This window comes from Aegilops tauschii, chromosome 4 (genome assembly GCF_002575655.3).
Source record: "Aegilops tauschii subsp. strangulata cultivar AL8/78 chromosome 4, Aet v6.0, whole genome shotgun sequence".
NCBI classification, from domain to species: domain Eukaryota; kingdom Viridiplantae; phylum Streptophyta; class Magnoliopsida; order Poales; family Poaceae; genus Aegilops; species Aegilops tauschii.
The window spans coordinates 232,667,383-232,739,471 of record NC_053038.3 but is presented as its reverse complement, the minus strand read 5'-3'; positions in this window follow the sequence as shown (position 1 = coordinate 232,739,471).

Sequence of the window (72,089 nt, the reverse complement as noted above, 5' to 3'; positions counted from 1 at the left end):
GTGGCACATTCCCTACCGAAACCGTCACGCTTGTTTTGAGAAGCTCTGGTTTGTGAGAAGCTTACACCGAAACCTGCCCCAAATGGGACAAAAAATTTACCACGACATGTTGATGCCACTCCATGATAGCGTGCCAAATTTCATGAATTTCAGACGAGTTTTCGATTTACTAGAATTTAAAAACCAGGTATCTCAATGTCTGTGGCCGAGTGACGGTGGCAGGGTGTTTGAAATTCATTCCGATTTCTTGCATGGGACCTAAGAATGCAACCAAGGACACAGATTTGATTTTTCAATCAGTTTATATGCACTGGAGAATGTGCATGTAGTTCAAGTTTGAATTATGCACATAAAATGCCTGGGAAACCTAGTTAATGTATAAAAATGTCGAAACGAACCCCCAAAAATTCCAAAATTAAACACAACACTCCTGGTGTTCTATGTTGACACTCAAATTTTTTGAAAGCAATAAGAGGCAATAGATATCGTTTCGTCCCCAAATGTGGCACATTCCCTACCGGAAGCATCACGCTTGTTGTGAGAAGCTCTGGTTTGTGAGAAGCTTATACCCAAACCTGCCCCAAATGGGACAAATTTTTTACCAGTGCTATATTTCCTAGTTCTTAATCATGCTTGGTTTGGATAAATGGGTTTTCCATGTGGCTTGAATTAATCTGATGAATCTGTATTGTGCTTATTTTTTATCAACATATTTTACTGATAGCATGCGAACCTTTACTTAACCTGATGACTAAGTACCTTATACGTGTTGCAGGGAAACAATGGGAAGCACAAAGGTTTACAATCGAGGTTAGCACGTGCATGGTCCGTTGTCTAATAGCACATTATTGTGCAATTGCAGGAACCATTCTAATATTTAGGTTTTTAACAATTTGGTCTTGCACATGTAGGTCCTGCTGTCAGAGGTTTTGACCCACTGTTCGACCCTTTTTGCATATGGGGAAATGAGTTGCCCATGAATATCAGCCAAGTCAAGAAACTCAGAAAGGTTGTTAGGATAAAGAAATTAGCGACAAAAAAACAACAAGACCTTTGTCTGCATAATGAAGAAGACATCAGTTCACTACAGGATGGTACTGACTATTATACCTTGCCTTTTTTATTCCTTTGCCCATTTCAAATATAGAGAAGATATTTGTGCACATCCTTGTTTCCAGGCCTTTCCAAAGCAGTTCACTGATGATTACCTCTCAAACCACCTGTATGGCCAGCAGGCGAGGAAGCTATTCATACAACATCCACGGTTCAATATTGAAGTCTTCCTGAAGAGGACGAAGGATGGATGGTCAATCATCCACATGCACTGGCCTAAAGTTACAATGACCTCCAACATCAATGAAGGCTCAATATTCGCCTTCTGCTTCAGCAGTTTTCCAGATGAGATACATCTGTCTATGTACAGTCTATGATGCTAATTTCGAAAGGTTATAGATGTTGCATGTGAAACTTGGTCCTAGTGTAGTTGTGTAATGGGGTAGCTGAGTGCTGAAGCTACATGATGTTGTACTCTGATGTATTTCAATTATGAAAATGAAATATATTCTGTGCTTAATATGAAATGTCAATTAGATTAATACATAGATTATGAATAATCGGATAATTAGCCTGCTAATTGGGTTTTTCTATTGCAAACGGTTATTGAGAAAACACCGTGTGCGATGCATTCAATAACGCACACAGTTTCTAGGAATAAACCGTGTTAGATTAATGAACAATCACCCACGACATCCTCTTGAAAACTGTTTGCATTAGGCCACCTGGTGCAAACATTTACCACATAAAAACTATGTGTGATGGACAGCCCTTGACACACAATTTCTTCTGGGCACCGTGTGTGATGAATTCAATTACGCAAACGATAAGAGTGTTAATACCGTGTGCAATGGAAATGTTTAGCGCTGGCTGACTGTAGTTGCGAACAGAAACATTTTCCTTAGAGCGACTGTGTGGGATGTATATACGAACGGAAACGTTTAGCGCTGGCTGACTGTGTGGGATGTACTTACGACCGGAAATGATTTCACCAGTATAATTGTATTTTTTAGCACTACTGTACATATTTCTGTATGTCACTTGGCGAAGGTTCCAAATACCCGACGGTTTGCTAAGAGTGTGTGCCAGGAGGGCTATCCCCGACGGTTTCTGGGTCGTGTGGGAAGGAACCCCCTATCGCCCACACTCACTTGGCGAAGGTTCCAAATACCATCGCGAAAAGGGGTTAAAAACCGTTTGTTTAGCACCTTGCTGTACTAGTGTATATCTACATGTCTATGACCGGATCATCTCTCAAGCTCTATCGTACAGCCCTCACCCTTCACAAAACCTCAATCGGACAATATCTCTCCAGAGCATATATATTTCCAATGAATGTCGGACCACACTCACTTTGTCTCTCTATCTATCTGTGTCTCGATTGACCTTGCTTTCTCACACCGTATCTTCCACACATTGAAGCTAACTCTACATCCCTGGCAAAGCCGGAGCTATATACATTCCGAGGGGGACTCCAACCTTGGATTAATTTGTGTAGGCATTTATTCCGGTGGGTTTAGACTATATTTTCATTGCATTCAGCCCATAACTACTCCAAACACCGTTGCAACCCCCGCACCTCCCCCAATTGATTTCCCTCTGGCTCGGTCATCGCTCTCTCGCACGTCCTTTCTCGCCTTCAACGTCGCACAATGGTATTTTTGCAAAAAACTCTGTTGTTCTCTTTAATTATTACGAATATGCTACAAAACTACACACATAGTCCACCTGTGAGGGAAAAAATTTTGACCCACAAATTAAAGTGCTACAAACTACACCCCAAGGGGCCCACCTATCATGAAACAAATTTGGACCCATATATAAATTAAAAAATTAAAAAGGACGACGATCGAACATGCGACCAGGGCCTTCAAGCCGCACGTCAATAGGAAACATACGTAGTACAACAATGTTTGTTGTACCCCCCCCTTTGTTCATATAATGTTTTATATTACCACAACCTATTTAATGGATAACATGTAATATTATTTTTAGTACATTAGTGGGACTGGCTCATTAGCACGTACTATTCGCCTTCACTTACAGGTGGGTTCCATGTCTGCTCTCTCTCTCTCTCCTCCCCTTCCATGTTTAGACGCACGGGCAAACATGAAGAACTCGCAGGCGATGTTACCGTTGACCATATCTGGATGCGTTCACAAGTTACGGCACCAGTTTCACATACTAGTAGTACTAGTCAATGTGTATGTGCAATGCACGTTAATTTGGAAGTATTTTAAGTGAATGCGGATATTAAGTAGGATATTATTTGCATGTTATTATGTGATTAGCACTATTTTTGGCATGAAATTAATTGCACGCTAAACATTTTGAGCGCTCGACATTGAAGCAGTCTAGGTCGTTGGATGAGAAGGAATACAAGTAGCTTGATGACGTTTTATATTTAATTTCATACGGATCTAGCAGAACATTCAATCGATCAAACCATAGATTTATTCAGTCTAACTCCGACGTTACATTTATACGACGATCGATCTAAAATAAACGGAAATGGTAAACGTTCAGATTTTAAGCATGTCAATCCGGACGTTTTTCATGGCATTTAGATTACGCAGCGGCGGCGGGGGTGTCTTGTGGTGGGAAGCGGCTCCTGTGCCGTGCTCTGTGTGTCGTCGGGCCACTGATCGACGGCAACGGCGGCGGCGATGGCGACGTCTTGCGCCGTTGTTGGCCCTATCTTCAAGGAAGGCCACAATGTTCTGGAATTCAGTTTCCAGGAGCGAGTCAACTGGCGGGACGAGGCGACTGGCGTTGGTGCAAGGAAGCGGTCGACGGCGGCCATCCATGCCGCTGAGGGGGGCACTAGCACCCGCACGGGGACATGCGCTGGCAACGGCACGACGGAGACATTCGTGTGCACGAGCACCTGCACGGGCGCGCGCGTCAGTGCACGCGCAGGCGCATGGGCTGGCAGGTACACGGGCATCGGCACGGGCGCGTGCATCAGTGCATGCGCTGGCAGGTGCACGGGCGCGTGAAAGACGGCGGGGATCTTGTGGAACCCCGTGGCATCAAGCACGGTGACAATGTGCGGCTCGTAGCCCATCAATGACACGGGGATGGGCGCTGGCGCAGTTGGGGCGACGGGAGCGGGGAGAGGCGCCGCGTCTTCCCGCAAGGCCGGTTCAATCTCATCCCAAAGCGCCTTATGTTCTTGAGATTCCGGCTGGGTGTCTTCCTCAGGAAACTGGAAGACTAAGGGTAGACCATCGTGATGCGGCATGGCGTACGGTTAAGTCAGGCTGGTTGGAGGTAGACAATAGGAGAATCGGAGAGGAAGAGAGAAGATTGTAGTGATACCGGGTAGTGCGGGGTTGATTTTAAACTCCGGCGCCACCGCCAGTAATAGTGGGGGCAGTTGGGACGAAGGTGGGCGGCGGAGCCTGGTCAAAGGGTCCGCCTCCCGGTGAGCCTGTGCAGCGGTCTGCTCCCACGCCTCCCGGTCAGCCAACACATCGGTCTGCTCGCATGCCTCCTGTCGACTCACATGCTTTCTCGGACGGCACCTGCCGGTGAGAAGCGGGACTCGTGGCAGCATGTAAATGCCCATGGTTTAAATAGTGAAAGCGTTCTCCTTAACGTGACAGGTCTTTGTTCCCAAATACCCTGGCTCTTCATTTGTGCAACTTCTCGTAAGCAGCTTGTCTCAAATTGAAGAAAAAAATTACGTAGGAATATTTGTGCCATATCACGAGACCATGCTCAGTTTCATGAATTTTCGGTCACGTTTGGATTTTTTGAAATTTAAAATCCAGGATTTGAAACAGTATCATAACCTGCATCATGCAGTAATTTTTCAAGCGATACATCTTTCCTGTTGTATTTTCTAAGAAAGGAATTCGTCAAACATTTTGCTTAGTTAGACTTCATACAAGTTATATATGCAGAGTGAAAGGATAATCCCTCCGTACCAGTGCATTGCCTGATATATTAACTCAAGTACTAGGCATGAACAAACGGGCTCAATTCTGTGCTCATCCTAGTGTAGTACTCCTATTAATACTAGGCAATGGAGTTGACGGGTGACCTTGGGTAGCGGCGATAGAGGGAATGGAACCGTGCTCGGCACGGTAGGTAATATTGTCTAGTTACTAAAGCATCCCTCCATTGTTCATCGGTAGTCATTATGGACCGGGGACATGAGGGGAGTTTCCTAGGGCTGGAATTCTGGCTGCCAGATATTTTGACTCGAAACACAGAGGCTCGACTGGTCGGGATTGGCTAATGTGCGTACCACGCACGCCACCAGAAGGACACGAGCCCGGTTTTTTTGAGGATCAACATGAGCCAGGGTCCAGCTGGTACGCCGTTGGCTCCTACCATTCAAGAATACAAAAGGAATCTTTTAAATTGCCAAACGAATCTATGTGTATTACAATGCCCGTATTTTCCTTCCAAATAGTAATCTCAACGTGGTAATTGATTTATGACGAGTTCTTGAATTAGAGTGAGTTTGTGATATACTGATCTCAATGTGGATTTCACATTTCATGGTATCCCTAGTAAGTTTTTCATTGCAAATTCAAATTTAAAAGATGAACGGTACGATGGTGAGAAAACTTTGTATGTATCAAGCATATGACCACACACACACACACACACACAAATACAACAACAATCCAGTAAGTATAGTGCATCTATTTTTCCAAACCATGCATGTATGGCACGAAATCAAAAATACTCCTTCTGTTCCTAAATATTTGTCTTTTAGAGATTTCAACAAGTGACTACATACGGAGCAAAATGAGTGAATCTAGACTTTAAAATATGTCTATACACATCCGTATGTGGCAGTCCATTTGAAATATCTAAAAAAGACTAATATTTAGGAACGAAGGGAGTAAAATGTAAGACATGCATGGTCCTCAATTCAATATTTAAAATGAAAAGGAAACTGAAACATGAATATTAAGTCTAGTACTACATACATGCAAATGTTGTGTTTAGGCAGAGCTATGTAGATTGTCGGGGGTTAACCCCTCGACCTTAGATAAAATTGTGAAGCTCTGCTTAGGATTTTTTAGATTGTATTATTCGAACATTGCATTTGTCTCCACCCTCCCGAACACCGATTGGTTGTACACCCCCTCCTCCCCGGGAGAATATCATGTGCCCCCACACTTTAGATGATATATGCTGATACGAGTTGCTTGGAGCTTGTAGATCTGAGATATAGCAGCTCACATGATGTCTTCATATTTTTACAGGAAACCTTAATGAGTTTGAGAATTGCACACAATTTGTACAAAAACTACTCAGATGCCCTTGGATCCCATATCCAACGACCACGAAGCTCGTATCACCGTAGCATCTAAGATGAAGGAGGACCTCGTATTCTCCTGTATGTAAGAATATCATGTGCTACCACACCTTAGATGCTTTGGTGATACAAGCTCTTCGGAGCCATTGGATTTGTGATCCAACAACTCTTCGGTGGTTCAAATGTTTTTTGCAGAAAAGCCCCCAAAGAGTTCAGTCACTGCTTACAAGCACAAAGATTGCTCAAATGCCATTGGATCTCAGATCGAACGACCTCGAAGCTCGTATCATCATAGCAACCAAGTTGCGATAGCACCTGATGTTTTCTCGCACGGGAGAATATGAGGTGCTCTTGCACCGTAGATTCTATAGTGATACGAGTTCCCGGAGATCTAATGGCTCACAGTAGATTGTTTGAATCTTTTTGCAATATACACCTGAGAGAGTTTGGGAATTGCGCAGAAGGTACAAGTACTAAGCATGTGGCATCTGATCACAGATCATAAGACCTAGATGCTCATATCACCGTAGCGGCTAATTAAGCTACAGTGAGCACCTAATATGAGCAACAGGGAGCCGTGGGATCCAAGATGCAGCGGCACACACGAGGGATGAATGTTTTATTTCCAAAAAAACCATGGAGAGTTTGGAAATTGCACATAATTACAAAGACTACTCCCAAGCCATCGGATCTCAGTTCCAGCAACGTAAAAACTCGTATCACCATAGCATCTAAGCTGCGGGGTGGATGTGATATTCTATGCCATTGTCATTTTTGTTCCTAAACATGCAAAATACGTGTAACTCGTGTCGTTACTTGTCTAACCGCGCAAAGTGTTTGTTCAAAAAAACCATCCTACACTGAAATATCGGAACAACACACGGGCGTCCCACTTGTCATTAATCAAATTTGGACCTAAAACTAACAAATCTGAAAGACGAGATTCGAACTGGCAATCTGGACTACAAAGCATAAGTCGATAGCCTGAAACAACAATAGTTGTCCGCTTTGTCCCATAACTTGATTTTATACAGTATTACATTGAGTAGAATAGAGGGAGTGGCTCGTCAACACGTGCATGACCATTGATTCACTTACTGGTGGGTCCTAGGTCTGCGGTCTCTCTCCTCCCCATCATCTAACCTTTAGATGCACGGGCACACACAAAGAGCGGCGCTAGCTTGCCGTGGTATTATTATAACTAAAAAAGCTTGCAAAATAGAAGAATCACCTAGAACAAGAGATGTTGTGGCTGGTCGAGACGGAGCTAACCACACTTATCCTCCGTGCCACGTTAGCATGATGAAGCTGTGTGGCTAGTGGGGTGTTTTCGACCGACTGGCCGGTGTCGGCGTTCTAGGAACGGGGGTCCACAGACTTGCCTGCCTGTGGCCCACGGGGTGGCTCTGCGAGCGGGCCCGTACGACCCATCTTCACCAACAAGCATTCGAGACCCCCGCAAGGGGCCAAGCCTCGCGAGGCGGACGACACAAGACCTCCTCGGGAGCGGCCTCGCTAGGCTGGCTCGCGAGGGGTGGAGAGATCAAGGCAAGGCAAACCTCGCGAGGTTCCAATGACGCGAGCCACGACTACCGAGACCAGGCAAGCGCCTGTGCGCGCAGTGTCCTTGTTTCCTTTTTGATTCTAAGGAGGCAAATGCAGGTGAGGAGTACCGAGGCGTCAAGCAAAGGTTTCCATATCGGTGCAATGAGACGAAGACCAGCAGGACGGCAAGACGGAGGTCACCATGAAGCCCAAGGCAGCATCACCACCAGAGCCTTTGGCAGGCGAAGACTGCTTTTGTCAGGATAACTTGTACTAGCTGTCCCCTTTCAAATTGGCCGTTGTGGCATCCCTTCCCGCTCAATATTTGGGGAGAGGACCAGGGCCTCTATAAATAGGATTAGCCACCACAGTAGGAGGCAACTGAGCCTCAGCCATCTCATCTTGGACTAGATCCAACCCATCCTCACACCCACCAAGCACACGAACACCTCACCTCAGGAGGCTGTTCTTCCCCTTGTACTGTTCATCCTCAACCCGAGAGGCAATCCACCACACCACACTGGAGTAGGGTATTACACCACAACGGTGGCCCGAACCAGTATTAATCTTGTTTCCCTTGTGTTGCGAGTTCATCGAGTTAGCCTTAGAGATCCCGGAGAGGCTGAGGGCGTGATTCGATAGGGGAAGATCTTCGTGCGCTCCCCAGTGTTCGAACCTTGAGAGTTTTGCCGGAACCCGAGATCCGACATTTGGCGCGCCAGGTAGGGGTGCGCCAAAGCTTTCCTTCCATCGCTTTGCGCCCCGTCGCTTCATCATCTCCATGGCGGACACTCGCCGAGCTCGCGCTGAGCGCCGGGCCGCCCCCACCGCCCGCGTTGCTCAGACGGCTCCCGTTGGCGGGCCACCCTGTCGTTCTCCGTCGCCTGCCGCCAACGCCGCCACCGGCCCGGCGGGGAACGAGCAGCAAGCATCCTCGCTGCACCCCTCGGTGCGGCGGGACGGCCGTACCGCCACTCCATCACTGACCCCCGCCGGCTCGTCATCTCACGCACGTCGCGCTCCCGCAGACGCGCAGGCCTCACTGTGCATGGCGCGCGAACTCCTGCACTACCGCCCCATCGACGACCTCTATGAGGACTGGCTCGACCGTATCGCCGAGCTAGTTAGCGCCGCAGGGGGATCGCCTATGCCGTCCCTCTCGCTGCCTCGCCCTCCGCCAGCTGCAGGTGACGTGGCTCAAGGAGCGCCTCCACCACCTCTGCCCCAAAACGGCGCCCTGGCGCCAAGGCATGCGGACCCCCGACGTGGTCCACCATGTCGGGCGCCCGTGCTCGAAGAAGGAAGCTGCCAAGAAGTCCCTTGTCCGCAAGAAAACGCTCCTGCGCTCTCGGCGCCACTACGACAAGACCGTGCGCCGCCTGCGCTGGCGGTGCGAGGGCATCAAGGCCAGGCTCCACACCAGGAAAGGGTCCCGGTGGCCACCGCGGGCTGCCGCACCTTCACCCCTAAGCTGCACAGCGTCGCCTAGACGGGCAAATTCAAGCCAGGCCTGCCTCCGCGCTAGGACGGCACCCCCGACCCCGCTGAGTTCCTGCAGCTCTACGAACTGAGCATCAAGGCGGCCAACGGCGACTAAAAAGTCATGGCGAACTAGTTCCCCATGGCTCTCAAGGATGGTGCGTGCTCTTGGCTCCTGAACCTGCCTCCAGGCTCCATTTCCTCCTGTAACGAGATGCGCGACCGTTTCGTCACCAACTTCCAGGGAACTCGCGACCGCCCTTCGGCCGCGGGTGACCTGCGCCGCGTCAAGCAACAGCCAGGGGAGACCCTCTAGAAGTACATCCAGCGCTTCGACAACGTTCGTCTCAAGATCCCTAAGGTGACGGACGAGGCCATCATCTCTGCATTCTCCGATGGCGTCTGCGACGTCAAGATGAAGGAAGAGCTCGCCATCCACGAAGAGCTGTGCACATCCCTGGAGCTGTTCAACCTGGCGACCAAGTGCGCAAGGGCTGAGGAAGGGCGCCTTCCCCTTCTCGAGCTCTCGGCTGTCGAACTGGAGGAGAAGAAAGCCAAGTCCAAGGACGTGAAGCACAAGGGAGCGGCCGTACTCGCGGCAGGGACCATCCTGAGTCATCCATGAGCAGCCGGCCATTCTGCGCCTTCCACAACGTGCACAACCACAACACCAACGATTGTCAAGAGCTCAAGGCCATTCGCGACGGACGCTTTGGTCGGCGCCCTGAGCGCAACGACCGAGGCTACGGCCGAGGAGGTGGACATGGTGGAGGACGCTGGGACGACCGGGGCCCACGCCAAGAGTGGCGCGACCGGCCTCGTGAGGACCGCTGGCAGGATCAGCCTCGCGAGGGTGCCTGGAGGGATCACCCTCGCGAGGACCTCACTCAGGGCAATGCTGGGCTTCCTCCATTGCCACCACCACCAAGAAGGAACGACGACCACCATCAAGATGAGGGGGCTGGGGGCTTCCAAGAGCCGCCTGCTATCGCCTGCATCTTGGGCGGAGGTCAAGCCCCAGCCTCGCATCTTCAAGCAGTTTGCTCGCGAGGTGAATGCGGTCCTCCCCAAGCTCGAGGACACACACCCGCTCAGGTGGTCCAAGTGCGCTATTACCTTCAGCTCAGTAGACCAGCTCAAGTGTGCGGACACCGTTGGCGCTCTCCCAATGCTCTGTTCACCCGTCATCAGCAACGTGCAAGTCACTAAGACTCTCATCGACAGCGGTGCAGGGCTTAACGTCTTGTCCGTCGAGATGTTCGACAACCTTCAAGTGCCCTATGATTAGCTTCAGCCTACCAAGCCTTTCTCAGGAGTGACCGACAGCTCCACCACGCCTATAGGACAGATCCGCCTTCCAATCACCTTCGGACAGCGTGACAGCTACCGCACCGAGCTCATCGACTTCGACGTCGCCCACATCCGTCTACCGTACAATGCCATCCTCGGGTATCCAGCCCTAGCCAAGTTCATGGCGGTGACCCACCATGTCTACAATGTCCTCAAGATGCCAGGAAGTGGCGGCATCATCACAGTCCCCTGCAAAGAAAGAGATGCGCTGTGCTCCCTCGAGCATGCCTTCCAAGCTGAAGCAATCGAAGACCCGGACAGCAAGGGCGAGTACCCTCCTGAGGTCGTCCCCAAGAAGAAGAAGCAGTTGCTCCGCACTGGGCCTCAGGAGAACAGCTCTGCAAGTGGAGCTGCATCAAGATCAGCGCCCGCGACTAGGGCGCCTCCCTCCCTCGCATAGGAAGGCACGCCCGGCGCCCTCCTCGGGCAGGGTTCGGGGGCTCTCTTCTGGAGGGCCTCAGACGTTGCCAACATTATGAGGGAGGTGCTCAGGCACCATTTTGAGGCGTGCTTCATGGCACGTTTCCCTCAAGAGGACACCGGGCGAGGAGCGCCCAGCGCTCAGGAGTTCATTACCAAGACCACCCAAGAACTGCAGGATGCGAGGGCCATGTGCGGCGATCGCTGCTCACCTGGCACAGCCTCCCATCCAGGCGAGGATGCCGGGCTGCGTGTGTGCATCGACGTCCCAGGGCTCGACAGGGCCACGTCTCAGGAGCCCTTCTGGCCTTCGTGCGTGGGACGCTGGGAGGGCCCACCGCACAGCTATGTTCGCATGCCATTCGGCCTGCCGAGCGTCACATCCGCCTACCAATGCAACTTGCGGCGCGTCCTAGCAGCTCAGGAGACCAGGCACCACGCAGTCCTGGCGGAGCTGGCGACGGTCGCTCAGGGCCCCGGCGGCTCGTGAGGAGCAACCCCTTCGCAGCTCAACTTTAGCTGCCTCAACATTCCTTCATTAACAGAGTCAAGTGACATTTTCCAAGTTTATTTAGCTGGGAGCGCCCTCAGGGCTGCATCATTCCTTGGCCGCGTGGGTCCGTCCCTGTGGTGTGTATCCCTTTTTGTGTCTTTAGCTTACCTTGCTGGGGGCGCCCCTCGGGCTGCATCATCCCCAAGCCGCTCGGGCCTGACCCTGTGGCATGTATCTCCCTTGCGTTTACTTGAGCCAGTTCGCTTTCCATGCTTAATCTATCTATGACTATCACCTGCTTGATTGTCACCTGCCACGGGAGCCGCTCGCCGATCGTCTTTCATCAGGACCCGTCACGTGAGAAGGTTAGGCACGGCGTCTGTGCTTGGGCCCGTCCCTGCAGCGTCAATAAATCCAACGGCTGAGCTCTGTCTGGCGGGCCGGTCCCGTTCACGTCACCTCCTGGGGCCGTTGGTGCTTGGCCTTCTCACGCGATAATCTCAGGAGATTTGTCCGGCGCAGGTTGTCTAACCACCTCGCAGGACCACAACAACAAATAAGAATCAAGACCACGCGCAACCCGCCTTGAGGTAGGGCCTCGTGGGTCCCGCGCTGGCTCACGAGTACCAAGACACACCCCATCTAGCCCTGCCGTGCGAGGCACGTGTCAGGGCGGGGATGTACACGCCCCGGGGGCTCACCGTAGTAGGGAGTCCCCTCCCACGTACCAGTGGAAGCACCATGCTCCGCGATGGCTGTCGACACCACCGAGGAGCGGCTATGCCCGTGCAAGTGCGGAAGCGCTATGCTCCGCACTGGTGATAAACAACTGAGACTGGCCCCACGACCGTATCAACTTCAAGGAGCCCCTGAGCTCAGTGTCCGGCCTCACCGCAACACCTCCCCTCGGGAGAGTCGCGCGAGGGGGCTGGGCACGGGTGCTACGCTCGGGTCACGCCCAAGCGTACGCCACCCAACCAGGTCCCCCAGACCTGGTCATCGCGCGTCCCTCCCGAGCCGAGCCTCGGCGAGGGCAAAGGTATGAAGGTTGTTTGCACGTGAAGGGGGACTCCTGAGCATCGCGAGTCAGGAACATAACTGTTCGCGTAGCCCCTCACTGCTTGGTCTCGTCCTGGTCTCCGGACGACCCTACGGTGGCTGAGGTATGCGCGCGGCCGGGCCCTGCCAACGTAGAACACTAAGCTTATCCTCGCGTCTCCTTCCTGTAAGCTGTTTGCGCGTCAAGGGGGGCTCCTGAGCATCGCGACCTAGGAGCCTAACTGGTCACGTAGCCCCTCACCCCTTGGTCCCGTCCTGGTGTCCGGACGATCCAACGTCGGCTGAGGTATGCGCGGGGCCGGGCCCTGCCGACGTATAACGTAAAGCAAATAGGGAGAAAATCGCAAAATCTCAAGCAGATATTACAAGACATATTGTTCTCACAATACCAAACGCAAGTCTAACGCCTCCACGAGGCATGATGCATGTTGCAGGAATAAAACAGGAAAGGAGCCGCAAGTCATCCCTGGACACCATCGACGCCAGCAAGAGGCGCTTCTCCCTTGACGATGTCGCCTTCATCTGGGCCACCGGCCGGAGCTGCAGGAGCGGAGGCGCCTTCGGTCGAAGGCGCGGGAGCGAAGGCACGGAACTTCTTCAACAGGGCTTCCACCTGACCTTTCACGGCGGCAGCGGCGGCTGCACAGTGTTCATCAGCCACAGGCTCTAACAGCACGTCAAGGCGAGCGGTAGGGTCACGAAGATGGAGGTGTCTGAAGACACGCGTCAGTGCAGTCGAAGAAAGGACACGAGCCTCTCCCTCTGCCATGAGACCGATGCCGTATGCGACTTCCTCGAGCGCCTCGACCAAGAAGGGGAGCAGGTGGGCAGGGCCGTCCTCATCGGTGGTTAGCGGCTTCTCCAAGCCCTTCTCATAGAGTGTCTTCAGCGCCATGCGAGACCTCTCCTCAAGGAGCGCGAAGGCCGCACGGTCCTCGGCCAGAACATTCGCCTTTGCGTCAAGTTCGGCTTCCTCCGCCTTCACCTTTCGCTCCAGCTCCTCCAGTCGGCCGCGCTCAATGGCCTGCGCCTTCGCTGAATGCTCCAGCTCGACGTCGCAACCCTTGACAGCGTCCTCCCGAGCCTTCATCTTCTCCTCCTCCGCCTGACGGCTACGGGCTTCCTCTGTGCGCTCGTTGCGCATGGTCTTCAGTTCGGCCTCCAGCGCCCGGCAGCGACTCTTGGTGGCCTCGACGTCCTTCAACGCCGCCTCGCGAGCAGCCGCTGCCTGGGCGGCGGCCTGCTTCTCCTTCTCAGAGGTCGCCACGGCCTGGCTCAGCGCCGCCCGAACAGACACGTCGGAACGGAGCCATCCAGAAACCAGCTCCAGATGCCCGGCCACCAGGAGGGGGTCGACACCTTGAAGATCTTCTCGCAGCCGGGTCATCTCAAGAAGAGCGCGCTCTGAGACATCAGGGGAGGCAGAAGGACCTGGGATCAATGGCGCAGCAGGAGGAGGAGGAGAAGGTATTGTCACCATAGCCTGCGAGACTGGGGGCCCCTGAGCCTTGGAGGATTCAGCAGCCCAGCCGGACATCGGTGCCTCCGGAGCCAGCAGGGCCACGGGAGCTGACTCCTCCTGAGGATTCTCCCCCATGCCTCGCGAGGACGACCGGGCCGGAGAGACGTGAGTGCCAATGCCGACCTTCTCCATGGAGGGAGATGCAGACAGAGCAGGTGTGTTGGTCCCAGGCGGCACCACTGCCTCCTCCTTCCTCTTCTTCGCCGCAGGCGTCGGCCTAATCGCACAGCGGAGAAGCATCAAGAATCAGCAGCATAATCAAGAACAAGACGGAGCACAAGCACTTACTGGTCAACCGCGGTGTAGTCGACGGTCCTTTTGCTGAGCTTGAAGCCCAAGAGCCTCCCAGCCCGGGGCGCGGGCGCATAAGCCCCAGGAGCAGAAGAAGGGGCAGCATGTGGGCCGGAAGCAACAACAGGCGGTGCCGGAACGGAAGTAGCTTCCCGGGAGATCAGCCTCGATCGGCCCCTCGTCGGGATTGCGGGCGGCTCTCCCTTCTCCTGGCGGGCGTCAGCCTCGTCGTTGCTAGGAAGGGTGCGGAGGATGTCAGCTTTGCTCAAGGGGGAGGTCTCCCCCATCCCTTCAGGGGTCACCTCCGAGTCTTCCTCCTCCTCCTCCTCTTCCTCCCCGCGAGACTCACCAGAAGACAGCTCCACTAGCGTCGGCGCCACAGGCGCCCCGTTGGGTGCCGGCGGCACCAGCCCGTGCCCGTCAAAGGTCGGCCTGGCGGCCACGACCTGCGCCCCGTCCTTGCGGCGGAACAACGGAGTGAAGACACTCGGCGGGTACTCCTGGTCATCCCCGACCAGGAGGCAGAGTGCCACAGCCAGCTCACCATCGGACAAGGCTTCTGGGCTCAGGCGAACCTTGTCCGCTTCGTCCCAAAGCTCCCACAAGGGGCATGTACGCGCCTGAAGCGGGGCTATGCGCAGCATCAGGAATTCCCTCAAGAGCATGGCCCCTGTCACCTTTGCCACATTCGCGTTGCCCGGCTTTAGGTCGGCGTTCATCTGCTCCAGCACCAAAGTCGCCCACTCATCAGTGAGATTCGTGCAAGACCACCTCTTGTCGTACTAGGGCATCTCCGTTGGCAGCATCAAGCGTGGGTGGACGCACTTGGCATCCATCATGGCCCACTTGCTCATGAAGCCGTCGGCCTTCTTCCGAGTCTTCGAGGTCGAGTTGGCCTTGCCGGCCGCGATGAATTTGGCACACCCAGAGGTATGACCCTCGTTGATGCGGATGAAGAAGAAGTGGCGTAGAAGAGCCACAGCCGACATCACACCGAGGTACGCCTCGCAGTAGTAGGAGAAGATCGACAAGAGAAGGATAGAGTTGGGATGAAGATGCAGCGCCTGCAGCCCGTAGTGGCCAAGGACCTCATAGAAGAAGTCAGAGAAGGGGGTAACCAGCCTTGCAACGATGCTGCTCGTGAGGAAGGGGAAGAAGTTGCATCCCTCGGGCTCCATCACGTTAGAGCCAGCCCGGAGCTCAGTCTTCCCCCTCTTCTTGCTTTCCCCCGCCGTCAGTAAGTGTGTGGCGGCGAGGTTCTTCTCTGAGATGTTGGGCGCGTCGAGAGCAGGCTCGTACCAAGCCGGCGACGAGGCAGGCTTGACCTTCCGGGGCGCCATTGGTCGATGGTGCGAAAGGCGAAGGGAGCAGATCTGGAGATTTCGAAAGCAGGGAGCAAGAATGGGGATATGGAGCAAAGGCGAAAGGAAGCAATGAAGGCAAGTGCTGTCTGCACCAGCCTTTTGACAGTTGGGCAGTTGCCGAGGCAGCATGGGGAAGTGGAGATGCCCACGTCCAATAAACCACCACGCGTCGACCAAGGCCGCAGGTTGTTGGGGCCCGCGGCGCTCCGCACTTGCCCTTTGGCTTTGCCTCGAAGCCAAGTCCAAGCGCGCCTTGTGCCCGGGGGCTACTGTCGGCGTCCTGGGAACGGGGGTCCCCAGACTTGCCTGCCTGCGGCCCACGGCGTGGCTCTGCGAGCGGGCCCGTATGGCCCATCTTCACCAACGAGCATTCGAGACCCTCGTGAGGGACCAAGCCTCGCGAGGCGGATGACACAAGACCTCCTCGGGAGCGGCCTCACCAGGCTAGTTCGCGAAGGGCGGAGAGATCAAGGCAAGGCAAACCTCGCGAGGTTCCAATGACGTGAGCCACGACGATCGAGACCAGGCGGGCGCCAGCACGCGAAGTGTCCATGTTTCCTCTTTGGTGCTAAGGAGGAAAGCGCAGGCGAGGAGTACCGAGGCGTCAAGCAAAGGTTTCCATATCGGTGCAACGAGACCAAGACCAGTAGGATGGCAAGACGGAGGTCACCATGGAGCCCAAGGCGGCGTCACCACCAGAGCCTTTGGCAGGCGAAGACTGCTTTTGTCAGGATAACTTGTACTAGCTGTCCCCTATCAAATTGGCCGTTGTGGCATCCCTTCCTGCTCAATATTCGGGTAGAGGACCAGGGCCCCTATAAATAGGATTAGCCACCACAGTAGGAGGCAACTGAGCCTCGGCCATCTCATCTTGGACTAGATCCAACCCATCCTCACACCCACCAAGCACAAGAACACCTCACCTCAGGAGGCTGTTCTTCCCCTTATACTGTTCATCCTCAGCCCGAGAGGCAATCCACTACACCACACTTGAGTAGGGCATTACACCACAACGGTGGCCCGAACCAGTATAAATCTTGTGTCCCTTGCGTGGCGAGTTCGTCGAGTTAGCCTTAGAGATCCCGGAGAGGCTGAGGGCGTGATTCGGTAGGGGAAGATCTTCATGCGCACCCTAGTGTTCGAACCTTGAGGGTTTTGCTCGAACCCGAGATCCGACAGCTGGGTCCCGAGGTCGAACCATAGGTAGTACGTCTGATACAGTATATTTTTACACACACATTTTTCCTCCGTGCCGAGATGTGGCACACCCTATTGTGCGGTTTTGGGGTCCTCCCAGGTGGTGCATGCATATATTCTACCTTGCCAAGACGTGGGACGCCCCACTGCGTGTTTTTGGGTCCTCCTCGGTCATAGCGCCGAAGCAAGTAAATGAGTCATCAAACCACGAAAGACCACATTTCCCGCCGAGTACATCAGTGAAGCACGGTGGCTAGCTAGTTGGGCTAGTGCGATCGATTAGCTAGGCCGCCGCCACATTTGATTTTTCAACCCTTTTTATCTCCTTGCCGGCAGGTAAATTTAAATATCCACCACAGCGTTGCTCTGGTCTTTGGGTGCGGCAGGCGCGGCATGATTTTTAATTTTTTGATTGACGGGAGCAGGCCCGGTAGGATTTTTAATTTTTTGATTGACGGAGCAGGCGACAACAATTAGTCACGATGACTCCGCCTGTAAAACTCACTGCTCTCGGATGTGAAAAGTCGTCGACTGGTGTTTTCCCATGGTGAAAACCAAAAGATTCACCCCGCTCCTTGGTTGGCTCCCTCCGCCTTCCCGTAGATTGCATTGCCTTTTAGCCATTTCGCGCCCTTTGCTTCCTCTCCCCATTTCTTCTACCTGGTGCCATGGGAGCGCAACATATCACGGAGTCTGAGGTGAGGCACCTGACATAGGAGCTCCAGGCCAAGAATGCAGAGCTCAGGGCCAAGGACGTGGAGCTCCGTGAGCTCAAGGAGGAGAGGAGTGCCATGCTCCTTCGTTATGTGCGGGAATTCACGGAGCTTCGAAAGCGGCAGGCATCCACCACAAAGATGATCGAGGCATCGGTGGCGTTGCTGTAGAAAGCGGGAGGTACGATAGGCCGTTAGGCAAGCCGGCTGGAGCGTGAGCAGGCCGATCGTGATGAGGTCCAGGATCGCCTCAGCCACTTGGTGGACCATGTTGCCATGCACGTGTTGTGGCTGCGCGATTCCTACCTTGTGCCAGCGCGACCATGCCGGCCGTCGGGCTAAACCCGTTCGACCACCCCGTCGAATTCAATGAGCTGCGACTTCCTGACCTGGTCTCCATCTTCACCTATATCTCTGAGGATCACAGCCGTCTCCGCATCTTGGTGGGGCGGAGCTACACAAGGAGGGGTTGCGGGCTGCGATCACCGTTGCTGGGCGAATCCTCTCAGGGCTCCATCACCGGAATCCATTAGTGCCATTGGACGCCTTCTTTGACGAGCTGGCTCCCGTCGACTGGGAGCGGGCTCTGCGGGCGGTTGCACCCTGCATCACCAACGTCGTGCGCCTCAAGAAGCAGAGGGACTTCGCTGGTGTTTAGGCGTCCTCTGCATGGGCATGTCCATGTCTCGGCGCAACATGACCGTTGGATCAAACTCAGACGGTGCAAATCAATCACTTTAGCACAAAGAGTGTGGGTGTGTTTGGTTGCATTCTCAGCTCAATGTAGTTGTTCCCTCTTCATGCGTGCTCATCTGAGCACCCCTCTTCATGCATGCTCCTAGTGTATTTGTGTTAACGTACTAGTGTGGACTCGTGCACCCTTCATGCACTTTGCCAAACACCCAAAAGTGGGTCGAGAAGGGAACTTTTTCTCCCATCCCGTGCACCCTTCATACACCCTACCTAACACTGATTTGTGCTTCATATGGTTCATGTTCCATGGAGTACTATAGCACCGTACTCTCCTTGCACTTTAGACCTAGTTCTATTAACATTGATCTCACCGTTCATTCTCGACTGAACAGTAAAAAAAGGGGTACTATGTTACATTACTGTTCATATAGTTGACATGCGCACAACATCATTTGGTATCGTCATATATTACTACACTAGCAACAAGATTATGTAGTACTGACGTATGAACCACTGCACATGCCTACTAGTAGGAGCACTGTGTAAGTTCATGTGGCTGCCGTGTTTCGCACTCCTTCGTTGTAAGAGTGGAAACGCTTGTGTAATCATTTTTTTCTTCAGAAAAACAATGGACATGCTCTACCATGCGGATCCTCCTCGATGGTTGTCGTGAACCTTGCTACTCACTTTTGCCGATGTGTGGGACAACCAGCATCGGGGTCCACTAGCCATGCACTAAATTACTCCGTAGTAGAGTGCCCAACTGCACGGTATACTACCCCGATCGAAGCGCCACAGTAATGCCCAATGAGCCGTCAAATCACAAAACCCCCTCCTTTCCAGTAGTAAGTTGGACGGACGAAGCAACCATCATTTCACTCTTCTCCCTTAGCTTCCTCTCTAGAAGAAAACTCCAACTCGCTTCTCCCTCATCTTGTTCCTCATTTCTTCAAGAAATCCCCGACCTGCTTCTGCCATTGTTCTTCTCTCCCAAAGAAGGAGAGGTGAGTGCATCAATGGTGTTGATTCTGGCCAAGGTCAGGTCTTGCAACCCCGAGACCGATCTATAACTACCTCTCTGTTCTTCTGTCGGGTTTGTGATAATGGTTTCTTTTCTTTTATTTCTATTTGACAGTTTCTTGATGGACGCTGGAGCACCGGCCGAAGTGATGTCAATGGCTCTGGCCAAAACCGTCGAGGCTCATGGTATGAAGAAGCGCAAGCACCCCGCCGAGACTACCACACACAAGCTCAAAGCCAACACCCTGTCCAAGCCCCCCTCTCCGGGATCCCTCATTAAGCAAGTCCAGGTAATATCTCTTCTTGAGGATCTTTTTCTCGATCTTGATCATGTTTTTTCGTCTAACATGCAGTACTAGTACTAGAAGTACAACTTTCTAGGTGATATTGCATGTGATTTTTGTGTGCCAAATGACAGTTCTAAATTCCACTTTTGACCAAAACATGTGAGAGGTTGACACTGATTTCTTATAGATTACTTTCAACTACTTTATGAACATCAATGCTACCTTTGAAGAGAGTATATTTGCCTCAGTATCTTGTGTTATGGATATTCCAAGTAATCCCTCTGCTCTCGTGCCTTTGAAGACAAGTTCTAGTGTCTTTGTTCACTCATTTCTATGCGTATTGTAGTCATATATGGAGTAAAATATCAAAATTCATCTTATATTTCTGAACGGAGGTAGTAATAAAATATTTGGTTTCTGTTTGAATTAGAACCAGGTCTGTGGTGGAGATGAAGTTCTCAAAGTCATGCCATGTGAACTGGAAGACTTGAGGATGAGTTCTACTGCTAAACTATCCAGCTGTTGTGTCCTTGTCGCCACGTGTCCTGAACTAGTGTTTTCGGTAGCATTGTTGTCAGGCGTGTTCTCGAGGCTGTACTTGACCACAAATATTTCCTCGGTGTGCCTTCGATTATGAAGGGTGTGGTTCTTGTAAAGCTTCCCGACAAATCTGATGCGGACTATCTTCATCGTCATGTTTATGAGTGGAAAGACCACTCTGTTAGGTTCTCCAAGGTTGACGAGATGGTGATGGTGCAGGTAGACATCTCTCACAAAGTCCATGGCCTAGTCAGTTATGCGGGGTTCGTCCCGTAGGTCGGTGGCAAGAAATAGTCTGCAGTGTTTAATTAGTGGAACTTTGCTTGTTTGTAGTAAGTACTATTGTTTAGTACTTGATTTGTGTGTGTGAACCCTGTATTGTTTAGTACTGCCGCTTTTGGTGTGTGGTGAGTCCTAAGAACAGTCTATGTTAATGTCTATCCACTCAATTCAGTCTGTATATTTTGAAGTATCCAGATCATCTTTTTTGTGCGGACGGTTTATCAATTATGGTTACACTCCAATATCTGTATGCATTGCAGGGTTTATCGCACCCACCAGGATTTCCAGTCCCATGGATGTTTGGTCCATACAATTTTTCATAGACTTTGGACTGTCCTGCTTGTGGGAGTAGGCGGGGGCCCTGCATGCCACGCGTAGATTGATGATTAATCTTCTGTTTAGTACTTCAACATAGTGATTTCCTGGTAAGGATTCACTCGTGTCACATCATTGATTTACTTTCTAAATCTTAGTGATTTAATGTCATGTTTTCTTACTTTTGCTGCAATTTTATGATGCAGGTTTTGCCATGTGACATTCATCACAGAATAAACCATTTGGTTTGCTCTACGATGGTTATTTTTGGAGGTTTCACTTCTTATGTCGTGTTAGTAACGTAGGCACTGTCCATCAGTTATATTACTGGAGACAATTGTATCAGTCTGTTGTCTGAGTACAAGCTGAAGCCCTATGATGAACTGCAGTTTGGTTTAACAAACACGCCACAATTAGTCCTTGTCGCGTTTAAAAGAAAGGAAGAAAAAGACTGGATCACGGTCACGAAGCCTAGTCAAGTTAGAAAGCTGATCATAGCAGACCAGACATGATTGCTGCTGTCTCGCACATCGGTACCACCTTCAGCAACGGATCGAACACCGACACCTTCTCCCACGGAACTTGCTCTTGCGCTGACAGTGGCAGCAACTCAGTCTGACCCAGCTGAGGATTGGGCACCGATCACGTCAGCGGATTAGGCTGATCTACCGAAGGATTGGGCATCGACACCAGCACCTGCTCCCACACCGGCACCAGCTCTACAAGGAGCACCAGCTCCAGCAGCAGCAGCGACACTACCATTCGCACCAGCACGGGCACCAGCAACGGCCCCAGCACCTGCACCAACACTTGCACTTGCACTTGCATCTGCACCGACCTGTGCAGCGGCAATGGAACCAACAGTTGCACCGGCAACAGACTGGGCTGCAGTTCGCACTACATATACCAGAGTCCTTATCTCCACCTTCTTGGTAAGCATTGGCCGCCCAAGTGCTTCATTCTTTTCTCTTTCCAAGTTGTTTCGCATGATTCACTGTGTTGATCTAACTGTTTGTGTATGTATTCTTGTTTGCAAACAGAGAATTCCTAGAGCAACCAGGGCGCGTTCAACAATCCGGTCGACCGTGGCCAAGTTTCTCTTACCATGCGACGCCTTCGTGTGAATGAACCTAATCAATATACCGTAAGTACAAAGGATGGTCGCATGATGATTGATGCTAAAGGATGGTCAAGGTTCAAATCTAAATCATATCTTGCGGTAGGGGATGATGTCAAAAATCGAACTTTCTCGGCAACGAGAGCTGGTCCAAATCAACTTTGAAATTCTTCAGTACCAGCATGCAAGTGCCGAACTGATCTATCCTTTGAGGTATTTTGATGTAATAATCTAGCATGGTGAAACAAGTGTCTTGTGTGTATAAGTAGTACGACAGTATTATTGATCACGTAGTATATCGTTGATAGAATTGCAACTCTGATTGCTGGTTAGGAACTGTCATTCGATTTCATTCTAACAGCTGCCGTGCTTTATCCAATTTTGTGTATTCGCCTTGCGACAACATCTAAAACCAGTGTCGTACCGATCCCTTGCAATATGAAAAGCGCTGAGGTAGAACACATGGGCCCCCAAACATGCAGGCCGACCGGCCTGTGGCCCAAAATCCAGAACCGTGAGCCTGTCTGAGTATTATATTCTCAGCTGGACCCCCATATTATGTTATACTAGCAAGATGCCTGTGCGTTACACGTAACATCAAGATTCATTTGTATGAGTAGTTAACTTGTGAGAGAAAAGGATGAATGAGGGAAGGCCTTATTTGCAAATGTGGAGAGGTGTGTGGGTACCTTTTTGCAAAATTGCAATAGTTTCCTTCCAATCCATCATATATAAATCGGACGACCTATATTGCAGGATGGCAGGCAGACCATCATCACCAACTCTGTTTTTTATAATTACTGTTATACTGTTATATATATATATATTCCCCTTGATTTTTCTTATGTATAAAGTTGTGATATAAAAAATTTTTATATTTCTTTACAGAGGGAGTATCTCTCTGTCAAAAATATATTTATGTGTAACTAGTTACTCCCACCTTTCTACTTCGTTTCGCTGATATGTGGGGCATTCGGCAACGGGGTCCATGTGCCATGCACGAAATTAGAGTGCACAACTGCATGGTAGCCTCACCCCGGTCGTAGTGCCGCATTAATGCCCAATGAGCCATCAAATCACAAAAAAACCACCTTTCCAGCTTTAGCAGTAAGCTAGACGGACGAAGCAGCAATATTTACTGGGCTTGAATCCCCTTATCCCTCATCTGCTTGTTCAGAGAAAACCCCCTCTCGGCGATCGCATAGGGTTTTCTCATGGAGAAACAGGTACAAATTCTTCATCAATCCGCAATAAATCCAAGTACCTTGGTCGCGGGTAATCCTAGGATGGCAGCCGCCGCCGTTCATTTGCAGTGCCCGAAGTGCGAGGATCCTACAGGTTTCTGCGCCCTCGGTGAGACGCCACACTTGTTCCTTCTCATCCTAACATAGAATTTTAAAACATGCACAGTATGTTCCTAGATCCCTCTTTTCTATCCGGGAGGCTGGGATTTTTTGAACATGCTGTCGACTAATTTGGAAATTTGGATTGCTATATTTATATAAAAGGTACTAGTACCATGGTCAACACTGACGTGAAGGAGGAAATTATTTCTGGATTTGCATAGGGAATACATTCTGTTCTCATATTATTTTTCCTGCAGTGCATTCCTTGCTCTGCCAGAACACATGTACTTAAGATGCTCGGCCTTGCCATAAATGAATACAACAGATTAATTTTCACATTGAAGACAAGCGATGGATATAAGTTCCGAGTTGGGTTCATGAACCAAGAAGATCGCTGCTTTTTTTATGGCCGAACTTGGATAAACTTTCTCAAGTGTTACAGACAGAAAGTTGGCGCACGAATGTTGATGGAAATAGCAGAACCTGGTCTCATCTTCACTGTGATCGTCCACCCCGACGTCGTTCCAATTGTTCATCCATGTTAGTTTTGTATCTGGTTCTTGCTTGTTGCCTCGATTACTTCCTAATCCACTATTTTGTCAAACTAATCACAATTTAACTTTAGAAGTAGCAACGAATCTCTCATGAAGATGCTACTTCTAACTAATATTTCTTAAAATTGGTGCATGTGTAGGTGTTTACAAAGTTAAGCAGGCTACTCGTTTGTTATTCTATAAGAACTCGACTGTTACTGATGGCGCTGAAGTTGACTGGGAAGACATCCACAAGTTCCTACACTTTATTGATCGTCTTGAGGTCCTTGTGGGGCGTTTCAATGGTGGAAGGCCACGTGGGATATGTGTGCCACTGCTGCACTCGTTGAACAAGTCCAACTGTGTTGAGAAATTTATGGTACGAGTTGTTTTCTGTTATATATGTTGTCCATAAACTCTTGCTTATACACAGTTTTACAACTGTGATCTTCTTGAAACGGAAACTGCCCAATTCTATTGTTCCTATACAGATGCCTGACCATGGTCGGGTCAGACTTGCGCTTGGTCACAACATGATGTTTATGTCGACATACTCCATTCCCCTTGGAGGTGAAAAGATACTTATTCATGGGTGGTCTCAAATAATGAGGGCCCGTCCATCTTGGAGAATCGGACAAAAGGTTATGTTCATGCTTTTCCATGGCTCTAAAGAGAATATCCTATTTATTGACCACATTGCAAGATGAAGCCGCTTTCAGAAGGTTGTGGACGCGCGGGGTGGCGCCTAGGCCTTATCCTGGGGCTTGGCGGCCTCACCCTTGGTTAACTGTAGGCAAAGTAGCACTGTTCGAGGCGTGCTTTGTATGGCTGAACCTGTATAAGTACTCATACTGCTTTCAGCTATGGTTGTTAAGTGCCCCTGCAGGTTTCAGTTAAGGTTGTTAAGTACTCCTGCTGCTTTTACAGTCTGTCATGTTTCTTCAGTCCTGTCTTCCTCCAGCCGCCAAAACCAAACCAGTGCCAGCGAGGCCGCCTGCTTCCGCCTCCCACGGCTGGATGCGCCTCAGCGCACGCATCGCCGCTCACCGTCTCCTAAATCGTTAACGCCGACGTCCGAGGCCTCGCCGTCATCCTCGACGCGCTTTGGTGCGCTCGCCGCAGCGCCGCCCTCTCGCGTTGTCAACATGGTCAACAAACAAGAGGAATAGGGAGAGGACTGTACGTCGTGCATGGCTGTACGCAAGGAAGGGCCCACCATGTCCATGGCTGTACGCAAGGAAGTTCCTCATTTTTTGTTATATAGACTCCATTGTCAGCGTATGGAAAAAGAAAATGCTTCCTCCTAGTGGTTTCCTGACATCTAGGACCCACGACATTGTCAGCGTATATAGTCAATAGACAAGAGAATAGCACAAGATCGGCTGACACCTGGGACGTAGCTGCTCGAGTGGTATTTTTATTTGTTATTGTTGAGATGGAGTAGGGTTTCAGCTGGGTTGTGGCCCGTCTAGCCCAGGCTTATATTTTATGTTCACCACATGACCAGCCCAGCTATTTTTTCTTTGTGAAAATGAGCCTAGTTTATTTTTTCTGAAGAATACCCAATCCAGGCCTACTTATTTTTCTACGCCCTGATGGGCTGCAATTCTTTCAAGACGCCTGCGAATCTTGAAAGTAATATGAAATGGGTTGTAAATATAAAAACAGATGACAAATTGGCAATTACTTTATAATTTCTAATTTTTTTCACATTTTCATATTCCAATTTCACTGGGCTTTAACCTAATTTAAATATATCTTCAAAGTACTTTAAATCTGGCTCAACATTTTGGTATTAAAAATAATTTGGAACCCACAGAAATATGCAGAATTTTGTTTAAATTTTTAACCATGGCCCTGGCCAACAAAAAAAATGTACTACAATTAATTGCATAAAAATTTGCAATGAGCTATAAATTATTTAAAAAATAGGGAATGGTCTGACTTGTGGGCCTATTAAGTTGACATGTATGCAAGATTTTTTTACTTATTATATACATCAACAAACCATTCTAGCAGATGTAACCATTGGATGTCAATCCAACGGGCGTCGTGTTTCTTCAATCTCTGATCTTCTTGCTCCAGCCGCCAAATCCAGCGCCAGCGGGACCGCCTGCTCCCGCCTCCCGTGGCCGGCTGTGCTACCGCACAGGCCTCACCGCCCCTACTACTCCTGCCGCTGGCCAGGCCATCCCTGTACTGATCCACATCCCTCCACTTCTGTGGCTTCGCCGCCTCCGGGTCATTCCCTTCCTGGGTCTCGCCGTCGTCCATCGCGCTGGTGTTCTCGGCACGGCGTGGTCAACATTGTCAACAAATGACAACATCGGAAGAGGGATGTACATGGAGAGGCTGACAGTTGGGACCCACATGGTCCATGGCCGCACGCAAGCAAGTACCTCCTTATTAGACCAAAAAGAATGAATACTCCCAATGACAGCTCGGACCCACCAGCTATATCTTTGCACGCAAGGAAGTGTCTCCTTATTATGCACAATGAATGAATACTCCCCCTGCCAAATGGGACCCACCATAGTGGGAGGCTAACTTGTGGGCCTACTAAGTTGACGCGGATGGATGGCTTTGTCAACTTAGTCAACAAATGATTCTATCACGAGTGACCGTTGGATTGTTTACATCCAACGGTCGTCCTACTTCTTCAACCTCTGATTTTCTTGCTCCAGCCGTCCAAACCACCACGTGCTCTTGCCTCCCATGGCCGGCTGTGCTGCCGCGGAGGCCTCACCACCCCCTAATACTCCCATTGCTGGCCAGGCCATCCCTCTGCTCACCCACACCCCCTGTTATTCTGCGGCGACGGCAGCCTCACACCGCAGCTGAACCAGTGAACCCTCGCACTCCTCTTCACGTGGGCATCCACTGCCACGTCTTCCCCGGCTGTGCATCATCCCCTTCCTAGGCCTCGCCGTCGTCCACCGCCTTGGTGCTCTCGGCGCGGCGTGGTCAATGTTGTCAAGGAACGACTTCCATCGGAAGAGTACTGTACATGGAGAGGCTGATAGCTGGGTCCACGGCCGCAGCAAGGAAGTGCCTCCTTATTACGTGCAAAATATTGATTCCTCCACTTGACAGCAGGGACCCACCGGACGGGCCACCGTATTTCGCGAAAAAATGTTTCCCCCCTGACTGCTGGGACCCACCAGCCACATCTTCGCACGCAAGAAAGTGCCTCCTTATCCTCCTTGACAGTTGGGACCCACTTGGTCGAAGCGTACATAGCGTTTTCATTCTGGTCACGAACGTGTACGTACATACTGGTCGATCGGTCTGTCTACAAGCTGCAGCGATGAACCGTGGCCGAGTAAGGAAGGGCAAGTATCATAGTAGAGGCGCGCACGTGCCGTAGTAGAGGCGCGCATGTAGCATGTCACGCAGTCCCGTTAATATCGTGTACACGTACGTACAACCAGGGTGCCAGAAAGTAAATTCGGCCACGTACGTACATACGGGCGGGTTCTCGAACGCCTAATCGAACATACGTACGCCCAGGGCTCATGTACATGGCTGGGTCGGAACGGAGAAACTGCGTCGTCGTGTTCATCGGGAGGCAACGGAATGCGTCATGTTTATCTGGAGCCAACCGGCTTGGACGGAACAACCGATGAAAACGAGGCCTGGCGTACCACAGAGCGGAGGAAACTGCCTTCTGTTCGACCGCCTACGGTCGAAATGGGATCCTGTTCACCGGGGGGGTGTGGCATACCGCAAAACGGAGGAAACGGACTTGTGTTGGAGCGCTACGGTCGAAACAGGGTCCTGTTGATTGGGAGGGGTGTGGAGTACCGCAAAACGGAGGAAACTGACTTGTGTTGGAGCGCTATGGTCGAAACGGGGGTCGTGTTGATCAAGAGGGGTGTGGCGTACCGCAAAACGGGGCTCCACCGGCTACTGTTCATCTCCACCGTCGACCTCCTCCAGCCTCAACGGGCTACTGTTCATCCACGGCCGACCTCCTCCAGCCTCCACGGGCTACTGTTCATCCACGGCCGACCTCCTCCAGCCTCCACGGGCTACTGTTCTTCCAGCCTCCACCGCTCCTCCACGGGCTACTATTCATCTAGCCCTACACCGGCTACTGTTCAACCAGCCCTCCATGGGGTCGTCCTCTTCATCCAGCCCTCCACGTGGTCCTGCTCATCCACCCCAACCGGCTTGATCGAGCAGGGTCCTGTTCATCTAGCGGCAACAACATCTACTACCACGTGGTCCTGTTCATCCAACCCCCACCGGGAACTGTTCATTCACCCCCCAATAACACTCACTATTCATCACGAGGCAGCATGTTCGATCGGCTTCAGTTAGCAGAACTAGCGAAGGAATTTCTCGATCGGGTTCAGTTAACAGCCGGTGATCGATTGATCACTCGGGTTCAGTAACACGTAGGCTGTAGTGCAATCGCTCGGGTTCAGTTGGAGCCCAACGCCTCGCACCTGCGCGCGTACATGTACGAGAGAAACGTGCATTGCTCGGCCCCGACCACCCACCGTAACCTGGAACTCCCCAATATTTTCCTCGCCCTCGCTTATACCATGGTTTTTTTCCGTCATGGACGGCCCAAAGAATGTCATGCAGCTGCATCTCCGGCCCGCCAAGGACGAAAAGCCCATTTTCTGTCATGATTTTTTTCATAGAAGTAGGAGCCCACCACATCTATGATGATACCGGGTTTTCTCACAGTTACCGTCATAGAAGTGTCATAAGCATGACAGAAATAAATTTCGTTCGGCCCAAAATGTCACGGATGTGTCTTTTTTTGTAGTGGTCTTTCTAACATCTGATCAATAAAAGGTATAGGGTAATGATCTTTTCTAGTTGTTTTATTTAATTTCCTAAAGTCAATTACCATTCTATAACCAGTGACAATTCTTTGTGGAATAAGTTCATTTTTATCATTGGGAACAACAGTAATACCTCCCTTCTTAGGGACACAATGAACATGACTTACCCATCTACTATCAGCTATAGGATAAATTATACCTACTTCCAGAAGCTTCAGTATTTCAGTTCTTACCACTTCTTTCATTTTAGGATTCAAACGTCGTTGGTGATCAACAACGGGTTTAGCATCATGTTCCATATTAATATTGTGCTGACAAAGAGTGGGACTAATGCCCTTAAGATCATCAAGAGTATATCCAATAGTAGCTTGGTGTTTCTTCAGAATTTTCAACAATCTTTCTTCTTCATGTTCTGAAAGTTTAGCACTAATAATAATAGGATATATCTTTTCCTCATCAAGATAAGCATATTTCAAAGTGTCTAGCAATTGTTTTAATTCAAACACATGATCACCTTTAGGTGGAGGAGGACCTCCTAGAGTTTCAATAGGTAAACTGTGTTTAAGGAGAGGTTGTTGTTCAAAGAAGATTTTATCTATCTCATTTCTTGCATGCATATGCATATCATTTTCATGGTCTAGCAAATATTGTTCTAGTGGATCTGTAGGAGGCACAACAATAGAAGCAAGACCAACTATTTCGTCCTTACTAGGTAATTCTTCCTTATGATGCTTTCTACTAAACTTGGAAAAATTAAATTCATTAGACTCATCACGAAAACTAACACCGACGATTTGTTTCTCACAATCTACTTTAGCATTAGTGGTGTTTAAGAAAGGTCTACCTAAGATAATGGGACAAAAATCATCTTGTGGGGAACCAGGAACAAGAAAATCAGCAGGATATTTTATTTTCCCACACAAGACTTCAACATATCTAACAATTGTAAGTGGTGTGATGGTGTCTCTATTAGCAAATTTAATAGTAACATCTATGTCTTCTATTTCAACGGGTGCTATATCATTCATAATTTCTTGATATAAGGTAAAAGGAATAGCACTAACGCTAGCACCTAAGTCACATAAAGCATGATAACTGTGATCTCCTATTTTGACAGAGACAACAGGCATGCCAACAATAGGTCTATATTTATCTTTTTCATCAGGTTTGGCAATTCTAGAAGCTTCATCACATAAGTAAATAACATGCCCATCTATATGTTCTACCAAGAGATCTTTAACCATAGAAACACTAGGTTCTACCTTAATTTGTTCACCAGGTTTAGGTGCTCTAATATAACTTTTATTAACCATAGTTGAAACTTTACCATGCTCCTGTATCCTAACAGGGAACGTTGGTTTTTCAATATAAGCAGTAGGAATAACTGGATCAGCATTATAAATAATAGTTTCATTTTTAGCTATTGTCGGTCCTTTAATTTCTTCTTTAATATGTGGGTGATGTTTGAACCACTTCTCCTTAGGGAGATCAACGTGAGTAGCAAATGATTCACAAAAGGAGGCTACTATCTCAGAGTCAAGTCCATATTTAGTGCTAAACTTTTAAAAAGCATCGATATTCATAAAAGATTTAAGACAATCATACTTAAGCTTAATACCTGACTCTTTACCTTCGTCGAGTTCCCAATCTTTAGAGTTGCGTTTAATTCTTTCGAAAAGATCCCACCTGAATTCAATAGTCTTCTTCATAAAGGAACATGTACAAGAAGTATCAAGCATGGATTGATAATTACGAGAAAGCCAAACATAAAAATTCTGAATAATAATTTCTCTTGAGAGCTCATGATTGGGGCATGAATATAACATTGACTTAAGCCTCCCCCAAGCTAGAGTGATACTTTCTCCTTCACGAGGCCAAAAATTATATATGTAGTTCTGATCACAATGAACTAGATGCATAGGATAATTTTTTTGGTGAAATTCCAATTCCAAGATCCAATATCATCGCATAGCCTATACCATGCCAATGCTTTTCCCTTCAAATATAAAGGGAAAACCTTCTTCTTAGCTTCTTCTCCGGGTAAACCTGCAAGCTTAAACAATCCACAAATTTCATCCACATATATCAAGTGCATATCAGGATGTTCGGTTCCATCTCCTGCATAAGGATTAGCTTGCAGTTGTTCTATCATACTCAAAGGAATTTTATAACCAATATTTCCAGTAGTGTCAGGACCCCAATTCTAAGTCACATCGATCTAGCATGTAATACATCATATCACTTTGCGGCCTCACACACGGTATCCCCACGGGTGCCACCTTACCTAACCCGGGATCTTTTGTGCCTTTTGGCTCACGTATATGATAGTGTCGCTAGCATCCATATGTCAGAGAACCCTGACCAACATGACTAGTCATAAACCCAGGGTGGCACTAACTTACAGGGACAGGTATACATGACCCAACAATGCAACCTACAAACACCAGAAACTAGTTGCAACTCCTCGACAGAGATCAAGGCGATTAATAAGTCAGGAGAGCTTGGAGTGCCCGGAGCCCAGTGTGTGCTAGTAACTTTCTTGGATCACAGGCATGGAACTCAGTTCCTGAGGACAGTCCCAATGAGACAACCCACCATGTACTCCTACATGGCCTCTCATCGCTACCTTTACCAAATAGTGTTCACATAGTTAGCTCTCAACAGTAGGACCTGTTCATGAGTGTGATCGATCACATCATTGGAACAACGTCTACTGAGGGGGAACAAACACCAGCACTAGAGAAGGAACACAATCCATGCAATGCAACAATATGAGCATGATCATGACATGGCAATATGCTGTTGATTAAGCTAATGCAACTAGTAACAAGTTAAATGAAGTTGGTTTGATCTCAAGGTTCAAAATCAAACTCCATATGTGACATTTCAAATGCCATTTATTCAAATTGTCATATATAGAAGCCTTAATCTGTTCCAACATGCATGAAAAAGCTATAAACAGATTCTTCACATTTTTCTGATAATTTTTCATATATAAATTATTTCATTTGGAGTTACGGTTTAATTTCTATGAATTTTAGGCAAATTTCGGAAAATAAATAAATCATTTAGATTTAATTAAATTCTAGAAATAGTTTACTGCGTCAGCATGGCGTCACAGTGACATCGGCAGGTCAACAGACCGTATCCAGGTCAAACCTGACGTGTGGGATCCACACGTTAGTGCAACCATGGCTAAGTGGATATTAAACATGGGTTAATTATCTGCGGGGCCCGCGTGTCAGCGACTGTGTGGGGTGGGGGGTTAATCAAACGCGTGATTAACACTAAACTAATGACGCCACATCACCTAAACCGGGGATAACCACTGGTTAGACGCCGGCGACGTCTAGTCGTGGCGGAGGCTCGCTGGAAACACGCTATTAGGCATCGTTTCACGCGCGGCTTGCGGCTATGGAATGCTGGGAGTGAGGCGCATCTGGTGGAGCATGCGGGGCGAGCTGGGGTGGCCGGTGGCAGCGAGCTGGGTGGCGGCCAGAGCTCAGCTAGTTGCGGGTGCGGGGCCGCAGCGCGTTAGCCAGAAAGCAGAGGGGCGCATCGGGATCCTGGGGACCCGACAAGCAGACGGGAGCTACAGGAGCGAGCGGAAGAGCTCCGGAGCGCGAGGTTCACCGACCATGGCAATGGCCGGAGCTCGGTGCTTGCAGGTACGGCAGCTACGGCACGGGAACGAGTAGGGGAGGAGGGGGAAAATGAAGGAGTCCTCACAACAAACTGTCGGGGACGGTCAGCGGCCTCGGTGGAGGGCTGGAGACGATGGGACGGCAATGGCAATCTCTGGCGCCTGACGATGAAGCCGTTGATGATGGCAATGCTCTGGGGCGTCCGGCATCGCGCGGCTCGACGCGGAGAATTAGAGCGACGGGGCGGTTCTTATGGACACGACGGAGAGGCGGGGCAGTGGCTCTGGTCGCGGCGAATGGCATCGGTGGCGGTGGGCCTGCCCGACCATGGGAGGAAAGCAGAGGAGCGAGGGGGAGAGAGAACTAGAGAGTGAGGGGGCGGGGGGTTTGTGGCCGTCTCCGTGGCACTGGGAGACAGCCTCGGGGGCGTGAGGCAGGCAGGGAGGAGGTGGTGGCCTCAGCGCGCGCCGTGCCCGCCTCCGCCTCTGTCTACTGGCAGAGGTCGAGGACGACTGGCCAAGGGGAGGTGGGCTGGGCCACCTACAGGGACGAGCCAGGTAAGCGCAGGTAAGTCCTTTCCCCTCTGTTTTTCTATTTCGTTTTTGTTTTCTATTTTGAAGTTTGTTTGTGATTTAGCTTTAAAATACCAAATCACTTTTATAAGTCCTGAAAATAATTATGGGCCTTAACTGAATTATTCCAGCAACCCACATTTAGTTTCAGAATTATTTAAGCATTTAAAATAATTATAATAGTTAAACCCAAATTCAAATACATAATGATTTAATTCAGTGCCCAAAATAAATATTCCTAAGAAATGTTCATTATTTTTGGTTTGGTGAAAAAGCCTTGCCAAAAAAATCAAACAATTAATAAGAGCATTTTTGAAAACATTGAATACAAATTTTTTAACAGGACCAATTTGAATTTTAAAGTGCTAGGGCTTGATCACCCCCATTTGAAGTTCAAATAAAATTTAGACATGATGCACAACCAAGCTGGTCCAAGTGCAAGGTAAAAGCTAGGGATGTGACAACTCACCCCCACTAAACAAGAATCTTGTCCCGAGATTCAAGACGTGAGGTAAGAAGACACAGGGGACACCAAGCCATCACAATCTTCTCAATCCAACTGCCCTTCTCGAAGATGTTGATTTTCATTGCATCATATTGATCTTGACGTCATTTCTTTCTAGAGCTTCATCCAACTATGACGACGGAATAGAGGGAAACTCTACAGGATTCGATCTTCACAAAGATCGGGCAACTCACGATCAACTCATGGAGTGAGATATAAGAACATCTCTTGAGCTGAGACACAAACATACATCAAGAGGGACGGAAAGAAACATATGACGAAGGTTCAATTTTGGTAGGCAATAATTCCATGCTTGAGTAAGATGGTGCATAGGTTTCAAAGTTGCGAGGAAGTAATGGCCATGATTCCATAATGGGGCACCTTAGAGGATTTGACTCGTAGAATTATTCCCTTAAGTGGCAAAAAGAATTACTTTTGATACATGGATCATTGAGACTCTTTATACCAGCCTGAGGTAATTTATAAACGATCATTTGAAGGAATCCGAAAGAATGACATACTCATAATGAAATGGAAACTATGATTATAGAACAATTGGCAAATGGAGGGCACATTCCAATTGATACCGAAGATATAACCTAGTGTCTGAGCATGCTCTCAAGAACTTTAAAAATCTGTGCCAAAGATCTTTGCAACACATCATACTGCCATGATGAATAGTGATGGAGGATGCAGATGCAAAGGAAGACAACACTTTCTCAGATTTCACCTTAGCAATGCCAAGGGTACAAAAATCTGGTTGATTGACCGAGAGACATTTAGCACTCCGCTTCTAACGTTCTCCTTGATTCACTAGCGTAACCCAATTATAGGTAGTTTCATATCTAGAACATCAAGTAAAAGGTCGAACTTCAGAAACACGAAGAATCCATGAGAACGACTTGTAGACTAAGTCATGTCAACTCCTCATGAAAGAACGGCCAAATTTCTGACACAAGATTCCACAATAATAGATCTCTCGGATAAGTGTGTTAGCAATGACATCCACTTATTGGTTAAAAAAGACCAATATTATATCTCTTGGGAATGTCCCAACCATCATTACTTCCTGAGATTCAGATCTGGTTGGTGTCAGGATATTCCAGACCCTGCATGCCTGGAAGGAAAGTTTGCAACACAAATCGACGAGATGACGTTGCCAGATTCCCAGGAGATGAACTACGATAGAAAGCTCCAAAATATGAGCTGGTTCTGCTACACACATGTGAACACACTGTCCCAAACAAGCATGACCACATGGTAGCCTTACAACAAAACACTACCGAGTTCTGGTAGGGAACCATCATTGAGGATAACGGAATCTTGTGCATGAACTAGTATTAGCACAGCAAACTCCTTTTCCTAGGACAAATCAATCAATGGCTTGGTGTGCTAGGGATACATATAGAATGAAGGTTGCAAGTCTCCAGACCACAGAATACTTCGCACATATGCATGAATGACTTGGGATGATTCCAGAGGAAGCAAAATAAACTTTCTCAAATTCACGGAGGCAACTTGCTTCAAAAGCACGTGAATTAGTGGAAATCACTTCTTTCATCCAGACATAATCTTCATGAATGGGAGATGAAGAAAATGCTTACACAAGTTTCCAATACTAGCTTAATTTTCAACATGAATCATGGTGAAGATAAAATGTTGCCGATGGGCTCAACAACAAGTCATCAAGATTTCCATGAAGATGGAATTCCATAATTATGTGGACAAGGTGATAGCATTGGTTAGACCCAAAATATATAATGGTGTATGCTCGAGGAAACAACCACGAGTAAGAAAACATGACGGATATCGTTGGTTCTTATTTGATTTGACGATACCCACACTCAAGCCAAAGTTTTGACAAGACAATAGATCCAACAACTGATCACGAGGACCAATCAATGAAGATATCATCTTACTTCAACACACACACAAAGATATCCCTTTGGAATGAACTAAGTCAGGCAAGCTTTTATCTCCCAACTCTCCAAGTTGTTGTCTAGCTTAGCCAACTAGCTCAGGGGTATTCAACACAGATTCTTGGAGAAGGTGTGGTTCATAGGAAAACCAACTTAATCATGAACTCGACATATCGGTCAGGGGACAACCTGGTGATACTTCTGAGAAGATGTTCAGAAAATCACGAACCACCAATATGTTGTTAAGCTCGAGAAAAATCTTGCTTTTGAGGCAAGACGATGTGATCAAATAAGCAAGGGGTTGACAAAATCCTAACTCATCAATCGAGGAGTACACCAGCACTGCAAAAAATACACTTTCGTGATGATACGTGTTTGTCACAGTAGGTCACGTTTTCTGTCATGCATGTACATCCATGACAATTTTATGACAGAATCAAGATAGTCATACATGTGTTGTCGTAGAAGTGTTCCATGACATTACCAAAATAATCATCACTGAAGTGTCCACTTCCATGACGATAAATCACACGTCATAGAGGTGCTTTCGTCAAGGGTAACCGACATGTGGCATCCACCATAACGGGTCGCCGTTAAGCTATTGGATTCCAGTTTGGATCCGATAACCCGTTAATAGCCCGGACCAATGGGGATATTCCACGTGTAAAATTCTCAATGGCCAGAGAAACCACGTGTCGGGTCATCGTTGGGACAGATGTCATCCACACATTTGACCCAAGGCGCCTATGATACATCGACACGTGGCACGACCCAACAGAGGCCCATTCGGGTGAAAAGGTTGGCCCGTTTGACTTGGTAAGGTAGTGGGCCAGCCCACGAAAAGCATGTTAATGGCTTGTTCGCATATAGCCCATTTACAGCCCGCTAACTCACAGCTCATTACGGCCTACCCGAATTAGGACCAGTAGCGTCATCTGGGCCGTCCAATATGATTCCAGCCCGTTGTAACTTCCGGCCTATTTATGGCCCATGACGTCTTTTGGCCCATAGGAGGTCCTTTGTAACTATGGGCCCATTAAAGGCCCGAGATGAAACTGCCCATAATGAACAGTGCATCGCTTTATACCCATTAACGGCCCATTATTCCATCGGCCGTTTCCAGCCCGTGTTAACTTTCGGCCTTCTAAGAGCCCATTTATTCTTGGGTTCATTTCTAGAATTTGGTTACTTACGGTTCGTTACTGCCCTATTCTGCCTGTGGGCCAAATTCAACCCGTGGTTACAGTCGGCCCGTTTGTGGCCCGTTAACCCGTTGTGCTGTTTTCATAGCGTCATCAAATACGACCTATTATCGGCCCATTATAGTCGGGCCATAAAACATAAGATTTCCACTCTAGCAAGTTTACGGCCCATTTTGCGGACCGTTATTGGTCCACGAATAGTATGGCCCATGTTTGACGAAACGATTATACGGCCCATAGAAGGCCCATAGATTAGATGGCCCGTAGAAGGCCCATGGATCCTATGGGCCGTAGAAGGCCCATGGATCCTATGGCCCGTAGAAGGCCCATCGATCCTACAGCCTGTAGGAGGGCCATGGTCACTACAATAGGTAGTGATACGTCTGCAACGTATCTATAATTTTTGATTGTTCCAGGCTATTATATTATCTGTTTTGGATGTTTAATGGGCTTTACTAAGCACTTTTATATTATTTTTGGGACTAACCTATTAATCGAAGGCCCAGTGCAAATTGTCGTTTTTTTGCTTATTTCAGTGTTTCGCGGAAAAGGAATATCAAACGGAGTCCAAACAGAATGAAACCTCCGGGAGAGTTATTTTTGGAACAAACGTGATCCAGAGGACTTGGAGTGGACGTCAAGAAAGAAGCAAGGAGGCCACGAGGCAGGGAGGCGCGCCTGCCCCCCATGGACGCGCCACCACCCTCGTGGGCCCGTCGCAGCTCCACCGACCTACTTCTTCCTCCTATATATATCCACATACCCCAAAAACATCCAGGAGCACCACGAAACCCTATTTGCACCGCCACAACCTTCTGTACCCGTGAGATCCCATCTTGGGGCCTTTTCCGGCACTCCGCCGGAGGGGGAATCGATCACGGAGGGCTTCTACATCAACACCATAGCCTCTCCGATGATGTGTGAGTAGTTTACCACAGACCTTCGGGTCCACAGTTATTAGCTAGATGGCTTCTTCTCTCTCTTTGGATCTCAATACAAAGTTCTCCTCGATCTTCTTGGAGATCTATTTGATGTGATTCTTTTTGCGGTGTGTTTGTCGAGGTTCGGTGAATTTTGGGTTTATGATCAAGATTATCTATGAACAATATTTGAATATCCTCTGAATTCTTTTATGTATGATTTGTTATCTTTGTAAGTCTCTTTGAATTATCAGTTTGGTTTGGCCTACTAGATTGATATTTCTTGCAATGGGAGAAGTGCTTAGCTTTGGGTTCAATCTTGTGGTGTCCATTCCCAGTGACAGCAGGGGCAGCAAGGCACACATTGTATTGTTGCCATCGTGGATAAAAAGATGGGGTTTATATCATATTGCTTGAGTTTATCCCTCTACATCATGTCATCTTGCCTAATGTGTTACTCTGTTCTTATGAACTTAATACTCTAGATGCATGCTGGATAGCGGTCGATGTGTGGAGTAATAGTAGTAGATGCAGAATCGTTTTGGTCTACTTGTCGCGGACATGATGCCTATATACATGATCATGCCTAGATATTCTCATAACTATGCACTTTTCTATCAATTGCTCGACAGTAATTTGTTCACCCACCGTAAATTATGCTATCTTGAGAGAAGCCACTAGTGAAACCTATGGCCCCCGGGTCTATCTTCCATCATATTGCTTTCCTATCAATTTACTATTTCTGCTATCTTTTATTTTGCAATCTTTACTTTCCAATCTATATCATAAAAAATACCAAAAATATTTATCTTATTATCTCTATCAGATGTCACTTTTGCAAGTGCCCGTGAAGGGATTGACAACCCCTTTATCGTGTTGGTTGCAAGGTTCTTATTTGTTTGTGTAGGCACGACGCGACTTGCATGTAGTCTTCTACTGGATTGATACCTTGGTTCTCAAAAACAGAGGGAAATACTTATGCTACTTTGTTGCATCGCCCTTTCCTCTTCAAGGGAAAACCAACGCAATGCTCAAGAGGTAGCAAGAAGGATTTTTGGCGCCGTTGTCGGGAAGATCTACGCCAAGTCAAGTCAAGACATACCAAGTACCCATCACAAACTCTTATCCCTCGCATTACAATATTTGCCATTTGCCTCTCGTTTTCCACTCCCCCACTTCACCTTTGCCGTTTTATTCTCCCTCTTTTCAGTTCGTCTCTTTTCACTTGCTTCTTGTGATTCCGTGTGTTAGATCGTTTGCTTTGCTGTCATGGCTAGTCCTTCTATCATTGTTAGTACTCCCGATCATGACGTTCTTAATTTTAAACAAACGGAGGGAGAAAATCTAAAAGATGCTTGGCATAGAATTTGCAATGCTCATAATAGATCTACTAGGAAGCAATCTACTTCTGTTCTTCTTCGCAATTTTTATGTAGGTATCACTCCTTGGAACAGATATATTCTTGATACCATTACCGGAGGGAATTTCATGGGTAGCATACTTTTGATTCTTATAATGCTATGATAGACTTGTTTGGCCCACCACCTCTCTTGGTTAATGGAACTATTTTAACTTTGGAACATGTGATGCAAAGGCTTGAAATTATTGAAAAGAAAGTTTCTACTGTAGAGTTGATTGAAAATTTAGATAAAAAGATACACAACCAAATTACCCAATACGGACCTAAGGTAGGAGTTCCTCTTAAAAAATTTAAAGAAAAGGAACCCATAGTTAACGAAAAGATAGATCAAGATTCCACAAGAATTGATAAAATTAAGGATACTATTACCAACTTAGGGTCTGCCTTTTCTTCCGCGAAAAATACTCCAAAACCTCCTAATGCTAAAATTGCCAAACTGATGTATGTTCCTAAAAATAAGGGTGAAACTTCTAGTAAGGGAAATGCGGATCTCAAATCCATAAGTGTTCACCCCAACTTTCTCGCTATCATTAAGGAACATTTTGCTACAAATGATTTTCTCGATTTCTTGCCTAGGAGTTTGATCATTAATAAAAAGAAGGAAACTCCTAAGGGTTATAAGTGTTCAATTGACGGATTGCATACCAAAGATGATAATACCTAGATCTATCCTTGCCTTTATGCCTAGCTAGGGGCGTTAAACGATAGCGCTTGTTCGGAGGCAACCCAATTTTATTTTTGTTTCTTGATTTTTGGTTCTGTTTAGTAATAAATAATTCATCTAGCCTCTTTTTGCATGTATTTTCATGTTTCAATTAGTGTTTGTGCCAAGTAGAACCAATAGGATCTTCTTGGGTGATAGTTGTTTGATCTTTCTGAAAAAGACAGAAACTTTGCGCTCACGAAAATAATTGTTAAAATTCACCATAACGTGATGAAATACCAATTATTTTTGCAGTAGATCAATATACAAATTTTCCAGGTTGTCCTAGGTTTTCAGAATTTTTGGAGTTCCAGAAGTATTCGCACAAATCTGATTACTACAGACTGTTCTGTTTTTGACAGATTCTGTTTTTCGTGTGTTGTTTGCTTATTTTGATGAATCTATGGCTAGTATCGGAGGGTATGAACCATAGAGAAGTTAGAATACAGTAGGTTTAACACCAATATAAATAAAGAATGAGTTCATTACAGTACCTTATGGTGGTGATTTGTTTTCTTATACTAACGGAGCTCATAAGATTTTCTGTTGAGTTTTGTGTTGTGAAGTTTTAATGTTTTGGGTAAAGATTTGATGGATTTTGGAATAAGGAGTGGAAAGAGCCTAAGCTTGGGGGTGCCCAAGGCACCCCAAGGTAAAATTCAAGGACAACCAAAAGCTTAAGCTTGGGGATGCCCCTGAAGGCATCCCCTCTTTCGTCTTCGTCTATCGGTAACTTTACTTGAGGCTATATTTTTATTCACCACATGATATGTGTTTTGCTTGGAGCGTCTTGTATGATTTGAGTCTTTGCTTTTTAGTTTACCACAATCATCCTTGCTGTACACACCTTTTGGGAGAGACACACATGAATCGGAATTTATTAGAATACTCTATGTGCTTCACTTATATCTTTTGAGCTAGATAATTTTGGTCTAGTGCTTCACTTATATCTTTTTAGAGCACGGTGGTGGTTTTATTTTATAGAAATTATTGATCTCTCATGCTTCACTTATATTATTTTGAGAGTCTTTTAGAACAGCATGGTAGTTTGCTTTGGCTATAAAATTAGTCCTAATATGATGAACATCCAAGATGGGTATAATAAAAACTATCATATAAAGTGCATTGAATACTATGAGAAGTTTGATACTTGATGATTGTTTTGAGATATGAAGATGGTGATATTAGAGTCATGCTAGTTGAGTAGTTGTGAATTTGATAAATACTTGTTCTAAAGTTTGTGATTCCCGTAGCATGCACGTATGGTGAACCGTTATGTGATGAAGTCGGAGCATGATTTATTTATTGATTGTCTTCCTTATGAGTGGCTGTCGGAGACGAGCGATGGTATTTTCCTACCAATCTATCCCCCTAGGATCATGCTCGTAGTACTTCATTTCGATAACTAATAGATTTTTTCAATAAGTATGTGAGTTCTTTATGACTAATGTTGAGTCCATGGATTATACGCACTCTCGCCTTTCCACCATTGCTAGCCTCTCTAATACCGCGCACCTTTCGCCGGTATCATACACCCACCATATACCTTCCTCAAAACAGCCACCATACCTACCCCATTATGGAATTTCCATAGCCATTTCCAGATATATTGCCATGCAACTTACCACCGTTTCATTTATTATCACACGTTTCATCATTGTCATATTGCTTTGCATGATCATGTAGTTGACATCGTATTTGTGGAAAGTCCACCTTTATAATTCTTTCATACATGTCACTCTTGATTCATTGTATATCCCGGTACACCGCCGGAGGCATTCACATAGAGTCATATTTTGTTCCAAGTATTGAGTTGTAATTTTTGAGTTATAAGTAAATAAAAGTGTGATGATCATCATTATTACAGCATTGTCCCAAGTGAGGAAAGGATGATGGAGCTATGATTCCCCCACAAGTCGGGATGAGACTCCGGACGAAAAGAAAAAAAGTGGCCAAAAAATAGAGAAAAAGGCCCAAACAAAAAATGATGAGAGAAAAAGAGAGAAGGGACAATGTTACTATCCTTTTGCCACACTTGTGCTTCAAAGTAGCACTATGATCTTCATAATAGAGAGTCTCCTATGTTGTAACTTTCATATACTAGTGGGAATTCTACATTATAGAACTTGGCTTGTATATTCCAATGATGGGCTTCCTCAAAATGCCATAGGTCTTCGTGAGCAAGCGAGTTGGATGCACACCCACTTAGTTTCTTTTGTTGAGCTTTCATACACTTGTAGCTCTAGTGCATATGTTGCATGGCAATCCCTACTCACTCACATTGATATCTATTGATGGGCATCTCCATAGCCCGTTGATACGCCTAGTTGATGTGAGTCTATCTTCTCGTTTTTGTCTTCTCCACAACCACCATTCTATTCCACATATAGTGCTATATCCATGGCTCACTCTCATGTATTGCGTGAAGATTGAAAAAGTTTGAGAACATCAAAAGTATGAAACAATTGCTTGGCTTGTCATCGGGGTTGTTCATGATTAAATACTTTGTGTGATGAAGATAGAGCATAGCCAGACTATATGATTTTGTAGGGATAGCTTTCTTTGGCCATGTTATTTTGAGAAGACATGATTGCTTTGTTAGTATGCTTGAAGTATTACTATTTTCATGTCAATATTAAACTTTTGTCTTGAATCTTTCGGATCTGAACATCCATGCCACAATAAAGGAAATTACATTGAGAAATATGCTAGGTAGCATTCCACATAAAAAATTCTGTTTTTATCATTTACCTACTCGAGGACGAGCAAGAATTAAGCTTGGGGATGCTTGATACGTCTCCATCGTATCTATAATTTTTGATTGTTCCATGCTATTATATTATCTGTTTTGGATGTTTAATGGGCTTTACCAAGCACTTTTATATTATTTTTGGGACTAACCTATTAATCAAAGGCCCAGTGCAAATTGTTGTTTTCTTTGCCTATTTCAGTGTTTCACAGAAAAGGAATATCAAACGAAGTCCAAACGGAATGAAACCTTCGGGAGAGTTATTTTTGGAACAAACATGATCCAGAGGACTTAGAGTGGACATCAAGAAAGAAGCAAGGAGGGCACGAGGCAGGGACGCGTGCCAGCCCCCCTGGGCGCGCCCCCACCCTCGTGGGCCCCTCGCAGCTCCACCGACCTACTTCTTCCTCCTATATATATCCATATACCCCAAAAACATCTAGGAGCACCACGAAACCCTATTTCCACCGTCGCAACCATCTGTACCCGTGAGATCCCATTTTGGGGACTTTTTCGGCGCTCCGCCGGAGGGGGAATCGATCACGGAGGGCTTCTACATCAACACCATAGCCTCTCCGATGATGTGTGAGTAGTTTACCATGGACCTTCGGGTCCATAGTTATTAACTAGATGGCTTCTTCTCTCTCTTTGGATCTCAATACAAAGTTCTCCTCAATCTTGGAAATCTATTCGATGTAATTCTTTTTTCGGTGTGTTTGTCGAGATCCGATGAATTGTGGGTTTATGATCAAGATTATCTATGAAAAATATTTGAATCTCCTCTGAATTCTTTTATGTATGATTTTTAATCTTTGGAAGTCTCTTTGAATTATCAGTTTGGTTTGGCCTACTAGATTGATCTTTCTTGCAATGGGAGAAGTGCTTAGCTTTGGGTTCAATCTTGTGGTGTCCTTTCCCAGTGACAGCAGGGGTAGCAAGGCACGCATTGTATTGTTGCCATCGAGGATAAAAAGATGGGTTTTATATCATATTGCTTGAGTTTATCCCTCTACATCATTTCATCTTGCCTAATGCGTTACTCTGTTCTTATGAACTTAATACTCTAGATGCATGCTGGATAGTGGTCGATGTGTGGAGTAATAGTAGTAGATGCAGAATCGTTTCGGTCTACTTGTCGCGGATGTGATGCCTATATACATGATCATGCCTAGATATTCTCATAACTATGCACTTTTCTATCAATGCTCGACGGTAATTTTTTCCCCCACCGTAAATTATGCTATCTTGAGAGAAGCCATTAGTGAAACCTATGCCCCCCGGGTCTATCATCCATCATATTGCTTTCCTATGAATTTAGTATTTCCGCTATCTTTTATTTTGCAATCTTTACTTTCCAATCTATATCATAAAAAATACCAAAAATATTTATCTTATTATCTCTATCAGATCTCACTTTTGCAAGTGGTCGTGAAGGGATTGACAACCCCTTTATCACGTTGGTTGCAAGGTTCTTATTTGTTTGTGTAGGTATGAGGCGACTTGCATGTAGTCTCCTACTGGATTGATACATTGGTTCTCAAAAACAGAGGCAAATACTTACTCTACTTTGCTGCATCATCCTTTCCTCTTCAAGGGAAAACCAACGCAATGCTCAAGAGGTAGCAGGTAGTAGGACCATTGTTACAACAGTCCGTGTTTTGCCATGGTAATTGTGGCCTAGTTATAAAAATAGGTTATTGTGCCACTAGAAAACGCGGAAAAAGAAATGCGGTGACTACAAGCAAACAACTAAACAAGACAATAAGGAAATAAATAAGCAAGCAACTAACGCTAGGCTATTATGGGAGTTACACATATTACATCCCCTGGGAATCAAAGTTCACCACCAGTGCAAATATAGGGAACAAAGCAACATATTACATACACTGGTTGTCTAAATTGGCCACCAGTGCAAATAAACGCGGCAACAAAACAAGTCCATAATTGAAACAACTTCAGAAAAGCTCAAGAAACTTTATCCTGGGTATCCATCATGCTGGCAATAAGCTTAGCAAACTTATTAGCTTTCTCCCATTTGGCGCTAAAATCCTCCAACGCTTGCTGTTGCACCAGAAAGTATGCATCTGAATGCTTGAGGGACTTCCGTGGTCCTTCGGCTTCTTGTCGCATCACAGCTAATTGATGTCTTTCAGCTTGTAGTTGAGACTCAAGAAACCGGACAAATTCAGACAGTGAGTTTGAATAGCTTGTGCCAGCAGTAGTGGCCAGTAACTCGAACACTACACCAAGACAGGACTTTGGGGTTGTCTCACTATCTTCAAGATAGTTTTCCTTAGCTGTTTTATCAGCTTTGTTGGAGACCAACAAGGATATCTCACTATCCTGAACCTTATCTGCATTAATTCCTTTACCATTGCTTAATAAGGAACTTTTCCCCAATATTTTGTCAGCATTCTAAAAGAAGAAACAAGCAGACACATAACAGGTTTAACATGTACTAGTATACAAAACTCATGTCGGTGAACCAGATCATTAGTAAGGTGGACAGGATTAAACTACCAAGTCTTCTATTGCCAAGTAGTACATAATAAAGGCATCAAACAAACATATATCTATATCCTATGGTCATTGCATTGTCTTGCCAAATCAAAATAGAGGCACGGTTCAAATCTTATCAGTTCAAGACAAAGCAGCACTGAAAGAATACAAAGCCTGGGAAACTACACGGCACAACAAGATTTCAGATGGGTACCATGGGTATACATGTACAACAACACTATTGGCTTTGTTGTGATGCTAGTAATATGCATGATATGAGAAGTCAACTGTATACACAATTGAAATTGAAATCAACAGAGCTATTTATAATAGCAAACCTGTTAAAGATACATGCGTAAACATACCTATTGTGCCATTGGAGTTTCGATTGGATCCTTCAATTTAAAAATAAGTCGATATGAGTAAATATAGTGATACAAGAGAAAAGCAGTATGGACAATAGCAATGTAATCTTAAATGAGAATAGTTGTTCTTCAGGTTTAAGCACTTGTTCTACATGAATACAGTACAGTAAGACGCATGCATATAGTACTTAAAAATAAAAAATGAGCTTATAGACCTTACCACATTCTTGGTTTGGGACCAGTACAGAGCAAGGTGTTCCCAGTCATTGTCCAGTAAATGTGTCTCAGGAGAACGTATGGGAATTTGATGAGGTTCTTTGCGAGTGAAGTACGTTTTCTTCAGGTAATTCCGATACTGCCACCAAGCATTCTTGAAGATAGCAGAGGTATTAGCATATGTTACCTCATCTTGAGTTTCCATATTGGTCCTTCTCTATAGAGAAAAATGGGACAATTTGTTGTATTATAACCATCATGGAGATAGAATGTATGGGACAAAGCAAAGTAATTGCCATGGATAACATTACTTACGCATAACTCCTGGACAAACACCTGCAACTGGCATTTTCCTTCATCTTCAGTATAATATTTCCATGATGGGAAGGTACGCACATAGGATTTAACAACATCAAATGCGATAGATGCTAAACTATGAATGGCTGGTTGTGCTTCCTCCACGGGAATAGGTGTACTAACTGGTGGAGTTGGGGTTCGCCATGGTAGTACTAGCGCTTTGGGACTAGAGCTGCCTTACTAACTGCTCTTGTTTGGGAGCTCTGTGGTGGAGATGGTGCTGTGTCAACAAGATCTGGGTTACTATCTTTTGGGATTGGGGTTAGATTGGGTGAAGCTGGTTCTCTGTCCATCGCAGTAGGGGTACAATCTACGAGAGTCTGGGGTATGTATGGTAGGGCTGTTTCTCGTGTGTGTACAACCGGGGTGCTATCTCCACCAAGAGGTAGCACTATTTTATGTGAAGACCATGTTTTTCCTCTGCTAGATACTGCCATCACCCGGTCCAATTCAAATGGCTGATAAACAGGAAACATAGTTGAATGTACGAAAATTGTATGGGAGAAAGATGCAATAGATAGTGTGGGAAAAAGAGGGCATGAAATAGTTGACATGTATATTGTTTAAGTAAAAAGGATAGCATGACATAATTTCACATATATGATATCTATCTAAACTGGATAGCATAGCATGACATAATTCAAAGATATGATGACTAACTAAACAGGATGACATGAGATAATTATATGATGTCTTTAGTAAACAGGTTTGCATGACATAATTCACATACATGTTATCTAAGTAATCAGGATCGCATGATTTAATTCACATATGTGATTCATATGCTAGGTAGAGGGCATTCGCATATATTATGTCTGAACTAAGAATCCCCATCACTTGGCCTTTCGCGGTCTGGGGACTGGATATGGTTGGACCCCTTAAAGGGGGAAGCCACAAGAAAAAATACCTGCTGGTCATGGTGGATAAATTCACTAAGTGGATAGAGGCCAAACCAGTTAAAACGGACGAGTCCGGACCAGTGATAGAATTCATATCCAATGTCGTACACCGTTATGGTGTTCCACACAACATCATCACCGACAACGGTTCCAATTTCACAGCCGATGAGGTGAAAACCTGGTTTCCTAACCTTGGCATTAAGCTCGATTACGCCTCTGTCTACCACCCACAAACAAACGGTCAAGTGGAACGAGCCAATGGTCTTATCATGAGCGGCATCAAGCCAAGACTAGTGCGGTCTTTAAAAGAAACAGACAAGCACTGGGTTGAGGAGCTCGACTCCGTACTCTGGGGGCTGCGGACCACGCCCAACCGCACTACCGGATACACACCTTTCTTCATGGTGTACGGCGCAGAGGCTGTGTTGCCCTGCGATATTATTCATGACTCACCTTGAGTGCACATGTATGAAGAGAGAGAAGCCGAGCTTGATCGGCAGGACAACTTAGATGCCCTGGAGGAGGAGCGCGATGTCGCAAAACCCCGTTCAGCACTATACCGACAGCAGGCTCGGACATATCAAAGCAGAGAAGTACGGGCCAAAACTTACAACGTTGGCGAATTCGTTCTACACTTGCCGGAAAATAAAAAGGACAAACTCAAGCCCAAATGGGAGGGTCCGTTCATCATTGACGAAGTTCTCATCGGAGGAGCGTACCGTCTGCGTGATGCGTCAGACAATCGCCTAGAGACGAACCCCTAGAACGCGACCAGACTCCGAAGATTCTATGCCTAGCGCCGAACTCTTTGTTCGTCTCCTTCTTCCCTGCGGTTTCCATTATTTTCTCTCTCTTTTTCTTTTATTTTTTTTGCTTTAAAGCTCTCGTACGGCTAGACCGCACACCTCTGACGTATACATCTTCAAATATGTACGTCGATTATACCTGGGGGCTTCTCGGACAGAAGCTTGTTATTATTATTATTATCTCTCGAGCATCAAGCTCACCACATATGTGTCTTTTCCTCATATGTACCTTTTCTTCGCCATTATATGCATCGATATGACTTAAGTTTTGGCCAAGCTGGGTAGCCTGGCTCTTGTGCTTATGCCCTACGTTCCCGTTAGTTCGGCTAGGGAATAAAGGGAGCACCTCTGCGATTGTTACTCCCGGGTCATCCGGATGTGTACCTCAGACTGGGTGAAGCCCGAAGCTAGTGTTCTTAAGGGAATATTCGGTCGGTGAATTAAAGATGTTTTTTGCATTCATTCCATTGTGAACCCCCAGAAGCTATACATACTGTCATTTTTTCATCATAGTCCGGACATGCATGCTAATGCATGCACACCCTGGGAAAGGAACCCTTAATGGAACTATTCTCTCTAGAAGATGTTTCTTAGATGTAATATAACATAACTAGCCGGATACAACTTGTCTGTTTAAGCAACTATGACCCTTACGCCTGGTTCCACGCAGACCACGGTTTATTTTGCCGCATAGGTATTCGGAAGCACTCCGCACCTTCGGGTCGAGAGGTCGAAGCGAAAAGGTCTGCCACGACAATCGTTTTACAATCCAGCTAGAGTGAGACATGTCAAGGAAAGTACATAGTCACTCAGGACTCAAAAACTTCCTGTTCTATACCATGCAGCAGACAGTCTAATTTACAATCTTGTTGGGAATACCTGGCGGCTACTTCTACCTGGTTATATACCAAACTAACAGGAATCTCCTTCCTGTCTGACCCTGGAGGTCCGACCCGGGCCATGTGATTCGAATCAAGCTTGGTATACCGCGTTTTTACCATAGCCAAGGCCTGTCGTGCACCTTCTCGGTAGGCAGATATCTTCCACAATCGGAAATGCCGCCGTGCTCCTTTGAATAGCTCTACAAGCTCCTCCATCCTTCCTGGAGGGGAAGCGGAGGGCCAAAAGGCTTTGGCAACACTCCGCATTGCCTGTCGAGCTTGCTCGTGCATTTGAGATAGCCCTTGAAGCAATTCGTCCGATGATCCGGACACCTCCTCTTCAGGACGGCCCGTCAGCATACCTACAAGAACATCTATATCAACTAATTTTTATCTCCAAACTGACATGAGGTAAAGTCGGCCACATACCGAATATGCCACCTTGCAGCTTTTTATTTTCCTTCATGGAGTCGGCTAGCTGGGCCCGCACATCTTTTAGTTCTTCGCCAAGTTTGGTGTTTGAATCTTGGAGTTTGTTTTTCTCCTCTCTGACTCGGGTCAGAACATGCTCGCCTGCAGCGTGTAGTCTTTTTGCCTCTTTCTCTCCCACTTGAGTGGTTTTAAATTTCTCTTCTAGTTGATCTGACGATCCTATTATTAGACAAGCAACAGTATTAGCACAGCTGGTATATAATTATTGTTCCTTGATGCAGGGAGCCTTTTCAATTCAGCGGTAGCAGCATTTAGCTGTGTCCGACGCTGTTCCATCTCTTGGGCTAGCAGGTTGTTCTTCTCCGTAAGAACCTGGTTATACAATGATCCTTAAATCTGTTGTACCAACTGCTTTCAGTCTCGGGGGCTACTGCCATGTGGTTATCCTATTTGGACAAAGAAAACTTACCTGCACATCTGTTAAATGCTGCTTTGTGGCTCTACCAAGCCCATCTCGAGTAGCTCGGATGTATGCGTCAGCCGAGCTGAAGGCATCGAATGCCTCTTTTGAGAAGCCAGGGTCTCGTAAAATGGCCCTCCGGCACCAATGATTCATGGCGCTCTCCACTTCCGAGTTGGTGACGGACATGTCTACCGAACCCTCGAGCGAAGGACAATCCGGTGTTATTTCGGTATCGGCCCCCATCTCTCCGATAGGGTCTGCACCCCGACGGTTGGGAGTACGACTGGCCGAATCCCCGGACATAGTTCGGCGAACCTTTTTCCTGTTACAAGACAAACATAACAGTCATAGTTGGATGTGACTACTAAAAGCGTATTTTCAAATCCGTACCTCTTCGATGAAGGCCCGGCCGTGTCTTCACCTGCCTTCCTTTTAGAGGCCTTGCTCGGCGTGGGAGCCGCTCTCTTCGGAGTCACCCCCGGGGTAGCATGATGTGACGAACATCTACCCTTTGGAGCATGAGACAGTGTGGTGGGTGAGGCAGAGCGAGGAAACTCTTTCGAGGGAGATGTCTCCTGATTACTTACGTGAGAAGCAGGAAGAAGACCGGGATAGTCGGCGATAATGGCCAGTTCCGTGCCATCGTAGCTCGCCTGGTAAAACACCCCTTCCGCGAGTACCACGAATATATCCGGATCCTCTTCGAACCAAGGATCAAGCTCCCGGTTGTGGTTCTCTGGCTGTGGGGCGGGGCTGTGAAGCCCCTCGGAGATCTTTCGCCGGTGCTAGTATAAATAAGCGGATTAAGAATTCATTAAAGATGACATGGGGAGTGGAATGAGTCAAAGTAGAGGGGTTAGGATTTACCCAGCTGGGAGGGTCATACATAGAGTACCCATCTCTGCGCTTGATGGGAAGAAATTCCTCTTCCTCCCCTTTAAACAGCTCGGCCAGTATCTTGGCCAGAACGGCGGGGGTGTCCGGACCTTTCCGACCACAGCGGGAGGCGTCATCCTCCCCATTATAGTGCCACATTGGGAGCCCTCTGTATTGAAGTGGCTGAACCCCTCGTACTATGGAGGTCGCCATTACCTCGACTATTGTTAATCCCGACTGGGCGAGCGTCTTTATCTTGCTGATGAGTTGACGAACTTCCGCACTGTCATCCTCTTCAAGACTCCGGGGGCGCCAGCTGTGGCGTTTCTTCAGCGGAACGCTTGGAAACTCGGGAAGACCCTTCCGAACTGGGTTGTGAAGTGCGACGTCCTCGACATAGAAACATTCGGAAGGCCATTCTTCGGATGCCTTCCTTGGTGTGGCGGATAGGTACCCGGTATCGGTGATGCGCCATATTTCGGCTCCGCCCACTTCAAATACTGATCCCTCGTTGTTACGTGGGACAAGACAGAACAACTTTCTCCACAGTTCGAAATGGGCCTCAATACCCAGAAATAGATCGCATAAAGCGACATAACCCGCAATGTGTAGGATGGAGGCGGGAGTAGAGTTGTGCAGCTGGAGGCCATAGTATTCCAGAAGCCCCCGGAGGAACGAATGGATTGGAAATCCAACGCCCCTTAGCAGATAGGGGACGAAACACACTCGTTCCCCCCAGATGGATTGGGGAAATCCTCCGCCTGGGTTCTGCCGTTGAAGGAGGCCAGCCCTGCTCGAACATGGACCAGATCCGCAGGAGGGAGAAATCCCTATGTCTGCAGCTTCACCAGCTGACTATGGGAAACGGAGCACTTCTCCCACTTGCCTTTTTCTGAGCCGCGGGGACGGGAGGAGGAGCCGGGAATGCTAGACATGTTGGAGTGTTCTTTCCTAGCAATCTTTGAGGATTTTTCCACGGGATGTCAAATGGATCTGAGATCTAATCTCTTTAAATAGACACCATCCCTCGTGTGGCCGAGGTGTCATGTGCAAAAATACCCTGACCTCCCGCATTTGCTCAACACGTGGAAGTTGAAGTCATTGATGCACAAAAACCAAAGGGTACGACATTAAATAGGAGACTGAATACATTACTTGGAAGTCATCGGTGGAGGAACCCGCCTTGCAATGCCGAAGACAATATATGCGCCGAACACCTCGCCATTGAAGACTGGTTCGGGGGCTACTGAGGGAGTCCTGGACTAAGGGGTCCTCGGGCGTCCGGCCTGTTAGCCATGGGCTGGACTGATGGGCTGCAAAGATACATAGACCAAAGACTACACCCGTGTCCGGATGGGACTCTCCTTGGCTTGGAGGGAATCTTCGCGATCAAATATGTAGATTCCTTTCTTTGTAACCGACCTTGTGTAACCCTAGATCCTCCCGGTGTCTATATAAACCGGAGGACTTAGTCCGGAGAGGGGAGATACTCATTACCATAGTCATACAGGCTAGACTTCTAGGGTTTAGCCATTACGATCTCATGGTAGATCAACTCTTGTAATACTCATATTCATCAAGATCAATCAAGTAGGAAGTAGGGTATTACCAACATAGAGAGGGCCCGAGCTTGGGTAAAAATTGAGGCCCCAGTCTACTGTTACCATCGACCTTAGACGCACAGTTCGGGACCCCCTACTCGAGATCCGCCGGTTTTGACACCGACAGGCCGCGCCCCTTCCCCTTGGCCAATTCAGACAGCCCATGGGGGCGCGCGCCACCCCTTGTGGGCCCATTACTTCCCCGGGGGGCTCCGGTAACCCCTCGATACTCCGATTGTCACATCCCTAGCTTTACCTTGCACTAGGCTAGCACTTGTCTGTTGCATCATGTTTAAATTTCATGTAAAGCTGAAATGGGGATTGATCAAACCCTAGCACCAAAAGAATTCAAATAGGTTTAAATAAAATCTTTTTCAAAGAACCCAAAATGCCTTTGAAAATGTTCATGATTTCTGATAAAGGTGAAAACCTCTGCCAAAAATGATGAGCATATTTCTTGGTCATTTATGGATTTTTGAGTTAAATCATATTGTATCTGAATTGGAGCATTTAATGCCTATAAATATTTTAAATGCTTCAATACTTCTGAAAGCAATTCGGGGCTGTTGGAAATAATTCAAATAGTGCCCACAATTATTTCTAGGATTTTACAAAATGAGTTAGTATTTTTACTAATTCAAAACAGATCAAGATACTTAGAAAACAGAAAATAAAGGCGGAGAGGAGAGAAAGTTACCTGGCTTACCTGGCACCCCCAGCCGGCCCAACACTGTGCGACCCAGCCCGCCTGGCCCCCTCGCCTGTCGTCTTCTTCCTTGCCAGGAGGACAAGCGCGTGGCCGACGCACGCTGGCGCACGCCCGGCCACCTCCTGCTTGCAGTTTCGCCCTAGCCACTTCGGATGACACCATGCAACCCCAGACCACTCTCTTGCTCTCCCCGTGCCTCTCTCCCTCTTCTGGCTCTCGCCCTCATATCACCCGAGAGCCGCCGTCCCCGCCGCTCACCGTTGTCGCGCCCAGAGCCACCCCCTCGCCCCTCAGACGTGCCCATGAGCTCCGCCTCCGTCGTCTACGCCTCGTCGACGGCTCATGCGGCGCCGGACGCGCTCCAACGACGCCCCGCCACCGACTTCCTTGTTCGGCCGCCGGAGATCCCCTCGCCGCCCTGATTCGCTCCGGTTCGTCCCCGAGCCCGCCGTCTGCGTTGCCATGACCGCTGTGAGCAACTGACCTTTCTCCCCCTCTCCATTCTCGCTCTCGTGCACCGTAGCTGCCGCACCACCTGCACCCGCATGTACCGCCGCCTCTGCACACCGCCGTCGTGGCCACCGCCACGCGAGCTCGAAACCGAGCGCGTCACCGCGTTCGCCACACCCCCAGGAGCTCGCAGCACCTCTCCGCGCGCCCCTGCCGTGCATCCTAGCGCCGAACCGAGCACGCCCGAGCTCCGGCCGGCGCTGCCGAGCTCGTGGCCGTCGTCTCCGGCCACCTTAGCTGCTGCTGCTTGCCGCAATGGGCGCGGGTGAGCTCCAGCTCCCCGTAGCCGCTCTCTGCCGTCCATTTGGACGCCGGAGGAGCGAGCCCGAGCCCTCCGCCGCGTCTGCTGCCACCAGCGGCTAAACGGCGGTGGTTTAGCCCCGGTTGACCAGGGGATTTGACCTCCCCTAGGTCTTTGACATGCGGGCCCCGCCCGGCTAATTAATCTAGTTTAGGTTTAAACTTAATTAGTTTAACCTAGGTTAGTGCTAATTCAACTAGGTTAGTTTAGTTAGCCACTAACACACGGTCCCCACTGGTCAGGTTTGACCTGGACCGGCCCTGTTGACCGCTGACATCACAGTGATGTCATGCTGACGCGGTAATTCTTTCGGGAATTTAAACAAATCTTAAATGGTTTATTTATTTCAGAAAATGTTATTAACTTCTAAAAATCATATAAAATCAATCGTAACTCAGAATGAAATAAGTTATATATGAAAAATGATCAGAAAAATCCAATCTTTCCATCTGTACTGGCTTCATGCATGTTAGAGCAACCTAACCTTACTGTTTAGATGAAACATGATAATGCACTTATATGATTTCATAGTTTAGGCTTGTATTTGAATATTTGATTCAAATAAGCTCAAACCACCCTGGTTTTAGTTGCATTAGCCCAACACACAGCATATTGATATGTCATGATCATGCATCATATTGTGCATTGCATTGATTCTGTTTCCTTCTCTGTTGCCGATTTTTGTCCCCTCTCAGTAGACGTGGTTCCGACGACGAGATCGATGACACCGATGAAGAACTATACTATCTTCAGAAGTGCCAAGCAAGCAAAACCCCCTTGTTCATTCCGATACAATACCACTCTCTCACTCCTGCTCAATTTTACTGCATTAGGACAACAACGACTCAACTGTTACATGTTGCGGTAGTTGAACCCCTTTCCTCTGCATGACCTGTTATTGCCATAGTAAATAGAGGAAACCCACTAGCATGAGTAGGAGTTGTTTGAGCCCTGATGTGCCTGCTCATTCAAGCCTGTTTTTCATGCCTGCTACTGCTTAGAGTTGAGTCAGGTCTGATTCATCGGGGATGAATTGGAATGGTGATGAACATGTCCTACTTGCGTGAGCAAAGTGTGTGAACACGATTTGGTAAAGGTAGCGGTGAGAGGCGATGTAGGAGTACATGGTGGGTTGTCTCATTGAAGCCGTCCTCAGGAACTGAGTTCTGTGTTTGTGATCCATGAACAACTACTACCACACATTGGGATCCTTAATTGACTCTCTCGACTTATTAATCGCCTTGATCTCTGTTTAGGAGTTGCAACTAGTTTCTAGTGTTTGTAGGATATGTGTTGGAGGCCGTGCGTAGCGCTGACCCTAGGGGTGGGTTATGATGCGGTAGATACACCGTGGCACGGTGTACCGGGCACCCGTTTTGTGTCTCGGGAATCCTGCACACATCGTTTGGGGCTGTGAGCGAAACCTCGGCCGGATCTCCTCGCGGATGGAACCCGAATAGGCGATAAACCTGGACTAGAGACTTGTGTGATTAGTCAGGTCGTGGCCGACTCCCTCGCCAGGCTTCTGCTTGAAGGTTGCCGAGATACACGACGTGTACATGGTGGTAAGTGGCGAGAGTGGTATGGATGGCGTTTCGTAGGGAGACGGTAGCAGATCCATAGTGGTGTATTGAAATGGTGAATATGTGGACTCGTGTGCGCCACCTCAGAAGAGTTACTTGCAGTAGTAGTTGAGGTTAGCCACTGAGTCAAAGCTGGCTTGCTGCAGTTAAACCCCACAATCCCTTCGTTGATAATGATGCATATGTAGTTAGTTCTGATGTAAGTCTTGCTGGGTACATTTGTACTCACGTTTGCTTAATTTATGTTTTTGCAGAGAGACTTCAGTCTCGCTAGTAGTTCCGTGTGGGCTTCGACGTTTAGCTTGTTACCTCGGCTACGATCTTGTGCCCTCGGCAGGATCAGGTAGATAGTCAAGCTTCTCGGCCTTTTTCATTTGTAGATGTATGTACTCAGACATGTTAAGCTTCCGCATGTGCTTTTTGCTTGTATGACTTGAATGCTTGGTAATCAGACACATGTTTCTAATATCTAGCTCCTCGGAGCCTATTGAATAAATACTTGAGTTGTAGAGTCATGTTGTGATGCCATGTTGTATTTACACATATCGAGCATATTGTGTGTATGATTGAAATGCTTGGTATGTGTGGGATCAACCAACCTAGTTGTTTATCCTTGGTAGTCTCTCTTATGGGGAAATGTAGTCTAGTGCTTCCACTGAGCCATGGTAGTCTGCTACAGCCCGGTTTACCGGAGTCTTGCTAGCCTAGTTACTACTGCCCGGAACACTTAGACTGGCCGGCATGTGATCCACTTCGTTCCTGTGTCTGTCCCTTTGGGGAAATATCACGCGGTGACTTCCGGAGTCCTGCTAGCCTGCTACAGCCCGAGTTCCCGGAGTCCTGTTAGCCTAGTTGCTATAGCCCGGATTCACACGCTGATGACCGACACGTTCGATGCTGGTTCATGTATGCCTTTCCCCGTAAGTCAGTGCCACTTTGGGTTCACGACTAGTCATGTCGGCCCGGGTTCTCTGTCATATGGATGCTAGCGACACTATCATATACGTGAGCCAAAAGGCGCAAACGGTCCCGGGCCAGGTAAGGTGGCACCCGTGGGAATACCATGCGTGAGCCTACAAAGTGATATGATGTGTTACATGCTAGATCGGTGTGACTTAGGATCGGGGTCCTGACATCTTTGGTATCAGAGCCTGACTGCCTGTAGGATTACCAAGCCAAACTGGTCAAAGTTGAGTCTAGAAATGCTTTAGTTATATAAGGGAATTGATTGTGGAAGGGAACGTAAGGCTCTTTTTACTTCTTATACCCTATGCCCTTCTGATCTGAGTCACCCTCTTCCTTTCTGCGTGGATTAAGAACTAGGCTTTCTTATCTTCTATCAGGATCATGTGTTACTAATCTGTAGACTTATATGATTGTTGGTTTCAAGCCCCTGTTCAGTTCCTACTACTTTCGTGTGTTGACAATTGATCTCAAAACCTTGATATTGTGATGTTGAGTGGTTATGCTACTATTTTGCACGATGTCTCAAATCATTTTGAGCATTTACAGCTGTTATGCTGTCCGAGTCATCCCAGGTTTCTAAATAGTCTGATGCATTTGCAAATCCCTTCTTCCCGTTCCCGATGATCCTTTTGGGCCAGATTAACCACCCTAATTGCTAAGTTGAGGTACTCCATTGCCTCGGCATATATGTTGAAGCCATTATTATGACCCTAGGTGTATTAGAGGATCACCTAGTAATCTAGCCATGTTTTGTGTTCCCAGTGTGATGATTCTGGCCATCATTCTCGAAAGCATCCCGTGATGCCCTTAGTTAGTAGGCATTCTATTACTGGGTGTTTGAACCCGAGATTCACCCTACTTACTTCATGTTGATAGTGTTTGCTTGTTCCTTTTGGTTATTAGTAACCTTTGCATTAGTCCTCGAGGTATGTAGTATTTCCTTCTTCCAAATACTATGAACCACTTATGGCAGAAGATTGTTGCATCAAAAGATCACAACTGGAGTGCTCTCGATGAGTTCCCCATTCTATATTGTGACTCTACCAATCCTACCTCTCTGCATGGGTTATCCAGAAGAAATATGTTGAATTTGTTCGTCATACTAATCCATGAATCCACAACTCAGAAAAAGATATGTTCCTTTGAGTTGTCCCTCTTTAGTTGTCTTCTGACCTTCGTCTATCAATTGATAATCAAGAGTATGCGCGCATTCGTTCATCGGTGCATATCATTCTTGTAGTCCGTCAAGCCATTCTAGTTCAGAATGAGTAGGAGAAACAAACTCTAGTACGTCATCCATTTCTGGGATTGGGTCAAAGCAGTTGTATTCCGCAGATCAAATGCAATCAAGCTTTTAGTCTGTTCTACCCAGAAGTATTACCCACTTTATGTCAGGAATGTCATGAGAATTGCACCCTCTCTTATGAATTCTTGACATAGTGATACTTCTCGCCATCATTATTCAATCCTCGGTTTCGTGTTGTCGCAACCGGAATGCCGACAAGTGAATCGTGATGTGTGAAATCAATACTCCTAGCAACTGTGTTGCTTGGTTATTGAATCATCACCCTAAGGTTTATCGTGCTACCTAGTCCTTATTTCCGGTGCACTTTTCGATCAATGAGTTAGGATAGTGTCAATCCTTGCTTATTTGATCATATCGTCTTGCCCTGAAAAACAAGATTGTTCTCGAGCTTAGTGACATATTGGTGGTTCGTGATTTTCCGTATATCTTCTCGGAAGTATAACCGGGTTGTCCCCTGACCGCTATGTTGAGTTCGTGATCAAGTTGAGTTCTTATAAACCACCTGAAAGAACGTGCGGTGCCCCCATGTTTGGTTTTGGTAATTGATGATAATCTCTATGGACTAATGGTTGCCTTGAGTTATATTTGAAGGATTTGTCCATAGGCATTTCTTGAAGTTCATGTGTTGGTTTCAAGGAGTTTATGTGGTGACCAAGGTGTTATTAAGGAATTATCCAAAGATTGGTCATGTGATAGTTGAGCTTATTGCAAGCATGTCTTGGAGAAGAAGATTGTGTGATCATTCATGTATATCTTCAAGACATCATCCGAATGAAGAGAGTTGAAAAGATTCATGGTTGATCAAGACTAAGTCAAGAGTGAATCAACTTGATCAACTCACAAAGCGTAGAAGATGTACCGAGAGGGATCAAGCGATCCCATGGTGTGGTGAGCATTGTCTATTACGCTTTGCGTACTAACCCATGATCTTCGTGAGAGTTCGTTGTGGGGTTAGGTTGTGGTGTGCAAGTTCAAGTGAAGCATCATGAAGAGATCAAATGCTTGAAGCTTGCCGTCCATTGTGGTGACAATGGACTTGTGAAGATGTTGCGGTGTGCAAGTTCAAGTGAAGCATCATGAAGAGATCAAATTCTTGAAGCTTGCCGTCCATTGTGGTGAAAATGGACTTGTGAAGATGTTGCGGTGTGCAAGTTCAAGTGAAGCATCATGAAGAGATCAAATGCTTGAAGCTTGCCGTCCATTGTGGTGACAATGGACTTGTGAAGATGTTGCGGTGTGCAAGTTCAAGTGAAGCATCATGAAGAGATCAAATGCTTGAAGCTTGCCGTCCATTGTGGTGACAATGGACTTGTGAAGATGTGCGGACGAGTGGCTCACCCATAGTGGAGCATGGGGGAGCAATCAACTAGTCTTCATCGAGCCAACGCAACCAAGAAAGGTGGTCCAACTTGAGGGAGTCAAGATCGTCATCATCTAGCTCAAGTGGACCATGTGCAAGGCAAAGGTTTTCTCTTGATAGGTTTTCTATTTTACCGGTCTCATGATGGTAGGTGGGAGACCGGGTTATAGGATCGATTGCCATACTATCAAGGGGGGCTCTCGATGAGTAGCTTGATCGTATCATTCATAGAGAGCTCAAACCATTGCATCCTTGCATCATCTTTATTGGTTCTTGTTTGGTTCTTCTCTTTGTGAGTTTTGGAGCTTATGGTCATCTTGATGACAAGCTCGAGTTCATCGAAACGGAGTTCACTCGCATCTTCTATGATGTTTTCGACGTTGGAGGTTATGCCAGTTCTTCTCGGTTGGAGGTTTCACTCCTCTATTTGTCGCTGTTTTGATGCTACTCGTCTTCCTCTATCCAACAAGCTTGAGTTTGCTCAATTCGGAGCTCATATGCAGAAGTTATGGCAGTTTTGGTTCCCTAGCGGTAGTACCGCGGGCCGGAGCGGTAGTACCGCTTGGGTGCTACAAGCAGTAGTACCGCTACTGAGCGGTAGTACCGCTGGTAGCCCCCAGCCGTAGTACTGCTGCGGTCTCGTGCCAGTACCGCCTCGATTCAAGGGGTCTTTTTTCGTGTCGGATTTTACGGTACTGGCCACGACAGTGGGGGCCGTTGTACCGCTCGTATGCGGTAGTACCGCCCTGCCACCGCGGTAGTACCGCTCTGGGCCCAGCGGCAGTATCGTGGGGGGGAGCGGTAGTACCGCTTATAGGGGCAAGCGGTAGTACCGCTGGCCAAGCGGTAGTACCGCTCTCTGCGGGGCTGAAGTGGGGGTAACGGTTGCATTGTTCCCCCCACTATATAAGGGGGTCTTCTTCCCCATTCTACTTTATCTTTTTAGCTTGTGTTCTTCCCCCATTGTTGACCTTCTTCGAGCTTGCTAACTCTCAATCCCTCCATCGATTCTTGCTAGTTTTTGAGGGAAAAGAGAGAGGAGATCTAGATCCACATTTCCACCAATCACTTTCTCCTCTATGTGAGGGGAACCCATTGGATCTAGATCTTGGAGTTCTTGGTGTTCTCCTTCTTGTTCTTCCTCTCATTTTCCTCCCTAGCATTAGTTGCTTCGGTGGGATTTGAGAGAGAAGGACTTGGGCACTCCGTGTGCCCTTGCCGTTGCATTCGGTGCATCGGTTTGAGTTCTCCACGGTGATACGTGGAAGTTACAAGTTGAGAAGAGTTCTCCACGGTGATACGTGGAAGTTACAAGTTGAGAAGCTTATTACTCTTGGGTGCTTGGTGCCCTTGAGCTTGTTCCTCTTGGGTGCTTGGGCGCCCTAGACGGTTGGTGGTGTTCGGAGCTCAATCATTGTGGTGTAAAGCTCCTAGCAAGCGTCGGGGTCTCCAATTAGGTTGTGGAGATCGCCCCGAGCAATTTGACGGGTACCGGTGACCGCCCCCAAGGGTTGCCAAAGTGTACGGGTTCGGTGACCGCCCCCATGGGTTGCCATTTGTACGGGTTCGGTGACCGCCCTCAAGGGTCCCTTAGTGGAATCATGGCATCTTGCATTGTGCGAGGGCGTGAGGAGATTACGGTGGCCCTAGTGGCTTCTTGGGGAGCATTGTGCCTCCACACCGCTCCAAACGGAGATTAGCATCCGCAAGGGTGTGAACTTCGGGATACATCGTCGTCTCCGCGTGCCTCGGTTATCTCTTATCCGAGCTCTTTACTTATGCACTTTACTTTGTGATAGCCTTATTGCTTCTTGTCATATATCTTGCTATCACCTAGTAGTTTATCTTGCTTAGCATAAGTTGTTGGTGCACATAGGTGAGCCTAGTCTTTGTAGGTTTTGTGCTTGACAAATTAACCGCTAGGTTTATTCCGCATTTGTTCAAGCCTAAACCGTAATTATTTTAAAGCGCCTATTCACAGCCCCCCTCTAGGCGACATCCACGATCTTTCACCACCCCTTCTCCATGAATATGTGTTGGATACCCCTGAGCTAGTTGGTTAAGCTAAAAAACAACTTGGAGAGTTGGAAGATAAAAAGCTTTGCCAAATTTGGTTCTTTATGAAGGGATATTTTTTTGTTTGTGTGTGTGTTGAATAAAGATGATATCTTCACCAATTGATCCTCGTGATCAGTTGTTGGATCTATTGTCTTGTCAAAATTTGACTTGAGTATGGGCTATCGTCAAGTCAAATCAGAACCAACGATGTTCGTAATGTTTTCTTACTCGTGGTGGGTCCCTCGAGCATACACCATTGCATCTTTTGGTCTGACCAATGCTATCACCGTGTTCACATGATGGTGGAAGTCCAGTGATATGGAAATTCCGATGAGTTGCTATTGAGCCCATCAGCAGCATCTTGTCTCCTCCTTGATTCATGTTGAACATCAAGCTAGTGTTGGAAACTTTTGTAAGCATTATCTTCATGTCCCGTTTATGAAATACATGTTTGGTGTAAGAAGTGACTTTCTCCAAGTTCAAGTGCATTAGGTGCAAGTTGCCGCCGTGAATTTGAGAATGTTAGTTTTGCTTCCCCTGGAATCGTCCCAAGTTAGTCATGCATGTGCGAAGTATTCTGTGGTTTGGTAGATTAATTACCTCCATTCCATATGTATTCCCTAGCGCACCAAGCCACTGGCTGATTTGTTCAGGGAGAAGAAGTTTCTTCATAAGAGTTAATCATATGACTTATGCAAGGGCTTCGATATCCTTGAGATTGTTCCCAACTAGGACTCGGTAGTGTTTCATTGTAAGACTACTATGTGGTCATGCTTGTCTGGTACAGCATGTTCACATGTGTTTAGCAGAACCAGCTCATGTTTTGGAGCATGCTACCGTAGTTCATTTCCCGAGAATCTCGCAACGTCATCTTGATGGTTTGTGTTGCAAACATTCTTTTCCAGACATGTTGTCTAAAATATCCTGTTACCAACCAGATCTGAATCTCAGGTAGATATGATGGCTGGAACTTTTCCAAGACCTATGATGTAGGCCCCGACAAGGTTGATGTTCTGGCCGACACACCTAGCCGGAAGATCTATAATTGTAGTATCTTGATTGAGCTATTTGACTATCTTTTCCATGAGGATTTCGTGCGAATTATTCTAGAAGTTGCTCCTTAGGGATCCTTGTGCTCTCGGTTTCCTCGGTTATGTTATAACCTTTCCAAACAGTGGGCTCGCTCTCTACTGTTGGGTTTCTCCCCAGTTACTAGAATCATTCCCAGCATTTGCCTTTTATTCCCATCTTGCACCGCCGTTGTGCCATCCTACCACGGGTTCCATCCATTTCCGATGATAAGTAGAGATCATCCATTACGTTGTCTTCAACAAGGTAGTCCACATCATCCATTCTAGTCAGGGTATGTCATTCTTTCGGACTCCTTCAAACGATTGCTCGAGATTTGCCCTAGGATAGTATAGAGAATTTTATTGATCTCTGAATCAAAAGTAATTCTTTTTGCCACTTAAGGGATAATTCTACAAGTCATCCTTCTCTAGGGTGTCTCCTTATGGTATCATGGCGACTCAAATCCTCGCTACGTTGACAACCATTCACCACCCTCTTAGGTGTGGAATTGTCGTCTACCTAGTGAACCCTGGTCATCTGTTCCACTCCATCCCTCTAGATGTGTGCTTCGTGTCCCAGCTCGAGAGATGTTGCTATGTCTCATTCCATGAGTTGATCCTGAGTTATTCGATCTTTGAGAAGATCGCTCCTTCTAGAGTTTCCTTTTCCTCTTGTTGTCATGTTGGCTGGAGTTCTCAGAGCCAGACGACGAGACAAAGATGGTGATTGAATCAACGCCTTTATGAAGTTCCACCTGGATGATGAAGATTGTGTTAGTTTTCGTTCCCCCTTCATCTTACCCTACGCTTGAATCTCGGGACGAGATTCTTGTTTAGTGGGGGTGAGTTGTCACATCCCTAGCTTTACCTTGCACTAGGCTAGCACTTGTCTGTTGCATCATGTCTAAATTTTATGTAAAGATGAAATGGGGATTGATCAAACCCTAGCACCAAAAGAATTCAAATAGGTTCAAATAAAATCTTTTTCAAAGAACCCAAAATGCCTTTGAAAATGTACATGATTTCTGATAAAGGTGAAAACCTCTGCCGAAAATGATGAGCATATTTCTTGCTCATTCATGGATTTTGAATTAAATCATATTGTATCTAAATTGGAGCATTTAATGCCTATAAATATATTAAATGCTTCAATACTTCTGAAAGCAATTGGGGGCTGTTGGAAATAATTCAAATAGTGCCCACAATTATTTCCAGGATTTTACAAAATGAGTTAGTATGTTTACTAATTCAAAACTGATCAAAATACTTAGAAAACAGAAAATAAATGTAGAGAGGAGAGAAAACTTACCTGGCTTAACTGGCACCCCCAGCCAGCCCAAAATTGTGCGGCCCAGCCCACCTGGCCGCCTCCCCTGTCGTCTTCTTCCTTGCCAGGAGGACGAGCGCGCGGCCGACGCATGTCGGCACACGCCCGACCACCTCCTACTTGCCATTTCGCCCTGGCCTCGTCGGATGACTCCATGCAGCCCCCCCGACCGCTCTTCTGCTCTCCCCGTGCCTCTCTCCCTCCTCTGGCTCTCTCCCTCGCATCACCCGAGAGCCGCCGTCGCCGCCGCTCATCGTTGCTGCGCCCAGAGGCACCCCCTCGCCCCTCTGACGTGCCCATGAGCTCCGCCTCCGTCGTCTATGCCTCCTCGAAGGCTCACGCGGTGCTGGACGCGCTCCAACGAAGCCCCACCACCGACTTCCTAGTTCGGCCGCCGGAGATCCCCTCGCCGCCCTGCTTCGCTCTAGTTCCTCCTCGAGCCCGCCGTCTGCGTTGTCGTGACCGCTGTGAGCCACTGACCTTTCTCCCCCTCTCCGTTCTCGCTCTCGTGCGCCGTAGCCGATGCGCCACCCGCACCTGCATGTACCGCTGCCTCTGCACGCCGCCGTCATGGCCACAGCCACGCGGGCTCGAAACCGAGCGCGTCACCGCGTTCGCCACACCCCCAGGAGCTCGCAGCACCTCTCCGCGCCCCCCTGCCGTGCATCCTAGCACCGAACCGAGCACGCCCGAGCTCCGACCTCCGTTGCCGAGCTCGTGGCCGTCGTCTCCGGCCACCTTAGCTGCTGCTTGCCGCAACGGGCGCGGGTGAGCTGCAGCTCCCCATAGCCGCTCTCTGCCGTCCATTTGGATGCAGGAGGAGCGAGCCCGAGCCCTCCGTCGCGTCTGCTGCCGCCGGTGGCTAAACGCCGGTGGTTTTGCCCCTGTTGACCAGGGGATTTGACCTCCCCTGGGTCTATGACATGCGAGCCCCGCCCGGCTAACTAATCTAGTTTAGGTTTAAACTTAATTATTTTAACCTAGGGTAGTGCTAATTAAACTAGGTTAGTTTAGTTAGCCACTGACACGCGTGCCCCACTGGTCAGGTTTGAGCTGGACCGGTCCTGTTGACCACTGACATCACAGTGACGTCATGCTGACGCAGTAATTCTTTCGGGAATTTAAATAAATCTTAAATGGTTTATTTATTTCAGAAAATGTTATATATGAAATAAGTTAGAACGAAATAAGTTATATATGAAAAATGACCAGAAAAATCCAATCTTTCCATCTGTACTGGTTTCATGCACTTATGTGAGTTCATAGTTTAGGCTTGTATTTGAACCTTTGATTCAAATAAGCTCAAACCACCCTGGTTTTAATTGCATTAGCCCAACACACAGCATATTGACATGTCATGATCATGCATCATATTGTGCATTGCATTGATTCTGTTTCCTTCTCTGTTGCCGATTTTTGTCCCCTCTCAGTAGACGTGGTTCCGACGACGAGATCGATGACACCGATGAAGAACTATACTATCTTCAGAAGTGCCAGGCAAGCAAAACCCCCTTGTTCATTCCGATACAATACCACTCTCTCGCTCCTGCTCAATTTTACTGCATTAGGACAACAACGACTCAACTGTTACATGTTGCGGTAGTTGAACCCCTTTCCTCTGCATGACCTGTTATTGCCATAGTAAATAGAGGAAACCCACTAGCATGAGTAGGAGTTGTTTGAGCCCTGATGTGCCTGCTCATTCAAGCCTGTTTTTCATGCCTGCTACTGCTTAGAGTTGAGTCAGGTCTGATTCATCGGGGATGAATTGGAATGGTGATGAACATGTCCTACTTGCGTGAGCAAAGTGTGTGAACATGATTTGGTAAAGGTAGCGGTGAGAGGCGATGTAGGAGTACATGGTGGGTTGTCTCATTGAAGCCGTCCTCAGGAACTGAGTTCTGTGTTTGTGATCCATGAACAGCTACTACCACACATTGGGATCCTTAATTGACTCTCTCGACTTATTAATCGCCTTGATCTCTGTCCAGGAGTTGCAACTAGTTTCTGGTGTTTGTAGGATATGTCTTGGAGGCCGTGCGTAGCGCTGACCATAGGGGTGGGCTATGATGCGGTAGATACACCGTGGCACGGTGTACCGGGCACCCGTTTTGTGTCTCGGGAACCCTGCACACATCGTTTGGGGCCGTGAGCGAAACCCCGTCCGGATCTCCTCACGGATGGAACCCGAATGGGCGATAAACCTGGACTAGAGACTTGTGTGGTTAGTCAGGTCGTGCCCGACTACCTCGCCAGGCTTCCGCTTGAATGTTGCCGAGATACACGACGTGTACATGATGGTAAGTGGCGAGAGCGTGTGTGAAGAAGTACACCCCTGCAGGGTTATAAATGATCTATTCGAATAGCCGTGTCCCTGGTAAAGGACTTCTGGGTTGCCTGTACAGTTCATAGACAAGTCAAGGTGGATACTCTAAAATGCGCAAGATAAGCGTGAGTGCTATGGATGGCGTTCTCGTAGGTACACAGGAGCGGATCCATAGTGGTGTATTGAAATGGTGAATATGTGGACTCGTGTGCGCCACCTCAGAAGAGTTACTTGCAGTAGTAGTCCAGGTTACCAACTGAGTCAAAGCTGGCTTGCTGCAGTTAAACCCCACCATCCCTTGATTGATAATGATGCATATGTAGTTAGTTCTGATGTAAGTCTTGCTGGGTACATTTGTACTCACGTTTGCTTAATTTATGTTTTTGCAGAGAAACTTCAGTCTTGCTAGTAGTTCCGTGTGGACTTCAACGTTTAGCTTGTTACCTCAGCTACGATCTTGTGCCCTTGGCAGGATCTGGTAGATAGTCAGGCTTCTCACTCTTTTTCATATCTACATGCCTGTACTCAGACATGTTAAGCTTCCGCATGTGCTTGTTGCTCGTATGACTTCAATGCAGGGTCATCAGACCCATGTTTGTAATATCTAGCTCCTCGGAGCCTATTGAATAAATACTTGAGTTGTAGAATCATGTAGTGATGCCATGTTGTATTTGCACATATCGAGCATATTGTGTGTATGATTGAAATGCTTGGTATGTGTGGGATCCGACAACCTAGTTATTTATCCTTGGTAGTCTCTCTTATGGGGAAATGTAGTCTAGTGCTTCCACTAAGCCATGGTAGTCTGCTACAGCCCGGTTTACCGGAGTCCTGCTAGCCCAGTTACTACTGCTCCAGAACACTTAGACTGGTCGGCATGTGATCCACTTCATTCCTGTGTCTGTCCCTTCGGGGAAATGTCACGGGGTGACTTCCAGAGTCTTGCTAGCCTGCTACAGCCCGGGTTCCCGGAGTCCTGTTAGCCCAGTTGCTACAGCCCGGATTCACACGCTGATGACGGACACGTTCGATGCTGGTTCATGTATGCCTGTCCCCATAAGTCAGTGCCACCTTGGGTTCACGACTAGTCATGTTGGCCCGGGTTCTCTCTCATATGGATGCTAGCGACATTATCATATACGTGAGCCAAAAGGCGCAAATGGTCCCGGGCCAGGTAAGGTGGCACCCGTGGGAATACCATGCGTGAGGCCGCAAAGTGATATGATGTGTTACATGCTAGATCGGTGTGACATAGGATCGGGGTCCGGACTGCTTTGGTATCAGACTATTTCGAAATATCCGAAACATCCCGAAACCATTCCGGTGTCCAAATACTATCATCCAATATATCAATCTTTACCTCTCGACTATGTTGAGTCTCCTCGTCATGTCCGTGAACTCACCCGGGACTCCGAACAATTTTAGGTTCCCAAAACACATAACTCATAATACAAATCATCATCGAACGTTAAGCGTGCGGACCCTACGGGTTTGAGAACTATCTAGACAGGACCGACACACATCTCCAATCAATAACCAACAGCAGAACCTGGATGCTCATATTGATTCCTGCATATTCTATGAATATCTTTATCGGTCAAACCGCAATAACAACGTACATCATTCCCTTTGTCATCGGTATCTTACTTGCCCGAGATTCGATCGTCGGTATCCTCATACATAGTTCCATCTTGTTATCGGCAAGTCTCTTTACTCGTTCCGTAATGCATCATCTCGTAACTAACTCATTAGTCACATTTCATGCAAGGCTTATAGTCATGTGCATTACCGAGAGGGTCCTGAGATACCTCTCTGATACACAGAGTGACAAATCCTAATCTTGATCTATCCCAACCCAACAAACACCTTCGGAGACACCTGTAGAGCATCTTTATAATCACCCAGTTACGTTGTGCCGTTTGATAGCACACAAGGTGTTCCTCCAGTATTCGGGAGTTGCATAATCTCATAGTCAGAGGAATATTTATAAGTCATGAAGAAAGTAATAGCAATAAAACTTAACGATCATCATGCTAAGCTAACGGATGGGTCTAGTCCATCACATCATTCTCGTAATGCTGTTATCCCGTTCATCAAATGACAACACATGTCTATGGTCAGGAAACTTAACCATCTTTGATTAACGAGCTAGTCTAGTAGAGGCATACTAGGGACACTTTGTATTCTCTATGTATTCACACATGTATCATGTTTCCGGTTAATACAATTCTAGCATGAACAATATACATTTACCATGATATAAGGAAATATAAAAAAACAACTTTATTATTTCCTCTAGGGCATATTTCCTTCACAGAAAACTACAAAAGAAAAAGGCTAGGAAGCCTGACTATCTACAAGACCCTCCCAAGGGTACAAAATTCTAGCTGAGGTAACAAGCTGCTCGTCGAAGTCCCTGCGGAACTACTAGTGAGACTGAAGTCTCCTCTGCAAAATATAAATTAAGCAAACGTGAGTAGAAATGTACTCAGCAAGACTTACATCAGAACTAACTACATATGCATCAGTATCAACAAAGGGGTGGTGGCGTTTAACTGTAGCAAGCCAGCTTTGACTCGGTGGCTATCCTGTACTATGATTGCCAGTAACTTCTTTGAGGTGGCGCACACGAGTCTACATATTCACTATATCAATACACCACTATGGATCTGCTCCCGTGTCCCTACGAGAAGGTCATCCATAGCACTCACGCTTATCTTGTGCATTATAGAGTATCCACTTCCAGTTATCTATGAACAATGTATGCGTTCCAAGTGGTCCATATCCACGAACGTGGCTATTCGAATAGATCATATTACCCTCCAGGGGTGTACTTCTTCACACACTCTCTCACCACTTATCGATGTTTACATGACAAGTACTCGGCAACCTTCAAGCAGAAGCTCAGCGAGGGTGTCGTCCATGACCTCACTAACCACACAAGTCTGTAGTCAGGTTTACCGCCTATTCGAGTTCCATCCGCAAGGAAGTCCGGCCGGGGTTTCCATTACGGCCCCAAACGATGTGAGCAGGGTTCCCAAGCCCACCATCCGGGTGCCACTTGGTACAACGTGCCACCGTGCCTAGTTTGTCCCAAGCCCACCTGCACCGGGTGCCACATGGTAGACTATTAACACAACCTACAAACACCAGAAACTAGTTGCAACTCCTGGACAGAGATCGAGGCGATTAATAAGACGAGAGAGCTTGGAGTGTCCGGAGCCCAATGTTTGGTAGTAACTATCTTGGATCACAGACACGGAACTCAGTTCCTGAAGACGGTCCCAATGAGACAACCCACCATGTACTCCTACATGGCCTCTCATCGCTACCTTTACCAAATCTTGTTCACACACTTTGCTATCAACACTAGGACATGTTCACCACATTCCAATTCATCCCTGATGAATCAGACCTGACACGACCCTAAGCAATAGTTGGCATGACAAGCAAGCATGAATGAGTAGGCACATCATGGCTCAAACAACTCCTACTCATGATAGTGTGTTTCAACTATTTACTGTGGCAAAGACAGGTCATGGAAAGGATTGGGGTTCAACTACCACAACAAGTAACCGTTGAATCGTTGTTGTCCTAACGCAGTAAAAGAGAGGAAGAGCAAGAGCAAGAGAGTGGGATTGTATCGGAATGCTCAATGGGGGTTTGCTTGCCTGGCACTTCCGAAGATAACATTGTCTCTTCATCAGTGTCATCGATCACATCGTTGGAACAACGTCTACTGAGGGGGAACAAACACCGACAATAGAGAAGGAACACAATCGATGCAATGTAACAATATGATGCATGATCATGACATGGCAATATGTTGTTTATTGAGCTAGTGCAACTAGTAACAAGTTAAATGAAGTTGGTTTGAACTCAAGGTTCAAAATCAAACTCCATATGTGATATTTCTAATGCCATTTATTCAAATTGTCATATATAGCAGCCTTAAGATATTCCAACATGCATGAAAATCCAATAAACAGATTCTTCACATTTTTCTGATAATTGTTCATATATAAATTATATCATTTGGAGTTAAGGTTTAATTTCTATGAATTTTAGAAGTTTAGGCAAATTTCCACAAATAAATAAATCATTTAGATTTAATTAAATTCTAGAAATAGTTTACTGCGTCAGCATGATATCACAGTGACATCAGCAGGTCAACAGGCAGTGTCTAGGTCAAACCTGACATGTGGGGTCCACACATCAGCGGCACAATGGCTAAGTGGATATTAAAAAGGGGTTAATTTTCTACGGGGCCCGCATGTCAGTGACTGTGCGGGGTAATGCGTCACCTAAACCGGGGCTAACCACTGGTTAGACGCCGACGACGTCTAGGCATGGCGGAGGCTCGCCGGAAACACGCTACGAGGCATCATTTCACGCGCGGCTTGCGGCTACGGATCGCTGGGAGCGAGGCGCATCTGATGGAGCATGCCGGGCGAGCTGGGGTGGCTGGTGGCAGCGACGGCAGCCAGCTACGCGGCGCCGGAGCTCGGCTAGTGTGGGAGTAGGGGCTGCAGTGTGTTAGCCAAAGAGCAGAGGGTTGCCCCGGGATCCTGGGGACCCGGCGAGCATGCGGGAGCTACTGGAGCGAGCGGAAGAGCTCCGGAGCACGAGGTTCGCCAGCCATGGCAAATGGACGGAGCTTGGTGCTCGCAGGGACGGCAGCAACCGCACGAGAATGAGCATGGGAGGAGGGGGTAAACGAAGGAGTCCTCACAGCGAACTCGCATGGACGGTCAGCAGCCTCGGTGGAGGGCTGGAGACGATGGGGCAGCGATGACGATCTCCGGTGGTCTACGATGAAGACATTGAAGATGGCGATGTTGTGGGGCGTCCTGCGTCGCGCAACTCGACGAGGAGAAGTAGAGCGACATGGCGGTTCTTATGGACACGACGGATATGCGGGGCAGTGACTCTGGCCACGACGAACGGCGTCGGTGGTGGTGGGCATGCTCGGCCATGGGGAGGGAAAGCAGAGGAGCGTGGGGGAGAGAGAACTAGAGAGTGAGGGGGGTTCCTGGTCGTCTCTATGGCGCTGGGAGACAGCCGCGGATGCGTGAGGCAGGCAGGGAGGAGGTGGCGGTCTCAGCGCGCGCCGTGCCCGCCTTCGGCTCTGCCTACTGGCAGAGGTCGAGGACGAGAAGCCAACGGGAGGTGGGCTGGGCCAGCTACAGGGATGGCGAGGTAAGCGCATGTAAGTCCTTTCCCCTCTGTTTTTCTATTTCGTTTCTATTTTCTATTTTGCAGTTTGTTTGTTATTTAGCTTCAAAATACCAAATCACTTTTATAAATCCTGAAAATAATTGTGGGCCTTAACTGAATTATTCCAGCAACCCACATTTAGTTTCGGAATTATTTGAGCATTTAAAATAATTATAACAATTAAAAGCCCAAACAAAAATACATAATGATTTAATTGAGTGCCCAAAATATTCCTAAGAAATGTTCATTATTTTTTGTTTGGTACAAAAGCCTTGCCAAAAATATCAAACAATTAATAAGAACATTTTGGAAAACATTGAATGCAAGTGTTTTTAACTGGACCTATTTGAATTTTAAAGTGCTAGGGCTTGATCACCCCCATTTCAAGTTTAAATAAAATTTAGACCTGATGCACAACCAAGCTAGTCCAAGTGCAAGGTAAAGCTAGGGATGTGACAAGTAGGTGCAGTATGTGGAGGGGCGACTAATTGTGGTTCGGGTCGAGGTGAAGAGACCACAAACAAACCCCTCAAAGGATTGTCCTCCATAGTAACAAGTGACAATAAAATTCAGCACATAGTAATAATTTTTCCTTACCGATTTCCACTTCCCAAGAGCACTTCACTCCCCAGCAATGACATCAGAAAAGAGCCTTGATGACCCACAAGTATAGGGGATCAATCGTAGTCCTTTTGATAAGTAAGAGTGTCGAACCCAACTAGGAGCAGAAGGAAATGACAAGTGGTTTTCGGCAAGGTATTCTCTACAAGCACTTAAATTATAAGTAACGAGTAGTTTGATAGCAAGATAATTTGTAACGAGCAAGTAATGGTAATGGTAACAAAAGTGCAGCAAGGTAGCCCAATCCTTTTGAGGAAAAGTACAGGGCAAAACGGTCTCTTATCACTACTAAAAAAAGACACTTCCGTGATGATATGTGTTTGTCACAATAGGTCACGTTTTCTGTCATGCATGTACATCCATGACAATTTTATGACAGAATCAAGATAGTCATACCTATGCTATCGTAGAAGTGTTCCATGACATTACCAAAATTATCATCACGGAAGTGTCCACTTCCATGACGATAAATCGCGCGTCATAGAAGTGCTTTCATCAAGGGTGACCGACACGTGGCATCCACCGTAACGGCTCATCGTTAAGCTATCGGGTTCGGTTATGGACCCGATAAACGTTAACAGCCCAGACCAATGGTGATTTTCCACGTGTAAAATTCTCAATTGCCGAAGGAAACACATGTCTGCTCCTCGGTGGGCCAGATGTCGCCTGTCCATTGGAGGAGACATGCCTATGATACGTCGACACGTGGCAGGGCCCAACAAAGGCCCATATGGGTTAAAAAGGTCGGCCAGTCAAAGGCGCGTAGTACTTACTCAGGTACTAGTGGGCCAGTCCAATAACGGCCTGTTTAATAAATGCCCATTTATGACCCGATGCCAGATCTGGCCCGTTAATTGTTCGCCGAATATTTGGGCCCAATTACAGCCCAGTGAATTTCGGCCTGTTAGAGGCCGGATGTAGACATGGGCCCATTTCAGCCCATTATGTCTTTCGGCCTGGGAATGGCCCGTGCTGTCCATGGCCATATATGGTCCGACGCGACATCC